The 60,948-nt window shown below is 52.9% G+C and overlaps 2 protein-coding genes across 4 annotated transcripts; one reads left to right on the top strand and one right to left on the bottom strand.

Moving 5' to 3' along the window:
• Positions 1-2,421: 2,421 nt before the first annotated feature.
• On the top strand, positions 2,422-24,555 carry CHRDL2 (chordin like 2). Its single transcript, XM_053935638.1, has 11 exons — positions 2,422-2,506; positions 8,010-8,122; positions 8,798-8,891; positions 9,771-9,913; positions 11,564-11,657; positions 11,959-12,014; positions 13,796-13,964; positions 14,860-15,054; positions 18,127-18,309; positions 21,676-21,768; positions 23,574-24,555. The coding sequence occupies exons 1-11, from the start codon at positions 2,425-2,427 to the stop codon at positions 23,651-23,653; spliced, it is 1,302 nt and encodes a 433-aa protein (XP_053791613.1). The 5' UTR covers positions 2,422-2,424; the 3' UTR covers positions 23,654-24,555.
• Positions 20,470-60,013, bottom strand: POLD3 (DNA polymerase delta 3, accessory subunit). 3 transcript variants are annotated; one of them, XM_053935635.1, is made up of 13 exons: positions 59,894-60,013; positions 58,795-58,850; positions 57,025-57,127; positions 54,594-54,633; positions 52,988-53,120; positions 50,009-50,267; positions 48,694-48,766; positions 46,728-46,890; positions 45,342-45,454; positions 41,050-41,144; positions 40,895-40,976; positions 23,398-23,608; positions 20,470-21,061 (listed from the first exon to the last, which is right to left on the bottom strand). In XM_053935635.1, exons 1-13 carry the CDS (start codon positions 59,951-59,953, stop codon positions 21,040-21,042), a joined length of 1,410 nt encoding a protein of 469 aa, XP_053791610.1. In that variant the 5' UTR covers positions 59,954-60,013; the 3' UTR covers positions 20,470-21,039. The 3 variants fall into 3 exon arrangements, with proteins under 3 accessions (XP_053791610.1, XP_053791611.1, XP_053791612.1); XM_053935636.1 differs by lacking the exon at positions 20,470-21,061 and adding an exon at positions 21,138-21,171; XM_053935637.1 differs by lacking the exons at positions 20,470-21,061; positions 23,398-23,608 and adding an exon at positions 35,764-37,373.
• Positions 60,014-60,948: the final 935 nt, after the last annotated feature.

The following is a 60,948-nucleotide window of genomic DNA, read 5'->3' as shown; positions in this document are numbered from 1 at the left end:
GGAGGAGTGGTACAATTGTCGTTAGAGCTGGTAAACAACAGTTTGTGACCATCCCTGCAGATGTCTCAGCCCTGTCCTCTGCTCTGCACGCTGGGCTGTGCTCTTGGAGGGTCACAGGTATTCCTGGGGGGAAGAGCCAAGGTGGGGTGAAGATTCACCTGCTTTTCATCACTGGGATTCAGTGTTTCCCCCTTTCTTCCCAGAATATATGTCCAGCCCATGTGGGAACAGAAACGGGTCTTGATTTCTTTTGCTCGCAGCTTAAAGAGAAAATAACAAAGCTGGTGATTCAAAGGGATACTAAAAGCTTTCTTATTACAAAGATTTCCCTCATATCCAGCTCCAGGAACAGGCACCTGCAAGCATGGTTTGGTACAGGGGCATGTGTTGGCACCTGGGGTAGAGAGACAGACAAAATTAAGAGATGGATGGAAAGAAGAGGTTTTTTTTCTGCAGAAATTGCCCTTGATTTCTTTCATCTCTGCAAGAAATGTGGTTGGTGTGACCAGGATAAGGGGTTTGGGGACTCTGTGGCAGATCAGTGGCTTGGTGCCACTCTCAGTGGGGGATGGCAGCAGGCACAAACATCTCACACCCTGGAAAGCCCAGTCCTGGGCTTGAATTAAGAGAACAAAATGAACAGCTTGGCTGATGGGGGAGATCTCCTGTCACCAAAGGGGTCACAGGTGATCACAGTTCCTTCCTGGCCAGTGGTGTGGGAAAGCTGAAGGAGATAATGGGAAGAGTTGTAGACATGAAGGCATTTGCAGAGAAGAAGCCCAGGAACCCTGCAGGGTCTGGGAGCTCCATCCAAGCCTTCCCGGGGTGGAACATGAAGGTGTTTATTGCTGCATTAAAACCTGTGTGCTAATGAGGTGTCCTGCTCTGAGCACCCCTGAGCTGTGAAGGTGGAACAGGAGGAGTGGGTAAAGAACCACACAAAATCTGGTCTAAGGAAGCTGCAGAAATTCACCTCCATCACGAACTGGTGGCCCTGGCTTATTCTGGCCATGGGAAGTGGGGACACAGCTGCTCAGGGAGCATCCAGTGCTGCCCAGCTTCTCCATGAGGATCTCGGAGAGCAGAAGGCTGAGCCCCACAGGCAGCAGGGAAGGGCTGGCAGCCCGAGCTGGACCACTTTGTGCAGGACCTCGGGAGCAGCAGGAACAGGAGCGACGTTGTGTGGAGGCCAGGTGGCTCCTCCAGGGATGACGGCATGACCAGCGCTTTTCCAAGCCATGGTGTTTCATGCCCATCGTGTGGAGCTGGGTGGGAGCACTGCTCCCCACGCTGCTGGGGTGCTGCGGGGAGGGTTTGGGACTGTGGGCTGGGTCCGGGGGGTTCCTGAAGGCAGGGGCTACACTGGGCATTTAGAGAGCTTTATGGAGCAGAGGGAATGCCAAGCAGCTGGTGGGGAGAGCCGGGTGTCCAGGTGGCGTTTGACAGGGAGAAGGGGCGCAGCCGGGCCTTGTTTGGGGCGGTGATGTACCCCGTTAATGTCACCTCTTGGCTCGTAGCCCCCAGGGCGAGGTCCAGCCCGGCAGAGCCCCGGCCGGGCTGCAGGGCTGCAGGGGTTAACCCTGCGGCTCCCGCACCACCTCCCCGCCCGCCCTCCCTCCTCCCTCCCTCCCGCCGCCGAGGAATTTCCTAAAACACCCCCCCCCAAAAAAGTGGGAATATAACAATAATAAAAAAAATTATAAAATACCCACCCTGCGGATCCCCCCTCCCGCTTCGATCTCCGCCTTTAATAGTAACAAACAACTCCTCGACTCTCCCTAAAGGAGGCGCCTTTGATCGGAGCGAGGCGAGCCCCGCCGGGCACCGGCACCGGCACCCCCGGGCACCGGCACCGCCGGCACGGCAGCACCCCCGGCACCGGCACCCCCGGGCACCGGCACTACCGGCACCGGCACCGCGACCGCCGGGCACCCACAGCCCCGGGCACAGGCGCCGCCGGGCACCGACAGCTCTGACAGAGGCATCGGAGCGCTGCCGGCACGGGCAGCCCCAGGCACCGACAGCCCCAGGCACCGAGAACCCCCGGCACCGGCAGCCCCAGGCACCGGCAGCCCCAGGCACCGGCAGCCCCGGGCACCGACATCCCCGGGCAGCGGCAGCACCGGACACCGACATCCCCGGGCACCGACAGCACCGGGCAGCGGCAGCACCGGACACCGACATCCCCGGGCACCGAGAGCCCCAGGCACCGGCAGCCCCGGGCACCGGCAGCCCCGGCTCCGGCACCTCCGGGCACCGCGCCCTGCTCCGAGGCGCCCGACCCCGAAATCGAGAGCGCGGCCCCGCCGGGCAGCAGCAGCGGGAGCGAAGCCTTCAGCGCAGACCCCTGGACATCACCGGGACATCGGGCAGCGCGCCCCGGGCACCGGCAGCGAAGCCCCAGGGCACCAGCACCGGGCTGCGATGCTTCCCGGGGCGGGTCCCCTCGCCTTCCTCCTCCGGTGCCTCCTGCTCCTCTTCGCCTCCGAGAGCCGAGCCCGGGCTCGTAAGTCTTACCCGCTCTTGTCCCGGCTGCGCTGCTTCCCTCCGTGCCTCAGTGTCCCCGGCACCGGGGTCCCCAGGAGTTGGCGGGGGTGCTTGGCGGGCATAGCTGAGGGCACAGGGAGGTGCCACGGCAGGTGTTGGACCCCCGCGGCTGGGATGTCCCGGAACATGCCACCGGCCAGGTTTGCTGTCCCGCGCTGGGGACAGCTGTGTCCCCTCTGCCTGCTGCTGTCCCCGCCTGCTTTGCGGGGCTCTAGAGCACCGAGCACTGCTCTGCGTGCTGGTGAGGGGGCTGGGGGGCTCCGGGGGCTGGCAGGGGCGGGAGGAAGGTCCGGGACCCCCTTCCATGGGCTAGAAATGCCTCAGAGCAGGAGGTTGTCTTCCAGACCTTCCTCTGCACAGATCCCACCCTGCACGAGTGCATCTCCCCTCCGAGGGTGGACGGGGACAGGGACAACGCCTCCCCCGCCCCAGACAAAGCTGGGGGCTTTCCTCCATATCCATCCCTTGTCCATGTCCGTGTCCATCCCTCAATCTCTCCCAACGGGCTGACTGAGGCAGAGAAGGTTTGGGATAAGGAAGGGAGGTTTGGCACTTCCCACAGAAAGGCTTGAAAGACTTGGCCAGAGCTGCTCAGGAGCTTGGAGGGTGTTAACTGGGGCCAGGGGGTGGGCTTGGCTTGGGCAAAGCACTGGGACCCTACCAGTGGTGCTGGGCAACGTCGCAGAGCCACCAGAGCTCCGAGCAAATTGGAGCAGGACCTGTTGTGTCCCTGCATTTATTCTTCCCTTTAATCTCCTGGAATCCCAGCGAAGACTGCCGGTGGCTTTGTCAGGGTGATTTACAACTTGCCTGCTGCCAGCAGTGCATTAGGCACTCAAATAATCATCCTCCCGGAGTGTGGACCCAAAACATGAGCATGGATTGCTCATCCCGACTGTAGGGTGTGCTGGGGGGGAAAGGGGGTGGATGGATGGGGCTGTGCAGAGCCCTGGAGAGCAAACTCTGGGTGAATGCAGCTCCTTTCTCTTCCCTGGGCTCATCCAAAGCTGCCAAACCCAACCCACAGCATCTGTTTCTTGAACGAGGGGTGTGGGTCTGACTCCCTGCCCCTACCAGGCTGCCGTGGTAGGGCTGGGAAGAGGATGGAGCCACATCCAGAAGGTGAAGCAGGTGTTAGGTGAGGTGTTTGCAGGTGGTAACAGCCTGTAAGCTGGCCATAAACTCTGCTGGCTGGGGGCAGGAAGGGCTTGTCTGATCTGGGGGGAAGTGCTGGGGCCCGTTTGCAGGACTAAAATGCTGCAGAGCATGAAGATGAAGAGCTGGTGACTGTGGGATTGCAGCAGGGCTGGAGCAGGGAGGTCCAGGGCCACGGCCCAGCTCTGAAACGCTTCAGCTTTGCTGCAGGGCTTATCACACCACGTGGAGGGCTCGGCCAGGACTTGCCCCAAGGTCAAGGGCAGGATGGTTCGGGTGACAGAGTCATCATCGAATTGTGGACTTCTCTCCACCGTGCACCTCTGCAGGCTCACACTTTTCTCAGGGCTGGGTGTTCAGGGAGAGTGAAGACAGGAATAAATTAGCTACGAGCAGGCTCATCAGCCAAGGGACCTACAGTGTCGTGGCTAAAAATAGGTGAGAAGCAGAAATGCTCGGGCTTGAAGGCAAGTCAGAAAAGAAGAATTTGCCCACAGAAACAGGCTATTTTAGGGGATTTGCTCTCTAGCTGAAAAGAAATATCAGAGGCACAGGTTACTGGGACGAGTGTGCTGCATTCTGAGTAATTCAGGGGCAATGGTTGAACGCAACAATGTTTTGGCTGGAGGCATTTAAACACCAGCATCTCTGCAGAGCATGGGGCAGTGGTTCTCCCCAGGAGCTTGGAAGCTGCTGTTTCATTTCTTTTTAACATGGTTGCTGGAGACAAGGGGGTTCCTGGGATCTTTCTGTCCTACAAGTTTGGCTCCAGCAGGGATGAAGGGTGCTCCAGATGGGAAGGACCATGATGGAAAGTGAGTGCTGCACACCCTGCTCTAGGTAACGGAGCATTCCCTTGGGAAGGAGTGGGGGGAAGCAGGACCCTGTCTGCCTGGCTTCTTCACTCTGGAGAACTCAGAGATGCTTCATGAGGCTGGGTTTTCAGAGCCACAGAGTTCTCCAGGCTCCCAAAGCCCCAGGAAGATATTTCCAGCCCAGAGCTGAGCGAGGCGAGTGGCAGGAATTGATCTGGATGTGAGCGGAGCCTTTAGGATGCCACATGTCAAGGGCCCCGTGTGTTTTAACCAGTCCCTTCTCAGCTGAGTTGCATTTTAAGCCCTTCATAAATACAAGGCTGTCACAGGAGTGCCTGGACTCTGTGTACCAGACAGTGCTCTTTACGCTTTATTTATGGCTGCTCTTAAGAACTGAGCTCCCTCCCTCACACCCAGCAGGGCACTGGCTGGCAGGTGTGTGACCTCCAGAAAAGCTGAGAGCTCAGCTCAGGCATGCCCTGCTCCAGAGACAACTCCAAAGGTGCCATCTGGGGATGCAGGACCACCCTTCCCCCCTCAGCCTCGGGATGAAATGGGAGAGGAGGAGTGAGGGGACATGAGCAAGACCCCACAACCTCTTGTTGAGCCATCAAATTGCTCAGAACACTCGCAGAGACAGAATCACAGAGCCCCACGTGGCTCGGGTGGGAAAGGACATTAAAGATTTAGGACAGGTATTGTGGAAAGCTTTCCAGCTGCCAGGAAATTGAAACCTCACAAGAGGCTGTGGCAGCAGCTCTGAGCAGCATCTTCACAAGGTGGTTCAGAGACACCAGCCCACAGTGACAAACTGAATGGTGTGGAGAAACCTATCCTGGGCTGCATCTCTCACACCACGAGAAGGGAATGTCTCCTTAGGATGCACCTCAACAGCTTCAGACACCAGCCATCAACAGGATGCCACCCCACAACTTCTTGACCTGTTCTAGATCTGGTGAGAAGTAAATGACTTTTCTGAGTGTGCTGCTGCTGGAGGTGCAATAAGTAAAATCACCTTGCTGATCAGCACAGGAGAAATTCACTGCCACAAATGGCTTTTCACTCTAAGTGAACTAGGATGATGTCCAAAGTTTGACCTCTGAACATGAAATTATTAACATGGCATGGGAAAAAAATAATCTAGAGCCTCCAGCTTTTAAGCCCCATCCATCCATCCATCCATCCATCCATCCATCCATCCATCCATCCATCCATCCATCCATCCTTCCATCCATCCTTCCATCCATCCATCCATCCATCCATCCCCATCTTGCTCTTGCCCAAGCACGCCGGCACCTCTTGCCAAAAACATAGCACTACTGAGATGCCAGCAAGTGTCTCCTGCTGCCCAGCACTGTCAGTCAGCTTTAATTTTACCAGCAGGCCCTTTGCAGACATGAATCAGGCTGCTTTCGAGGGCTGGACCCAAACCAGGGCTCCACTTGTGATTAAATGTTTGAAGGAAGCAGCCAACTGGCATGGGAGACTGCGAGCAGAGCGGGGCCGCGTCACACCAAGGCAACTCGATTTCTTCACCCTCAGCATAATTCACGAGGATGCTGCAAACAGGGAGAGATGAAGTCATTTTCTCACCCTTTTGCAAAACTGTGATTTTCTCTTTTTTTTGGTAGTTTTGGTTTTTTGTTTGTTTTTTTAGTTTAGTGGAGTTTTTTCCCTCTCTCTTCTGGGTTTCCTGGTATTCAAGCCACATGCTCACCAGTTCTGTGTGGTTTGCTGTAAGCTCGTGACCTGCGTGTCCAGGAACTGGGAGCTGCTGACTCTCAAGAGCTATGTGAAGCCCTGAAAAGGAAAAGGAAGGAAAATACCTCTGCCTGTCCCTCTGGTAACACCCACTCCAAAGCTATTGCAAGGCTCCACACCTGCAGACGCAGCGGTGGCCCCGCGCCGCTGTGCGTTGGGGACAGCTTGGAGAATCGAGGGCTTAAAGACATCAAAAGAGAGCCTCAAATCTGCTGGCAGGGCTTGAGCTGGAAGAGACCTACAAAGATCTTGGTGGACCCACAGGGCTGCCTTTCCTGCAGAGGCTCTGACCAGAGGCTCTGGCCTTGGTAGAGCATCACCGGGGTTCATCCTGAGGGTGGTCATGAGCTGAGGAGGGACTGCAGCCCACCCCAGCATATTTGGGTGAATTTTGTCCGGTTGATTGGAGAAATCCATTAAGCAGGTGGCATCTCCAACTTCGGCAAGGTGGGACAACACCTTGGGCCCTCCAAGCCACTGCTGTGTCCCGGGTGACAGAGTGGAGTGTGGGATGGCTCTCAGCATCTTTGGGGTGGTGAGCGCCGCTGAGGTAATTCTGGGGACCCTCTGCTGTCCATTAAGGAGCCCTCCCAACAGCCTGGCAGGGTCAGCACCCGCTGGCTCACCTGAGTTCATGCCCTGCGTGGTGGGCACCATGCCTTGGAAAACAGCCCTCCCCCTCTCCTGCATCCCCAGGGCGCTGCAAGGTTTTAAAAGACCCATAAATGCTTCAGGAACCATAAACGTCTCCACTGCCTTGAGCAACGCAATCACCCAAACTACCTCCAATTCCCTCGATGACATAACCTCTAAAATCACCTTCAGTTTCCAGCGGGGCTGTGAGCACGTAAACCACAAAAATCACCCTCAGACAGGAGCGTGCTTGGAAAGGGCTTGGGTCCTGGGGTGACCCTCTGCCTGCTCCGTGGGACAGTGGCAGCAGCACCCTGGCTGTGACAGGGTCCAGGTTCCTGCAGGCCCTGCTGGGCTTGGAGCTCGCTGGCGTCAGACCAGTGCTGCATCAGGCCAGGGGAAACCAAAGGGCTGAGACACAGCAGGATGGCACAAGCAGCCAGTCCTGCTTGTCCATGGATCCTCGAGAGAATGAGCTGAAGCTCTTAGGGGGAGCAAAAGGTTTTTCCCCAGAATGTGTTTTCACCCATAATTTTTTGGTTTGGTTTCTTTCCCCCTTTCCCCTGCCTCTTTCTTCTTTTTGTGTGTGTGTGGTTTTTTTTTTTGTTGTTTTTTTTTTTTTTTTGTTTGTTTGTTTGTTTGTTTTTTGCGGGGGGAGGAACAGTGAAAATGTCCCCTAAATTCAGGGTCTTCCATCTCTCACCACTCCCAACCTTTCTGATCTCACTGGGGGAAACTCCATCCTGTAGCATCGCCCTGAAATCACCTGTCCATCTTCCAGTGAGCATTTCTGTTTTAGAGTGAAAACTCTATTTTCTGCCTCAAAACCACCCATTCTGTTCCTTTCTTGCAATGGGAGTCCAGTTTGCTCAGAGGAGTTGCCACTTGGGTCGGGTGGGTGCCGGTGTAAAAAATGCATAAAAAAAAAAAAAAAAAAAAAAAAAAAAAAAAAAAAAAAGTAAAACCGGGGGGAACAAAATCTGGGTTTGGTGGGCGGGATTTGGGGAGCATCGTGAAGGCTGTCCTCGCTCTCACCGCAGAGAGCCCTCCCAGGAACCAGCCCCTTTTCTCACGTGGCTTCTCCCGGTTGCCTTGCAGGGCCGGAGGCGTTCTGCGACTTCAACGGCAAGAAGTACAGCCCGGGGGAGAGCTGGCACCCGTACCTGGAGCCCCAGGGGCTGATGTACTGCATCCGCTGCAGCTGCTCCGAGGCACGTCCCGGGGCCGGGCTGGCTGCTGATAACGCTGCTGCTAATGCTGCTAACGATGCTAATGCTGCTGATAATGCTGCTAATGCTGCAGCTGCTGCACTGGGGCTTCGCTGGGCAGCTTTGAAGCAGATCGGTCCCGCTGCCTCATTTGACCAGAGGAGTTATTTCCTGGGCAGACAGATAATGATGGGCCACGGGAAGGGTTCTAAACTAGGAGAGGAGATTTAGATGAATATGTGCACAAGGAATTGTTCCCTGGGAGGGTGGGCAGGCCCTGGCACAGGGTGCCCAGAGAAGCTGTGGCTGCCCCTGGATCCCCAGGTGTGTTCCAGGCCAGGTTGGAGCAAGCTGGGATAGTGGAAGGTGTCCCTGCTCATAACAGGAGGTGGAACAAGACCTTAAAGGTTCCTTCACAGCGGAATCGTTCTGTGATTCCGTGGTTCTGCCTCTCCAGCCCTGGTGGGCTGTGGGTGGAGGTGGCTCAGGGCTGCTGTAGGATGACGGGTGGCCTTTGCTGATGAGAGACCAAGGCTGGGCTTGAGCCAGGCTGGAGACATCCCTGGCGAGTTACAGGCAGCACAGTTTGTTGTGATAGTGTGTTCCTCGTCCTGCAGGGGCGAGCCCTGGACTGAATGTTCCCCGTGGACTAAACGAACCACGTCTCTCTCTCCCCAGAGCACCAACATCAGGTGCTACCGGATCCAGTGCCCAGCTCTGCCGTGTGCCAGCCCTGTCACCGAGCCCCAGCAGTGCTGCCCGCGGTGTCCCGGTAGGTGGGCATTCCTCAGGGGCGGGGTGACAAGGTGGCACCGGTCCTACGGGGCGGTGCCTCCGCTGCTGCCACCTGCGGCAGCGCTGCGATGCCGGGTCTGGCCCTGGTCACGGAGCTCCGGCTGCTTTTTCCCTCCAAAAATCTCGTTTAGATGGAAAAGGGCTCTCTGCCAGACCACCTTCTCCCCCCTCCCCATCCCAAGAGCTTTGTAGGGACAAAGCGTCAGTTCACACTTCAGGGGCAAAACAGAGGCTGGCAATTTATTCTGATCATTTGCCAGCTAAGTGTCTTGGATTAAAAAAAATTATAGTTTTTTAGCAACTTCCTTCTCTGCACTGGAGACTATCTCAAGTTTTAGCCCCAAAACTTTTTCTACCTTACCACTACTCATTGCCTCATTTTACCTCAGTATGTTCATTCTCACCCCCCACAGATTACATCAAGATTTAGTTCCAAAACTTTCCCTACCTGAGTGCTGGCAGAACTAGTCGGAAACCATCAGCGATTTGAGAAATTAGGAAAAAAAGATAGGGAAAAAACAAATTAATTTTCATTTTTTGCCAATTACCCATGAGACGAGCCCTTTTTACCTGACTCCATCTGAATCTGGCGATAGTTACAGCCAGGGGAGGGAAAAACACAAGAATTTTGTTAAGGTCAGACTCCAGGCTTTCCCTCTGTGCTGAGCTCAGGGCAGTCAGGGCAGTCCCATCCTCCAAAAGCGTTTGGATACTTCATTGCTGACCAGGCACGCAGCACTTCAGAGTGCGAAGGGGCTGCTGGTCCTTTCGGGGTGGGCTGCTGGGGCAGCAGTGCTGCTCTGGGGCCGGGCAGGGGCTGCCTCTCATCCCGCTCCTCTCTCCTCCTCTTTCCCAGAGCCCCACTCCCCGTCCGGCCTCCGTGCCCCCGCCAAGTCGTGCCAGTACAACGGGACGACGTTCCAGCAGGGCGAGATGTTCAGCAGCAGCGAGCTCTTCCCCGGCCGCCAGCCCAACCAGTGTGTGCAGTGCAGCTGCTCCGTAAGCCAGCACCGGGGCCGGGGCTCTCCTCCACCCGCACGGCCCTCGCATGGGGCCGGCCTCCAGCACCCTGAGCTTTGAGTTTGGCCAGGAAACAAAAGCCCAAAGCACCCCCCTCTGTCAGGCCAAGAGCACACACACACACACACACACACACACACACACACACAGGGGTTACACCAGCTGATGCTGGACAGGGAAGGATCTGTGGCGCTGGAAAAGCTGCTCTGAGCCTCTGGGTGGCAAGGGGAATAACTGCCACGTGGAAGTGATGCAGCTTTTGAGGAGGCTGGTTCCTCTCTCAGGGACCCCAGCTGGGTGCTGGAAACACCGGGAAGGAGCCCTCTAACCCCGCTGCGTGTGCTCATCCGCCGCTGTCCCCAGGGGCCCGGGGAGCTCCTCGCCCCTCTCGGCTGTCGCTCGGGCTCTGTGTTTTTGTCGGGGAAATGCCTCGGATACAAAGGGGAAAATGAAGGGCTGGCTCTGGAGCCTGCAGTGGGGGATCTCCCCGGGCTGTGTCTGATGTGGTCAGCTGCTAGAACAGCTGCGTGAACAGCTGGTCTGACCCTCTTTGAAAACTGCCCCAAGAGCAGAGCCTGGGGGATGAATCCTGCTCTTAGGGCACTGGCCCTTCCCTGCCTGGGGCAGGTCACGGCTGCGAGCTGCTGGCAGAAGGAGAAGGAAGGGAGAGGCAGGTCTGGGCTCCCTGAGTGCAGAGCAGGGTTTGGTATCAGTGACCTCTGCCAGATCCTGTCACCCACCAAAGCTCCCTCATCCTCCTCGTGCTCCTCGCGCAGCCGTTTGCCTTCCCCGTGGGAGAGGAGGCAGCTGTGCTTTGGTTTTCTAAGGATAGCCTTGGCTAACCTCTTGGTCTTGCTTGACTGGGAGCTTGTGGATACCCCAGAGGAAATTGGTGCATGGAGAAGGTGACCTTACTGTCTAGGTCTGGCTGCTGAACATACTTTTTTACCCTTTGGCAAAGGAGCAAAACCTTATTCCTGCAACAAACTGGTGCAAATCCACTGACTGAGGTGGCACTGGGATACACCAAGGTCAAGGCTGGCCTCGGCCTGTGGTTTTCAGCTTGAATCACCTACAGCAATGATATTTTCCAAACTATCCACTTAGGTCTATCCCTGCACCTCTGCGTGCTTGGCTCTGATGCTGTGGAATTAACCAAGGGAGAGGGAGGGCAGAGCTTCGGTGTGGACCTCAATCTGGGCTCAGGGTCATGCTTCCCATTTCCACCCATCTCCTCTGGGTCCTTTTCCTGGCAGATGTCAGAGAAAACCTCCTTGGGGGTTGTTCTGCAGAGCTGAGAGGTGTGTGGTGGCTGTTCAGGCCTGGCAGCACTAAGGATGCCCAAGAGGGAGGCACCGCCTGCCCTATTTGAGGAAGAGCAGTGCACTGTCCATGGAAAGGCCGTGCCAGGAGAGGACACAGCCCTGCTGTGCCCTGCAGGATGGACGGTGCAGCAGGGGCAGACTTCAGCTGGCAGCGGGTGCTGGATGATTGGTGGTATTGCAAGGGGGCGTCTGATCATGGACTCATAAAATCCTGGAATGGTTCGGGTTGGAAGGGACCTGCATGGGGGATGGATATACAGCTCTTTATAACGCTGACAATGTGTTTTCTCCTCCTGCCCCCTAGGAAGGCCAGATTTACTGTGGCTTGGTGACCTGCCCCGAGCTGCTGTGCTCCTCTCCCTTCAGTGTGCCGGATTCCTGCTGCCAGGTCTGCAAAGGTAATGAGGCTGGGACTGAGGGCTGCTTGCCACCTGACAGCAGGAGCCATTTCAAGCCACTTTAGCAGGATTTTGGAAGCCTGGGCTGTAAATCAGGCCGCTTGTTATCTTTTGCTTGCATTAGGAAGTGAAAGCTGAGGGCTTGGGTTTTCCTTGGTTAATATGAATTGCACGTGCAAAGCTCCTGTCCCTCCAGACTCCTGGCGAGAGCAGCACGTAGAGGAGAGCTGCTTTCAGCCACAGAGAGCAAACCTCCATTCAGCCCCGCAGCACCTCCCAGGACAATGTTCTTCCCTTGCAGATGGCTCCTTTGAGAAGTCCACGGAAGAGGAGCCCCTGCAGTTAAACAGAGGTGTTGTACGTGACTTTTGCATTCTAAAATTCCGCTTCTTGCTTCTAGCACAGCCCCCTGAGCAGCTCACAGAATGCCCTTGCACACTGTCCTCTGCAAAGAGAGCAGCTCTAGGAGGACACCCAGATCCTTGCACAGCAGAGCCATGGACACCTGATTTGCAGAGGTGTGCCATGGGATTGAATCTAGCTGGGAGATATCAGCCTAGGTGAGCCCTCAGGCCACGAGGGAAAGACTCTTCTCTCCCTTGGCAGCATCTTGGGGACGTGGTTTAGTGGTGGACCTGGCAGTGTCAGGTGAAAGCTTGCACTCGATGACCTTAGAGAATTTTCCCAACCGAAATTATTCCGATTCTGTGATTCTATGGCAACTCTGGAAGAGCAAAAGAACTGCAGGAACTGGACATCCGGGACACTTCTCCTCCTTGTTGGCCAGTGCCTGCCAGGTCAAACAGCCGAAGGACGTTGTCAGAGCAGAGCCAGAGGTGACCAGCAGCCAGGCCTGACCCTTGCCCATAGAGCCAGATGCCCAAATCCCTCTTGGGAGGGTTTTTCCTTCAGGAGAAGGTGTCTCCTCTCCCCGTGGGCATCCAGGTGTCCTGCCTCCCAGCAGGAGGGCAGCGCTGGGGCTGGCCACCACTCTGCCCTCCCAGGCTGTTTGCACCAGCGGCCCCAGCAAGGAAAAAGCGACTCCTTGGCTGCCGAGGGCTCCTTCACGGCGACACTTCGGAGCTGGGCAGCCCCTGCCAGCTCTGTGGGATTAGGTCACTGAGCTCCTGGCTCTGCCCTTTTCCATACTGCTCCACCACCTATAAAACCTCCAAAATAGACACAAGGGGACCCTTTGTGCTGCGTGTCATGTCCCAGCACTCTGCTCCTGGAAGCCTGGGATGCTCCTGGGATATTCCTGGGATGTTCCTGGCGTTTCAGTCCTGCTGGCTGGCAGCCCCACGCCGACTCCCCTGGTGCCTGCCAGGTGAGAGTGCAGGATTATGGCCCATCCCCACCTTTCTGATCCCGTTTGAGCCACACAGATGCCAGTCCTCATTTTCCCACCTAGGACAGACCAGCCCATTTCCCTGTGTGTTTTAGGGATGCAGGACCTCACATGCTTCTCTGAGGGCATTGGGTGCTGCCCCAGTGAGGGTGACCCACGTGAGGAGGACACCAGTGTGGGGCACTGGCACCGACTGCTCAGCACCCCTTGGGTGGTGGCAGCAGCAAGATGGGGAAGGGGCTGGAACCCCAGGAGAGGCTGAGGCAGCTGGAAAGGAGCTGAGCCTGGAGAAAAGGAGGCTCAGGGGGGACCTTGTGGCTCTGCACAGCTCCTGACAGGAGGGGACAGCCGGGGGGGTTGGGCTCTGCTCCAGGGAACAGGGACAGGAGGAGAGGGAACAGCCTCAGGCTGGGCCAGGGGAGGTTCAGGCTGGATATTAGGGAAGTTTCTTCCCCCAAAAGGTTGTCCAGCCCTGGCACAGCTGCCTGGCATCCCCATCCCCTGAGGGATTTAAAAGCTGTGTGGATGTGGCACCTGGGGACACGGGATAATGGTGGCCTTGGCAGGGCTGAGGGAATGGCTGGGCTCCATGATCTCAGAGGAATTTTCCAGCCTTAATATTTCTGTGATTTAAATGGCTTGTGGGCATCGCTTACCCCTGTGGTCTCTGCCCCTTCCACTCCTGAGGGAAGGTGTGCAGGACACTGCATGGCTTTTTCCAGCATGCTTTGGGATGAGAGCCACTCAGCTGCCGGAGTCTGAATCCCCTCTTTTCTCTGGCTGCTCACAGAGACACTCACAAGACCAGTGCTTGGGAGAGGTGGTGGGGAGGAAGCCACCCGGAGCCACCGTGTCCACGGTCCTCAGCTCTTCCCTGGAGTTGATTCCCAGAAGCTTCAAACCCAAGGGAACAGGTGGCACCACTGTGAAGATCGTCTTGAAAGAGAAGCACAAGAAAGGTAAGGGATGGAGAGGCCAGGCAGCCTGTATGGGACTTAAAGTGGCTTCTCCAGAGCCTGGAATTCTTCAGGGAATCTCATTCAGTGGCAGGTTTCCACCAGCAAGTCCTTCTCCCCACTCTTCCCCAGCCAGCCTCAGCCAGGTATCTCAGTCCTCATGCCCACAGTCTCCTGACTGCACGAATCCACCACTCTCCAAAATGGGTTGGAAAAAGACTGGTCCTTGGAATGTTTTGGAGACTGGGACTTGGGAAGGAAGGAGCTCAGCTGGAAGACTCCACATGGACCTTCCAGGACCGTGCCACAGAAAGACAGGATATTTCTCCTCGTGCAAGGGCTGGGTCTGACCCAGAGCTGTCCCAGGTGTTCCTCCTGGAGGAGACAGTAGGAAAGTGAGATGAGCCGAGCCCCTTGATCCAAAGCGGGGAATAACAGCTCCTTTCTCTGCTTGGCCGCTCTCCCACCACCGTGCCTTCGGAAGGGCTCTTTCCAGCCCTTGGGCGTGAAGGCCTGGAGGAAATTTTGGGACCTCCAGAAATTTCCGTGGAGGAGTCAGCAGGTGGCACTCTTCACTGTGCTTCACTCCTGCGACAGCCCGGGCGGGACCCGGGCCTCCCGGAGCTCGGGAGCCAGGTGAGCTCCGGCCCGCACTTGCCCCTGTCCCAGCAGGCTGGTCCAGCCCCGCAGAGCCGTCTCCTGGCGCTGCTCCCTCTGTGCCGTGGCACCTTCTGGGGGTGGTGGCCGTGGTGTCCCGTGCCCGCTGCTGCCAGGGGACCTCGCTGCTCCACGCAGCGGGACCTGGGGCGCTGGAGGGCAGCGACTCCACCGAGCCTTGGGCTGACAAAGAGGAGCAGGGTTTATTTCCACAAGCAGCTCTTTTCTCTCTCTGCTGCAGCTTGTGTTTACAACGGGAAGACCTACTCGCACGGGGAAGTGTGGCACCCCGTCTTCCGGCTCTACGGCCTCCTGCCCTGCATCCTCTGCACCTGCAGGGACGGCGTCCAGGACTGCCAGAAGGTCACGTGCCCTAAGGAGTATCCCTGTGACTATCCAGAAAAAGTAGAAGGGAAATGCTGTAAAGTATGCCCAGGTAGGTGGGATCCAGTCTGCTCCTTCTGCTGCCTTCCAGCTCCTTCCTCAAGCTTGGTTTAAAGCCTCAGGCTGACAGAGGTGTAGGGATTCAGAGTGCTGCTGGCCAGGAGTCACACCAGACCAGTTCAGCACTGGTGGAAGGGTTGGCTTGTCTTGGCGGGCAGCGGGACTTTCCCAAGGTAAGGAAGATCCCCAAGGTCCCCACAAGGTTCCATCTGTTGGAAGGATGAAGTCTGGAGAAAAATGCTTGAGGCAGGACATGCTGAGAGTGCTCGGATGGAAGGTGCTTTCAGGGGAGAGGACACACAGACTGTTCTCCAAACCTCCAGCTGGCACAAAAAACAGAGGATTAAGTTGTGCCAGCTGGAGGTGTAGGTGTGAAGGGAGGAGCGAGGACGCTTCCCAGGAGAGGGGTTGTCTGTGGTACTCATGGTTTGCTGGAATTGGAACCCCCATCTCTGGAAGAGGAGGTTGAACACACAGGTTTTAGGGCGGTCCAGGTAGAACTGGGCTGGGGCTGGGACATGGAAAGGGGCTGGAGCCCCAGGAGAGGCTGAGGGAGTGGGAAAGGGGCTCAGCCTGGAGCAAAGGAGGCTCAGGGGGGACCTTGTGGCTCTGCACAGCTCCTGCCAGGAGGGGACAGCTGGGGGGGGAACAGGGACAGGAGGAGAGGGAACGGCCTCAGGCTGGGCCAGGGGATGCTTGGATTGGATGTTACAGACAATTTCTTCCCCAAAGGGCTGTCCAGCCCTGGCACAGCTGCCCAGGGCAGTGGTGAGTGCCCATCCCCAGAGAGATTTAAAAGCTCTGTGACACGTGGGGACATGGGCCAGCGGTGCCTTGGCAGCGCTGGGGGAACAGTTGGACTTGATGATCTCAAAAGCTTTTTCCAAATTTAATGATTCTGCGATTCCATGGTGGAGAAGACCTCTTTTCCTTTTCTGTTTGGTGCACTTTGGGTCTCTCAGCTCCCTGGTCTTTGGAAAGCTGTTTGCCTTAAGCCACAGACTTGGCAAAGATGTGGCAGGGTGTGACAGCTCCTCCTGGTCCCGCTGGAGAATGTTTTGTGGATGATGCCTCTCTGTGCTGGCATTTATCAGGAGATGTTCAGCTGATGGACCACCCACTGCTTGCCCAGGGAGGCTAAAGGTGCCTGAGTGTCTCTGAGCCTGGCTGCAGGAGCAGCAGGTTCTGCGTGGTCCCCTCTGATCCGCATCTTCCAGGGGTTTCTGTGGAGTGGCCTCATCCAGGAGAACAAACAAAGGGCACTGCCATGTTTTGGGATGGCTGCAAAGTCATTTGAGCTGAGATTTTCCAGGTTTTCCAGCCCCTGAGTGGAGAGGTTCTGGGATGGCCTCCCCAGGGGAGCGAAGGGCAGAAGCTCAGCTTGTTTTAATAAGGTTTTTGATATGTTTATGAGCAGGATTTATGATGTGATGCCTGGTGGGAATGGGATGTGATGACTGAGCAGAACCCTTCCAGTCTTGCATTCCCACTCTAGTGGGTCTCTCTGTTTAAATCCGACAACTTTCCCTGCTTGGATCTCTTGTCTGCTGTTCAGACTTCATTTTATTTCCAATTAAACACCCTGATGCAGCCAAAATGATTTTGTTGCTGCCTTCCAGTTCTCACAGATAGCGATCACACACACACACACACACACACTGCTCAGCCAAGTTACATCCTTGCCCTTTCCTTCACTGCGTGGAGGCTTTGCCCAGGTTCTTTTTCCAGGTGTTTCTGGGACTGCCCTTATCTTCCTCCTTTGTACCCAGTACCTTAGGAACGCTCAGTGGCTTTGCCAAAGGGACCCGACCCCGGGAATTGCTGGGATGTGTTGTTTGGATGGGGGGACACTGCTGTGGGCAGAGCTGGTGACCACGACCTCGGTGTCCCTGGATGCTGTGGGGGGGAGAAGTTCCTTGGCTGTTAAATTCCCGCTGAATTCCAGGGGTTCCTTTCCTGCTGTGAAGGTGGGGCTTTAAGCACGGGCTCCATGATCTCAAAGGGCTTTTCCAGCTTTAACAGCTCCACACTTCTGCGAGTGCCCTGGAGCAGGTGGAGGTGAAGGCTCTGGGACAGAGGTTTCCCTGCTCCCTGACCCGCAGTGGGACATGTGCTCATCCCCCTCTGCCTCAGGCTGAGCTGCAGAGCTGAGCCTGTCCTCTGGCTGCTCAAAAGCTTTGCTTCCCTTTAAACTGCGATTTCCATTCCCTCTCAGAGAGAAGAGCTCAGGACCACCCCAGAAAGCCTGGGGGAGAGCAGAATCAGGCCTAAAATAACTGTCTTACTAAAATAAACCCCAGGCATCTATTTATAGCCAAACTTTCTTTCGAGTAGTGTGAAAAGCTTCAGCATCCAAACTGACTGGGAGAACAAGGCTAAATTCAGCAGAGCTGGGCTCCTCTGTGTTCCAAGGACCACAACCAAAGGCAATAAATCTCCTTCCAAAACCACGGGCATTCTTAATTACTCCAGATACATTAAAAAAAAAAAAAAAAAAAAAAGGAGGGAAAAAGTAGCAGCTCTTCTTTACCAAGAATGCTGAAAAAGTCACGTAGGACCCAGTGTGGACGTCCTTGTGGTGACAAAGAGGAGTGTGGGGAGGGTGCTGGGGCTGGTGCTGAGCCCACCTGTGGGGCTGAGCCAGGCACAGTGCTCAGGCAGCCCAGGCTCCCCTGCTGTGGGCTCATCCCTTTGCTCCTCAGATGTTCCTCCCCCAGCAGGAGCGAGATGGGAAGTGGGGAACCCAGCCCGTGCTTTGTGGCCATGGTGGCATCAAGGTCGCTGCAGAGAGTATGGGGGATCCAGATGGACAAAATCCCCCTTCCCCATCCCTGCTGGCAGCTGGGATCAGGGGGAATGAAAAGCATAGAGAGAATGAGGAGGTCCACAGCCCCTTTATTAGCCTCTCCTTTGCTGCTGGTCCTGGAGCTGGGGCTCGGATCACGGGACAGACTCGACTGTGCCATGTGGCACCAAAGCCAGCGAGCTGCCTTTCCCATGACCCAGGTGCTGAAATGGTCCTTCCTGCCCCTGTTTAATGAACTCTGTCCCTGTTTTTGCTCAGAAACCAGAGTCAAACCCACGGAGGAGATGGCCACCCCCCGGTGTGGCAAGAGCCCCAGCCGTGTCCTGGTGTACACGTTTGTGCCGCCGCGCTCCGAGCCCTCCAAGGAGATCCTCAGGACCATGGCCATCGAGAAGGAGCTGGCAGAAGAGGTGGAAATCTACAACTGGAAGCTGATTAAAGGTGAGCACCATGATGAAAGCAGCCAGCAGAGCAGGAGGTGTGTGTGGAAACCTGATGCTTTCCAAGCTTTGTTCAATTTTTCTGGCTTTTCTCGAGGTGCTCCACCCCTTGCGTGGTGAATCAAAACCTGCTGACAGCAGGCTGGCTTTTCTGACTCCCCCATTTCACACTCTTTTCCTGCATTCCATGCAGACATGGGGCTGGAAACCACTTTTGGCCCCGCTAACCTCACCATGAGCTGCAGCACCATCTGGAGGCACAGCACATGGGCAGCCGAGACAAGGGCCTGGGGGCTGCTCCTGCAAACCTCCCTGCTCTCGTGCCAAATGCACATGGAAAACAAACAAAGGAATTGTTCTGGTGACTCCGTGGTTCTGCTTTTGCTGGTTTTTTTTACACCCCAGTCCACCTACAGCTTGAAAGCTGCTGCAAAGGCGCATACAAGGGGCATGGATTGTCCCCAGCCCACTTTTCGGATCGGTGGATTTGGATGCTCCTGTTGGTGTGTGCTCCGGAGGTCAAAGCACAGCAAAAGCGCTGCCAAATGCCTCCAATCTCTTGCTCTTTCCCCACACCTTCAGCTTTGTCCCTGTGGACCAGAGGAGTCTGGGACCCCTGGCCCAGTAGATGTCTGTGCTGTGTTTCTCTGCGGCCCAGGGAAGCGTCCCAGTCCCCATTCCCGAGTTCCCACTGGACATACTCTGCCCCAAAGAACTCCAGGTTGGTCGTACCTTTTCTACGGACGCAGCGACCCTCGGCCTGTGTCTGCTGGACAGGTGTGGCCATCCTGGTCTCCTGGTACGTCCATGTTTCACACCACTCCCTGGGGAGACCTCAGCCAGCTGCTGAGACTGGGCACACCCGGACAGCACCCGAGAAATCAACCCTGGAGATGGAGCCCTGGTTGCCACCAGGTTTGCATCCTGCCCCTGCCATCCTCCCCGCTGCACGGTGCCCCCCTGCCCGTGCTGCCCTCCTCAGCGGGGCCTCCCTCACAATGGCACCTTGTGGCCGAGGACAGCTCCGAGCCCGCGCTGTCTGGGCCCCGCCGCTTCCTGCCCTCGCTCCTTGGCACGGGCAGCACCCAAACCTCCTCGGCACCTTCCGAGGCCAAAAGCTTCGCGTCGGCATGGAGCTCCCGAGCCCTGCCAGCCAGGGACAGGGGAGGCCCTTGTCCCTGAGGCCAAGGCAGCTCTTTTGCTTGGCAGAGTGAAGTGTTGTTATTGGGAGAGAGCATGAGCTCACTCACACGTGGATTCCACCTCTCCATGGCCATCACTCTACCAACAGAGCAGCGTGTGTGGAGTAAAGAGGCTGCAAGTCACACCTGGACCTCGTCCATCTGCCTTTGTATGGGCTCGTGATACCTACGTGGCCTCATCTATTTCTGGGCCAGGACGGTTTCCTCCACGAAGCAGGAGTTGGGAGGAGAAACCAGCACCAACTCCCAGCCAAAAGTTTTACCCAGCTGGCTGGTGGCACACAGCTGGCCTCCAGAAGAGTTGCAGTGAGGGCTTCCCCACCTTTTTAGGGGTCTGAACATCACCAGAGTTTTGGAAATTGACTTTCTGATGTTTTTGACCTGTTGTCCTCTCACTGCGGGCCCTGCTAAGAAGTCCATGCCCAGCTTTCTTGCAAATCCCCTTTAAAGCACCAAGAAGGGTGGTACGTGCCCGACAGCCCCAGCAGCTCGCTCCATCTCATCCCAAACGCTGCCAGGAATGCTCCTGCCTGTGCCAGGAAATGGCACTGCCCTGTGCCAGCTCCCTCCATCCTGCCTCTCCACTGCTGGACTGTCCTTAGCTTGTGCTGTCCCGATTCCTGCTGGGCACGGCCTGCGTTCCCCCGCTGCTCCCCAGCTCCTGGCGTGTCGGGACCAACCCTCCCGGGGGCCAAAGGTCTCAGCCAGCTCTCTGAGAGCCCTTGGGGAGCACTGTCTAGGTCGGTTGATTAAAAGATGTTTATCTCTTGTAGCTCTTGTTTAAAATATCCTCTTGGTTACTAATGTGCTGGAAAGTGCTTCATCAGCCCCGGGGACTGTAAGCACACCCTCCTGCTCCTTTCTAATTATAGACCAGAAGAATTTATTGAACACTTGTGCCTTTCTTGCGTCAATAACAGTTTTATTATCTCCATCCAGTATCTTCTTTTGTTACTGGTAGGACTTCTTTACCCACCCCACTGAAAGGACTAAATAATAGTCCAAATATCCATCTATTTCTCTCTCTGCCTTTGACTTCCTGTACTAATTTTCCACAGTTGATAACATCTCATTTATATGGATTGTGAGGCAGTTCCCCTTTCATTACATACTCTTTTTATGTGTAATTGCTGCTGGGAATCAGGGAAAGTCTCTTAACCAAATAAGGGGGACCACGTTGCCTCTCACATCTGCTGGCAGCAAGAGGCTGGGTGTTCCGGGAGCCTGACTGAGAGGTGGGGAAGGATATTCCAGGCATACCTGCCTGCTTTGTCATGCCTTGCAGGAGAACAGGAATACCACAACCCCTAATCCCACAGGAAGGTCGCTTGCATTGCTAAACGCAGGTTCTGGTTTGCATGGGTCAAACATCTGAGTCAGGCACCTCCACCAAGGGGCTGATGCTGGCAGGGGCAGAATTACCAATCTCTGCTGAGGTCACTTGTGTTTTTTCCTGTCCTGGAGCAATTTCAGCGCTGCTGACGAGGAGATAGAAAACTTTGGTCCCTGGCTGCTTCCAGGAAAGGGGATCATCTGAGCGTGGAGGGGTCTCTGCAGTCGGGGAACACAGGTGTTTGAGAGTGGGCAGAGGGGACAGGGATCCCAGCGTCCCCTTGCTCTCACCTTCATTTCTTTTATGCTTTTAGGGGAGATTGGAACTCCTGCAGGGAAAGATGATTTCTGGAGCAACAAAATCCTATTGCTTTCACCTGCTTCACGGTGCAACATCCCGATTTAACAAGCAGTGACTGTTTTCATAGAGCCATAGAATCTTAGCAAGGTTTGGGTTGGAAGGGAGCCTCAAGCCTGCCCCATTCCACATCCCTGCTGTGGACAGGACACCTTCCACTATCCCAGTTTGCTTCAACCTGGCCTTGAACGCTTCCCCACTTGTGTGGCAGCCACAGCTTCTCTAGGCACCCTGTGCCAGGGCCTCGCCACCCTCACAGGGAAGAATTTCCTCCTAATATCTAATCTGATACTTAAATGATAAGTCTCCTGGCCTTGGCCAGCCCTGGATCCATTCCCAGCTCCCACCAGGCTCTGGCAGCAGGTCCTGCACCAAACCAGGGGCAGACAGTGTCAGGAGGGGACGGAGAATCCAAACCTTTGTGAGCCTTGAATTGGGAATTGCAGAATCTGATGCCCTGTGTCCCCCTCTGCAGGAATTTTCCATCTGATCCAGACCAAGAAGATCAGCAAGCAAGAATTCAAGCAAGAAGCACAAAACTTCAGGCTGATCACTAGGACAAACGAAGGTAGGGAGAGAAAAATCCCCTCTCCTCACTCCTCCAGCACTCCCTGCCCCAAACAACCTCCTGATTTCCTGCTCTGCTGCAGCCATTCCAAAAGGCTGTGTAAACCCCAGCACGGTGTGGGGAGCTGAGCTGTGGGGACAGCACTTGTGCAAGTGTAGCTGGGCTGGGGCTGACCTGTCCTCACACCCTACGCAACACTCCTGGTTAACAGCCACAATTTCACTTTATGGTATTGGAAAGGGCAGCCAGCTTTCTAAAAGTGGATGCGCTCTTGTGAAATCCAGAGGTTTTGTCTCTCCAGAGCCCGTAAAACTGTTTGATTTTTATATCTAATCCATCTGGTGCTCCTGGGAGCATGGGGGGAGGAAAAAAAAAAATGGTGCAAGGGATTAGCAAAAAATGAAACTGTTGAAATATGTTTTAAAATCGTTCTGGATGTTCTGGGATGTGCGTAAACATGACAGAGAGCAGGAATGCCGGTGCACACGCCGGGAGTGCCTGCACGGAGCGAAGCTGCCTGGCTGCTCCCTGCTGGCTGCCTCCTGGCCTGGCTGGGCTGCAGTTCAGCGGGATAGGCTCGGCTCAGAGCCATGCCCGCAGGGCCCAGCACCCGCGGGTTATGGGGTCACTCGGGACAGCGCTGCTGCCCGGGGCACACCAGCACTCCCAGTGCCCCGGGCGTGCTGGGGCTTGTTTTCACCCCCACTCCATTTGAGACAGCATCTTTTGACCAAACCCTGCGGGATCATCCAGTCTCTGCTCCCAGGCTGGGCTTCACACCCTGCTGGAGTCTCTGGCACATGCCTCCTTCTTCTTGCCTCAGTTTCCCCTGACAAATAACCCTGTTGTGAAACCATCCCACTGCCGTGGCTGCAAGTTCTAGGAAAGTTCTGACCCATGATTTCCTCACAAGAAGACTAATTCAGCTAGAAAATATTCCCTCCACCCCTGGGGTAATGACATTGGGGCTGCATAATCCTTGCTGGGATTGCACTGAGGGAAGAGAACACCTGGAGGGAAAGCACCTCCTGTCACCTCCTGCACATCTGGGGATTCTTTTGGGGAGCAAGGAGAGAGACTTGAACACTTTGTCCTGGTTTGGGCAGGGGGGGGGTTGTGTTTCACAGCTCCACATTTGATTTGCTGGGAGTCTGCAGCTCCTTGGGGGATTCAGAGGGATTCCTTCCCTCTTCTTCTGCAGCAGGATTTTCCCCTACCATAGGGGGACCCAAGGCTGAGGCAGCAACAGAAAAATGAATATAAATGGGGGGTTGCCAAAATGGGACTGACAGAAGGGAGGAGAGAACCATACCTGTCCAATGCCCATGAAACTGAAATTTTGGCTTTCTGAGGTTGAGACAGAAGCAGAATGCTTCTTCCCCTGAGAGGCAGAAAGCCAGCCCAAATCCGAGACACGCCAGGGAGGACACGGACCTAACAGCACGTGAGAGCACCCTTTAAAGAGGTGGAGAGGGAGGCTTATCCCTGCTTCAGTGCGAGCCCCTTTTCTTTTCAGACTGTGCAAGTGTTTTCCACAGAAGGCACTGACTGTGCCCCTGACCGTGCCACCATTGCACTGCAAGGGTGAGAGCCCCCCCGAGCCCTGTTTTAAGTGCAGGAGCGCCGTACCTGTGGCTGGGATCACTGAGGAGCCGCCTGAGCGCGGCCGGCGCTGTGGGCACCCCTCTCCTGCAGCCAGCTCCGAGTGGATCCTCCAGGGCCGAGGGTGCTGCGCGTGGGGGAGCTGTGCTGTCCTGCTCCTGGGCTTTCCTGTTGCTCATGCGTGTCTGTCTTGGCTCGTCCAGGTCACTGGAACATCTTCCGAGCCCACACGTCGGAGCTGAGGATGACAGAAAGCCCAGAGAAGGAAACGAAGACCTTGTAAAGCAAAGAACTTTTCTCTAACTATTGATTTATCTACACACAGACACACATACACATATATATGAACTCCAGAGCTGCATTATTAAATAGACTGGCACTGCAATACAGGTTACACTAGTGGAAATTCCAGCAACTCCAGAGAACGATCCCAATCCGTCGGCATCGAAGCCACAGCCGTGTAGGTGCCTCTCTCCAGCGGGAGAGCCATCACCTCCCGCTGTCCCCAAGATGTTGGATGAGCAGAGGCAGGAGGGAGAGATGGTGGAGGGGTGGGACCTGGTGTGACAGGAGGAGGTGGGATCCATCCCGGACACCCTGAGGAGCACCAGGAGCGCAGCTAAGAGGAAGATGACCGTGCTTCTTACCAGCTGATGGTGGAAAGGTGGCCTGCAAAGAAAGAAAAATCATCCCTCCTCCTTTCCTTGGAGCCCCTGGGAGCTGCAAAGGGGTTTCTTTGGCTGAATGCCCTCCAAGGGGTGTTTTTGAAAAATCTCCTGTCTTCCAGCTGGGATGATTCTTTTCCCTCTTTGCAGGTCACTTGAAAATGTAGGTTTTGGGAGGACCCACCTGCTGGCAGGGTCTGAGACCCTGAACGCTGCACTAAGGTCGCTACTCAGCATTTATTGTGCTATATATTTATATCTATCCTATATAATATCTACTGGGCTGTATTCACAGGAGGGGCATCTCCCAGAGGGCAGTCAGGATCATTTCTGCAGCGTGGGGAGGAGGGCGTGCAGCAGCATCACCTTCCCCCTGTCTGGAAACAGCTTTGGGGGATTTTCAGGTTGTTTTGGTACATATATTTATCCCTGGATTCTTGTTTTATTCTGTTTTGATAAATCTATTTATTTGGAGATCCAACTCTGTCTGACAAATCTGATTAAAAGTCTTCTTGATTCAGCTTCCTGTGCTGGTTCTCCTTTCCCTGTAGGGTCTGTGTTAAGGCTTGGGGGTCCTGGTGGGGTTTGGTTCCCTCACACTCACTCAGGCAACATCCTCAGGGCTGGGATGCAGAGAAATCCCACAGATGCTTTGCTCATCCATAGGGGATCACCCCATCCCATTTGCTTGTGGTCTGCTCACGGCTCTGGGCTGAAAACAGAGCTTGGGGCTTGGGCCCTGAGCTGGCCCTGCTCACCAGAGCCACACAGCGGGGCTGAGCTGCCCAGGTTTATCCAGGAGAAAAGCCCTGTGAGGCTTTGAGCATTAGGGGGGCTGCCCATGGCGAGAGGTGACGGGAGAGGGGCCGGGCCACCTCCTTGCCCCACGGCCGCCTGCAGGGCAGGGAGGATGCTGCCCGTCCTCGGGCAGAGCCTGAGCCCTCACTTGTCAGCCTAATTAGCTGGCCCTTGTGTGATCTAACTGGAGCTGAGCCGAGGGCCAATTTGTGCTCATTTACCAGAAGTGGAGGCGTTTGGAGTGAAGCTGCCCCGGTGGGGTCACAGGGAAGGCTGGGAGGAAAGCAGCACGAATTCTGCACTGCCTGGTGCAGGTGAGGCTTCCTGCAGGTATCTGCAGGGGGCTGAGCCCATACAGGCTGCCCTGGGAGCATGGGCACTAAGCCCAGGCACAGACAGAGCTCCTGGGCACATCCCAGCTGAGTGCCTTGCACACAGAGCTCCTCTGACACGCCCAGGAGGAGGGGGTGCTGCTGGATGCTCCGTGGCCAGGAGAGACTCTTTGGTGAGCAGTAACAGAGGAACCTGCACGGGGTCGGTCTCTTCTCCCAGGGAACAAGTGACAGGGCAAGAGGAAACCCCTCAAGTTGCACCAGAGGAGGTTCAGGTTGGATATTGTGAAAATTCCTTCCCCAAAAGAGCTGTCCAGCTCTGGCACAGCTGCCCAGGGCAGTGGTGCAGTCCCCATCCCTGGAGGGACTGAAACCTGTGTGGATGGGGCACTTGGGGACACGGGACAGTGGTGGCCTTGGCAGGGCTGGGGAAAGGTTGGACTGGAAGGTATCAGAGGGCTTTCCCAATGTGAACAATTCAGTCATTCTGCAATTCTATGGATGTGGTCCCTGGCATCCCTCCCTGAGCAGTCCCTGCCCAGAGTGTGGTACGGTGTACTTCTAGAGGCCAGGCTGTGTCACAGCACTGCTGGGGACACGCACAGGGGTTGGTGGCCAGGCTGTGTCACAGCACGGCTGGGGACACGCACAGGGGTTGGTGGCCAGGCTGTGTCACAGCACGGCTGGGGACACGCACAGGGGTTGGTGGCCAGGCTGTGTCACAGCACTGCTGGGGACACGCACAGGGGTTGGTGGCCAGGCTGTGTCACAGCACGGCTGGGGACACGCACAGGGGTTGGTGGCCAGGCTGTGTCACAGCACGGCTGGGGACACGCACAGGGGTTGGTGGCCAGGCTGTGTCACAGCACGGCTGGGGACACGGCGCAGAGGGACAGGCTGCGGGCGGGATGGAGCTGTGGGCAGCCAGCAATCCCTGCGGTGGTGTCAGTGATTCCCAGCGATGCCCAGCCTTCCCAGGAGCCTGCTCTCCCCGCGGGGCACCTCTGGGATTAACCCTTTTAATTGGATCAGCAGCCCCAGGGCAGAAGCCGCCGCTTCGCGGTCGGTGGCATCGCCTTCCTCGCCCCGCTCCTCCTCCGTGCGTCCGTGCCCTCCGCAGGCATCGCCCCGCCGGGACCCCGAGCTGTGAACACGGGGTGGATTCGGGGGCAGAGCTGACACGGTGCCCTGGCACCTTTCATCTCTCAGCACCGGCTGCGTGTGCACATCTGTGAGCAAAGAGCAGCCCCAGCTTGTGGCTGCAGAGATGGTCAGGGAAGCGTGGAATTGTTTGGGCCGGAAAAGTCCTTTTCACTCTCTCCAACTCCCTGACAGGAGGGGGCGGCCAGTGGGGTCGGGCTCTGCTTCTGCAGGTCCTGCCTCCACTTCTGCAGGACTCAGACCTCCTGCTGCCGCTTCTCTGGGAGCTGCATCTCCTGCCAACCCTCCTGCAACGCTCTGTCCTCTGCTGTGAGCTGTTTGGGGTGCAGTAAGTGCCCAGATCTCTCGCGGCTGGTGCAGCCCGTGCTGAGACACGCTCGCTCTCTGCAGAGAGCACTTGGGCACCGGCTCCAGTTTGGGTCCCCAGCACCAGGCAGGCAGGGACTGGATGGACCTGGTTCAGCTGGAAGAGATGCCAAAAACGTTTTCCCCTTCAGAAATGCTGGAACTGGGACCAAGGGAGGGAGGGGCATCCCATCCCTGGAGAAACCCAGCCTTATCCTGGACACAGCCCTGAACAACCTGAAGTAACTTCAAAGTTATCCCTGCTTGGAGACAGAGGTTGGACCAGGGACTTCCTGGGGTCCCATCCAGCCAGAAGTACTCTGTGGCTGTGTGCTCTGGGATGGATGGCAAGTCACCACCAAAAATCTTGGCTCTACCTCTGGGGTCTTAGGGCTCTTTTACGTCAGAGCCGTGCTATTTCATGCTGTATTATCAGGTTAGTCAAAACACTTCTCCAAACTATATAATTGTCTATATAATTGCCAGCTACACTCACTTCCTTGGCCCCTGCTGTTTTCCACTGCATGGGGTTTTCAGCCACGCAAAACATCCACTTTCAGCTTCGTGTGCACCAAGCCCCCTTCCCCGTGGGGAAGGCACCACCTCCTGCTGGAGCCCTGCTGGCCGCAGGAGCAGCCGGCAGAGCCGCTGCTGGTGACGGGCACTGCTCAGCCTGGGGCGTCCTGCACCACCGGGGTCTGCCGGGGAAGTGCAGCCACGCCAAAGAGGGTCTGCTGCTGCCCCAAGTGTCCTGTGTGAAGCCCACCGCTCCGGAGGTGGCTTGAATTTTTAGGCATCTCGCAATGAATTGGGATGTATGTTCTCGTATCACCTTCCCCCAGTCAAAGGGGGGATTTCTCCTCAAAAGGATAGGATTTCCCTTAAAATCTCTCCATAGAGATCCACATACTGCACTGGGCAAACGTTTCCCCTGCATCCACTCTCCTCTGCACATCCTTTTCTTTTTTTTTTGGGATGAGAAATGGAGAAACCAGAGGATTGTCAGTGCTGCAGGGCTCACAGGCTGTTCTCGTGCCACCACAGACCTGTCTCCTCTCCAGACTAAACAGTCCTAATATTTCCTGTCTCTTCTCACATAGAAATGTGTCTGTAATCACTCTTTTCTCCTGTTCCTTCACCTTTTTGGATGCAGGAGCAGCTCAGGATGTACCTAATCTGGCAGGTTGTCCAAGCTCTGCTGGGAAAATGGGATCACATTTCCCTGTCTCCACCTTTGTCAAAGCTTGACACCCCCAGAATCAGGAAACAAAGAAATCCCTGCAGAGAGAAGCCTTGCCAGCAAGTCAGGACTATCCGGACACTGGAAAAAGCCCCTGGCTTCCTGGAAGATTGCTGCTGAGAAAGGGGTGATGAGAAAAGCAGGGAAACCCTTGGAGATCGCAGCTGGAGCCAAAGGAGGGATGGAGGAAACGTGACTGGCATGGCATGAGCACAGCCCCAGAGGCCCTTTCCTCCTGCAGGATGCCTGGCCTTTGCCCATTCCCCAACGTGGGCATTCCAGAGGGCAGGTAGGGCAGACCCATGGCACAAAGGAGCTGGTGGATTGTCCCGTGGCTCTCCTGCCCCGTGGGATGAGGGAGATCCACTTTTGCTGCCTCTGACTGAACCTCTGGGTGGCTTTTCTTGCTCCCCTGTTTTTTGGCCATGGAAGTGTGTAGCTCCATCAGAGATCCCTGTTTGTACAGGCTGGATAAATCCAAAGGAAACTGCTTGCAAGTCCTTCTCACCAGTGTTGCCAAAAGACCATGATTCAGTGCTACTTTTTTGGGTAGAAATTAATTAGTTCAGGCCCATCACAATTATCTAACTCAAGGAGCACGACAATAACTCACTGTCTAATGGCTCTTCATGGCCATTTAGCACCATCTGGGTCGTCTGATCAGGGGCTTTGCGAACAGTTGAAAATGAAGCAAGAAGGACTGCTTGGCCCAGACACCTCTTTTTGCCTCCCAGCTGCACGGACAATGCAAATAATGCTGGTGGACCCATTAGACACAGGGACAGAGCAAACATCAACCCACAGCTTGCCCAGCTCCTCTGAGACTGGAGTCCCCACGTGGAAGGTGGTGGCTCTGGAAGGAGCAGGGAAAAAGAGCTTGGCCACATCTCCTGCAGCCCAGACTGGCTCCTCTTGCAGCTTCAGGGGCCGAGTTTGAGTGGTGAGGACTGAGCTTCCCCAGCCCCTGGCCGTGCCCTGTGGCACCAGACCCCCAAGCAGACACACACACCCGTGGAACAGAGCCCCACTCAGGGCTCAACTCCAGGACAACCTCAGCAATCCATCCTCCAGCCTCCAGGCAAGGGCAACCACAAGGTATTAAACCCACAGGTCCAAAAAGGGGCGAACAGGCAGGTCTCCAAGAAAACTTTCTAGATGGGAAATGCAGGCAAGTGTTCCCCCAGCACCACCTGCAATGCCAGTGTCCATCCAAACAGGGCAAAATTAGGAACTTTAATTTTTTTTTCCCCTACTTGTCTATACATCTGTTTTTGGCTTGGTGCTGAGTGCTGCAGGCTGCAGTTTTCACAGGAAACCTGGGAAAGGGGAGGTTTGCTCACTGAGGGCTGCCCGAGGCACAAGTTTGCAAGCAGGATTTGGCAGGGGGCTGCAGAGGGACCCACGGGGGCTCCACCAAACCCCGTCAGGCTTCCGGCTCCTGTTCTGTGGCAGGAAGATCGGCACTGAGAAATGAATGGAAATATTGATCCCCTTCCAAGCTGCTTTTGGCACGTCCCGAGAAGTTACGCAGACACCAGCGTGGGCTCCTGCTCCTCCCCAGCGCAGAGGGGGAACCTGGAATGGCCTGGGCAGACACAGAGGAGAGCTGCACCTTGTCCTTCCCTCCACGGCTCCCCTGGAAGTCAGGAAGAGACAGTTCCACGAGGGGTGGAGGCTTTCAATACGTACCCATGGCTGCATCACTCAGTCGTCACCCCCTGGGACAAGAGGTCCAGGGAAAAGTGCAAAGTGCTTTGCTGCCTTCCCAGGGTGGATTACTGCCCTTTGGAGCTGAGTGTGATTTACCAAAAAGAACAAAAAGGTTGATTAGATATGAATATAATTTGGCCCTTCATCTAAGCAACCCCCAGCCTGTGACAGACACCCAAAATTCCCAGGGCAAACTCTCCAGATGGTGTTGACCTGCTAATAAGCAAGAGGCCACGGGACTGGTGTTGGATTTCTGCAGCAGCCTCACCAAATGCTGGCCCATGTTCCCCAAAAAGGCATTTGGTACCTTTGGGAACCTCTTGCCCTGCAGGTCTGAGCAGCCCCGATGCAAACTGGGACACACTGGTATCCAAAGTGTTTTGTCCTTCAGGCTGGCAAGGCCAGGGTTAACCCAGATTCATCCAAAAGGATATAGAGGAAGATTTTGCCTTTGAAATGGCAATTTAACCCTTTCTAGTTGGTCATTTCCTCTGTGAGGTCATTTTCCCGTGCCACAAAAGCCGAGTTCTCCCCTCTTCCTTGGCCAGGCAGCACGTGTGCAGGTTGGGCTGGGGATGTCTGGGCTGCCTTGGCTGCTGGCTCAGCCCGAGGGACTTGGTGTCTCCCAGGACAGACAGACGATGGGCTGCACGTGGAGAAGTGGTGGGAGGTGGGACGGGCAGCCACAGCTCAGCCCTGGCTCCCTGCTCTTTCTGTCGGAGATTCCAGCAGCAGAGCAGCCTGGTCCCTGCTCGGGGCTCCAGGACAAGCTTTGGATGATGCTCTCCCCCAGCCTGGGGGTCCCTGTTCATGGTGGGGATGGCCCCTCATCCCCTGGAGATCTGCACCCCCAGGGAGCAGCCGTGCTCCCCACACCTGACCTGGGGAGGAGGGATAACGTCATCCGCAGCTCCTTGGCACAGAAGTGGCTGCAAATTCCCAGCCAACAGGCCAGAGGAGAGGCCAGCTGGGGGAAAAGTCCTGGGGGAGCCCACAGCCAAGTCTCCCAGCTGGGAATTGGTGGGGAGGGCTCAGGCTCCGCTCCTCGCAGGGCCTGTGGTTTTCTTCCCTTTCCCCAAGGTATGGGGAGGGAGGAGGAATCTCCTGCAAGCAAAAATCCCTGGGATTTTGTTCTTCAAACACCGTGGTTAGGGATGATGCAGTGGGGGATGTCCGTGGAAGACCTGTGGGGAATGACATCCCGGTGATCCTATGGGATGGACTCTGTGCATGCTCCTCTCCCATATCCTCCTCTTTTTCCCCTCTCCTTGTTTGTTTCAGTTTTTAGACATCCTGGAGCTTTTTGAGAGGTTCAAGAGAGCATTGAGGTGGGTGACAAAGCTCTCCAAGCTTTGACCTGGGCTCCAGTCCTTGCTTTGATGCCAGCAGGGCAGAGTCTGTTCCCCTTTCCAGCCCGTGGTCCCTGCTGGGAGAGATGGGATCTGGGGAAGCAGATGCTGCTCCCTGGGTGGTTTTTTCCCCCTGTAGTGGGTTTTGAAGTTGCCAGCCCCTGGCCATGGCACTGCTCAGACTAATGGAGGGGAGTGTGGGTGAGGAGATGCCCCCTCCTCGGGGGAATTCCCTGGGGAAGGGGGTGCACTGCCCCAGCTCCCGCGTCCCCCGGCGGGTGTGTCCCTGCCGTTTAGCCCCGTTCCCAGCGAGGGCGGGGCCGCTGGAGCTACGGCGACATCCCGGCGAGACAATCCCTGTCACCTGGGGCCCTGGCACCGAGCCAGACCCTCAGCGCATCCCCGGGGACATCCCGTGCCCCACAGGGGACCCGCCAAGGGCAGGGGTGTCCCTGGGGTGACCGGGACCTCGCAGCCGGTCCCTGTACTCCCCCAGCAGCCACGGCTCTCCAAACTGCGGGCACCTGTCCCCAGACACGTTCCTGTCACCGGGGACGACACGGTGGTACCTCCGCTGAGCCCCCCCGCGCCCCCAGCCCGAGCAGCGGCTTCTGCTGCAGGGCAGGGGACAGCCCAGCGGCCACCCCCAAAACCCCCCGGCCATGGGGCTGACCAGTGCCCGCACCCCCTCGCAGAGGGGCCGGGAGCCGGGAGCCTGCGCCAGGACCAGGAGCCGGTTCCACAGAGCCAGGGAATATAATAAAATTAAAGCTCATTAAGCACTTAGAAAAGGGTTTGCATTGAGGGGGAGTGGGCGGGGGGAGGGGGCGGGGGGCTGTGCATCTCAATACTGGGCTATTTAGAAGGGAGAATTTAATAACAGGGGGGTTGGTTTTTATGGCAATAGATTTATTCCACCTGGGCTAAGAAATACATTCCACATCTGCCGAGCCGTGTAACCAGACTCTAATTAAAATCGTGTGCCAAGCGAGGGCCTGGCTGTAAAACACAAAGCTGGCTTTTAGAGCGGCTGGGAGGCGCGGCCAGGCGGCCCGGGGCGGCGGTGGCCGGCAGGACGGGCACGGGGCTGGCGGCGGGGCTGTGCCACCGCTCACCGTCCCCACGCCGGGGAACGAGGGGTGGCGTCTGCAGGGACCCTGGGACACGGCGACACCCACGGGCAGGGAGCGGGCATGTCCCCACACCCTGGCGACAGGGTGATGGCCCTGGGCGTGCTGTGACACCGAGGGTGGTGGCTGCCCATGGTGACCGTGACACCCACACGCGGGACGGAGCACGGGTGGCTGATGTCCACGCAGAGCCAGCGCACGGGGATCGGTGACATCCACATGTTTGGGGACAGTGTGACATCGCAGTGACAACACGGAGAGGGTGACATCCCCCTTTCCACAGCGGTCATGAAAGAAAGGGTGACATCGATGCATTTCATGGGGACGGGGTGACATCCACGCACCTGCAACGACCAGGGGATGGGCTGGCACCCCTGCTCTGTGACAGGCGGCAGAGCGATGTCCACAGCGGCGCCCACGCCGCACGGAGTGACCGCGGGACGGGCGGGGCGCACCCAGCAGCAGCGCCGGGGCACGGTGACCCCGGTGACAGCCGTGTCCCCGCGGCAGCGGCGGGCGGGCACCGGGCTGAAAGGGCGCCCTGTGGGACACCCGCGCTGGGGCTTTACAGCCCCGCGGCTCGGGCCCAAAACGTCCCGAACAAACAGCGGCTGTGTCTCGGTTTAACAGCCCGGCCCTCAGACAGCGGCAGCAGCGCCAGCTCTGATGGACAAACTAATGAAACCTTCGAAATAGTTTGTACGGCAGCAGTGAAGTGAGAAAAAAACCCCAGAGCGCTTGCTGCCAAAGAAAATACACTTACCTAGTAAAGCATGAGTAATAAGTGGCATTTTTTACAGTGTGAAGATATAACTTTTCATGAAAATACCAAATAAGGCTCCGTGTGAAAAGTGGCTGGCCTTTCTAGTTGTTTTTTTTTTTTTTTTTCTTTCCCTCTCTTTCTTGCCTTTCTTTTGGTTCTCAAGGCACACGTGTGTTTTCCCCAGTGCCCCTTTTGCAGGAGCCTGTTTACGGGGCCGCCTTCCCGCCACCCCCGGCGAGGCCCGGCTCGGGTTCCGTGGCCCTGAGATGAAATGAGAAGGGAATGGAAAAACAGGAGCTGCTGTTCTGCGAGACTTTCTATTTTTAAAAGGTTAAAAATATCTATTTTCAGACACATTTCAGCCCAGGAAGCGCTGGGGTGAAGCGACGCGGCGGGACGGGAGGAGTAAACAACGCCGGGACGTGCCGGGAGGCTCAGGAGCTGCGGCTCCGGGGATGCTCCTGGGGACGGCGACAGCGAGGGACAACGAGCCGGGCATGTGGCCACGGGGAGATGAGGGATGGCATAAGGCTGCGGGGCTCCGTGCCACGGGGATGCTCAGCCCCGAGAGAGGATGCTCAGCATGGAGGAGGGATGACCAGCCCCAAGGGAAGGAGGGATGCCCGGCCCCGAGGCGGGACGCTCAGCTCCTGGGGGGGATGCTCAGCACCCAGGCAGGATGGCTTCTCTTCCCCAGCGTCACCAGCCCTGGTGCCCTCGTGGGATGTGGTACCCACTGCAGGAGGGAGGATGTGGAAAAGCCATCTCCAAAATCCCACGGATGCTCTTCCACCTTTGGTTTTGCAGCTCCGCTCCCTTCTCCAGGGCAAGGTCCTGGTGAGGCTCCCTGGGCCGGCTCTGGCAGCGGCCGTGCCCCTGTGCTCATCCCTTGGCTCCCCTGGGCAGGAGCACCCACACCTCATGTCACCACATTCCCAGTCAGGGAGAACCAGGCAGTGCTCCCGGCCGGGGCAGAGGGGCTGGAATGCTGGAAAAGGTCCTGGAGGTGCTGGTGCCAGTGGCTGGACATGAACTCAGGTGAGCCCAGGTGAGCAAGAGGCCCTGGGCTGTGCTAGGCACCTCCAGTGCTGGGGCAGCTCTGGGCCCCTCCTGACAGAGACACCTGGAGGGGTTGGAGCGTGTCCAGGGTAGGGAACGGAGCTGGGAAGGGAATGGAGCCCCAGGAGGGGCTGAGGGAGTGGGAAAGGGGCTCAGCCTGGAGAAAAGGAGGCTCAGGGGGGACCTTGTGGCTCTGCACAGCTCCTGACAGGAGGGGACAGCCGGGGGGGAACAGGGACAGGAGGAGAGGGAACGGCCTCAGGCTGGGCCAGGGCAGGCTCAGGGTGGACAGCAGGAGGAATTTCTCCATGGAAAGGGTGCTCAGGCCTCGGGACTGCCCAGGAAGGTTTGGAGTGCCCATCCTGGAGGTGTCCAAGGAATTCCTGGAGGTGTCACTCAGTGCTCTGGGCTGGAGACAAGGTGGGCTTTGGGCACAGCGTGGACCCGAAGGCCTTGGAGGGCTTTCCCAGCGTGCTGGGCTCTGCGGTTCCGCGGTGCCGGCGCTGAGGCGCGGCCCTGGCAGGTCCCGCTGTCCCTCAGAACCGCTGAGGGATTTTGCTTCCTTATAAGGCCCTGCTGTTCCCTGCTCCGGTGTCTGCGGCCGGGCTGGCATCGCCTGTCGGGAGAGCAAAACAATTCCCAGCAGGCTGCCGGGACACCCTCCTGCCCAGCCCAGCCCAGCCCAGCCCAGCCATCGTGCTCAGCGCATCCCTCCGGCTCTTATCTGCAGACTGCCCGATGCCCGGGCGCAAGGGCGGGAGGGCTTTTTCCGAGCAGGCCGTGTCCTCTGGGAAGGAGGGTTATAAATCAGCTCAGCCGTGTCCTGACCAAGCCGTGGGGCTTTTGCATCCCTCGGAGCAGCGCTTCCAGCCCCTTCCCAGGGGCTGCTGGTTCGGAAGCGCCTTGTCCAACGAGAGCCCGGTGCAGGAACAGCTCTAGCCCGCAGGGTCTGACAGTGCAGCTCCTCCGTGCACCCGGAGAACGATGACGAGTCCCCTGCCTGAAATAGGCTGTTAGGGAGGAAACACTATAAACTGCACTTCACTGAATGAACCTCTCCCCCTGCTTCTTCTGAGGCTCTTCCAAGGGTGTAAATATGGTGGGAAGGGAGATACAGGGGGAAGAGGAGAGCAGATCCCCCTGGGATTGGATTTCTGGCTCTAAATGACCCATACGTGGGTATAAAGACCTCTGCCATCTCCAGGAGGAGCCTTTGGAGCCTGAGCTCCACCAGTACCACGATGGGAGATGTGCTCCATGTTCCAAGAGCCTGGCTCCTGGACATTCTGCCCCCTCCAGCCCCTGGGTGCCAGAGGAGTGACCCCCAGCCACAAGGGAGCCTTCTCCCTCTCTCCAGCCCCAATTCCTTGCTCCCAGGCATCGCCTGGGGACACTCCAGCCTCAGCCAAGGGGGCATCCAGGGACCTGAAGGCCCCCTGGGGCTGGCAGCCCATGGAGTGCGGGAGTGGGGAGTATGAGATCATGATTTTTGGAAGTCTGAAGTTCTCCCGGGTCCTGCTCCTGCAGACATTAAGTCATTTTCCGGAGGAAGTGCCGTATGACGTCGATCTGGTTACAGGAGTCGAGGTGGAGCCGGCAGCTCCAGCGAGACCACGGCAGAGGTGAGGAGCAGGAGTACCAGGACACCCCGTCCTGTCCCTCTGCCACAGGAATGACACTCCAAATTCAATACAAATCCTGGTATTTCGAGGTTTCAGATGCCCTAAAACACTCGGTTGAAAGCTTCCAGCCCTGGTTTTGATGGAAGAAATCTTTATCCACTTCACCAGGGAAATGTCTTTGACTTCCACTCAGTCAAATATCACAACAACCTTTGGAAATCAGGATTTGACACATAATTTAATGAATAAGGACAAATTAAAAAAAAAAAAAAAAACCAAAACTGTGTTCAATGGGATTTGTTACTCATCGCTGCCTTTAAAAACACCCCCTCAACTCTACCAAGAACAACAGAACCACTACGGCAGGGTAGGTTCTGCTCTCAACAGTTAAACTTTCTTCCTTAAACCAGAATAAGGTTGATCATTCTCTTCCCAGGCCACCGCACGGGCACAAACCCAGCGATGCTGCTGGGGTGCAGCAGCTCCTCTCAACCAACCACTGACACCAGCCCCTGCCTGGGAGCACTCACCAGCCCAAACTTCAGGAGTGCTCGGCATCACCCCTCTGGAAAATCTTTTACATCTCTCCATCAGCCTCAGCACCAGGCAAACAGGAGGCCCAGACCAAGAGCTCCTTTCTGGTTAACAGGATTGCTGTGCTTTATTCCTCTCCCATAACAGGCTCCTCAGGACCATGTGCTGTGGCACTCTTCCCTCAGCAGGCAGACGACAAGATGCCCAGGGAAAACCTCTTCTCTTGTCTGGTTTATGCCTGTAAAAAAGGCCTTCAGGCAACCCAAAACCTCCCAAGCCCTGGTACCTGCCTGGTGTTATCAGCAGTGCCCTCTAATCACCCTTCCCTCTGACTCACTGGCCTCCAAGGCTAAAGATTCAGCTCTTTCCCGAGAACAGCAAAGCCTTCCCCCAATTACTCCAGAGCCAATTGGGTGGGAAGCCTCAAGGATGTTTTTGTAAAGACAGAACACCAACAGTGTCCCAGTCTATAATTAGGCATCTGAGCAAGTTACAGAGGATACGTTCAAGGAAGAAAAGAGTAAGAGAATTTTATATGCACTGCTTTGTCCAAAAAAAGATTATGAAAGGCAGAGCAAAAATTATTTACCAGTCTTAGGGGGAAAATGAAGCACACTTCATTCAGTTAAAGCCAAAGCAGATGTTCAATACTTGTGTCTGTGCCTGATGACCTGCTACGGTACAGCTGCTACCCAACGTGAACATCTGGATCTATCTGAAGAGCTGAGGGTGTACAAAGAGGGGAGGAAAACACCACAACTCCTCTCCTATCTTAGCACCAAAGGAGCGAGTAAAAAAATACAATTTCATGTGAACAGATTTAACAGCCTTTCAAGAGTTCCTCTAGATGTTGCCTCTAGCCGGCAGTTCCCACACTGCTTAGTGGAGATGACTGGAATTATTGCAGTAACAAATAAAAACTTTTTTCTGATACAAAATCTAGTCCAGAGGGCTTCCTTACACAGTAAGCAGGGCACCTTGCATAACCAGGGGTCGCATGTTGGCCTCCACAAGCAGCAGCAGCTTGCAGAGAGCCACCCAAAAAAAGGGAGCAACACTCCCAAGCTGCCAAGAGGAGACAGACCCAGTTCATTTCTTCTGGCAAAAGCCCATGATGGAGACCTGTTTGTTGGCTCTGTTGACAGGAGCTGCCCCTTTCTTCAGGTTCTTCCTTTCTTCCTTTGGTTCTCTCTTGGTGGGCAGCAGGGGTTGTTTTTGGGGAGCTGGTGCCTTGGGCTTGGGGAATTCATCCTCGCTGTCCGTGCAGGATTCGCTCTCGTAAACCTTCTCAGTCACTGGTGGAAAGAACAGGGAAGGGAGCAGAGGATGATGATGGTTAAGCCATCTTTACACCAAAGACCTCCCCACGGCAGCCTTCCCATTGCACTCCTGGAAAAGGACGCTTCGGGTTCAAGGAGCACATGTCAGACACAGGAATTAAGTCCAAAGTTAAGCAGCAGGAAATGACCTCAACTCGTGCCAAGGGAGGTTTAGGTTGGCTATTAGGGAAAATTCCTTCCCTAAAAGGACTGTCCAGCCCTGGCACAGCTGCCCAGGGCAGTGGTGGAGTCCTCATCCCTGTAGGGATTTAAAAGCTGTGTGGATGTGGCACCTGGGGACATGGGCCGGTGTTGCCTTGGCAGTGCTGGGGGAACAGCTGGAGTCAATGACCTCGGAGGGCTTTTCCACCTGCAGTGATGCTGAGATTCTAACTCATATGGCAAAGGCTGACAAGCAGCCATCAGAAAGTCATGAATCTGAAGGAGATCAGAATCAGTAGTTTGGCATTAGACAATGGAACATCTACTTTATGGCTAAACCCCACCATTCTGACTTGGTCTGATTTTCACAGGGGCCAAAGCAATCAGATTTTCCAGAAATCCAGGCAAGACAACCTGGAGACATCCCCAGGCTGCTCTCACCAGCACACTGGACAGCCAGGGAAGAGCAAAGCAGACGCTGCCCATCTCAAGGGGCACAAATCCTTTGGGGCAGCTTCCTTCCACAGAGGTGGCCAAACAGGGCAAAGACAAAGAAATCCTTTATAAAAGATCAGCCCGAAGCCGTGTCTGCAATCAGGGACTCTGCCTGAAGGGGATTGCCAGCTCACCGCTGTCAGCTCCGGCGGTGGAAAGCCCAGGGATATAAAACAACGCTCACGGAAATTAAACTGGAGTCAGCTCCACTGATGAAAGCCACCGTCAGATCCCAGCAAATGCTGTTATATCAGCCTTCCCAGCAGTGCTCTGGGATTCTTCTAGTAAGCCATTTTTCTTTAGCAACTGTATTCTTTTAAACAGATGTCTTAACTTCCCTTCTTCTGGGAAACTGGCTTTCACTTGTATTAATGCATCAAATTAAATAAGGTTTCCTACGTCACCAGGGACTGGGAAGAGGAATGCTATGAAATCCTCCCGGGCAGCGCTAGCAGGACCTCAGACAGGGACTGCAAACCAAGCAATCTCCCTTCAGAGGCAGCAGGCTGTTCAGGGAGCAGCTTCCACAGACCACTGGGTGAACTTAAAACCCTGCTCCTGTTGTCAGCCCTGTCAGGAAGCGCTGGGAACTCCCGAAGCGTGCAGTTAACCCCTCCAACTGCAGTAACACAGCTTAGATCAGCTTTCTTTGGCTGCAGTCTCAGCTGAACTTCAGAAGTCTGCATTTGGAGCCCCTATGGGTACACAGATACAGTTACTGATGCCCCACTCACAGCCAGACTCCCTGAATCAGAGTGGCTCAAATGATGGGAGCGCTAAAATGCTGTAACAAACTTCCCTCCAATGCACATCTGGATATTCCAATCTCCAAGCCCATGTGTGTCCTTTGAAGCTTTAGAAAGTGCAAGGTAGAAACACACAAACCTCAGTAATTCCCCTTTACTAGAGACTACGAGCAGGCCCTCAATCCGTGGATTTCTGTTGATGTCTAGGAATGTTTCTTGTGCTTAACTCCACACACACTTTAATTGCTCAATTTCCCTCAGGGCTAATCCCTAAATTACTTTTGCTTTTTGACACCAATTCCTTGCTATTGCAGCTATTGTGAAAACCATCACTTAAAATTGTGGAGAAATATACAGTACAGCCTCATTCTAATGTTAGGAATAAAGCCTCTTAAAACCTAGTGTTGGTTTAAAAATAAAAAGACAGCAGGGAGAGGAGAAAAAAACCCTCTCTTTCGAAGAACAACTAAAATTTACATTAGCCTGGGAGATTTGCAAGTTATTTAGCCTTTGAATTATTAGGCCTATGCATGGAAAGGCTGGGGAATGGAATGGAGAAGAGAAACTGGACAACAGCCAGACAGCAAATTCTGCACAACAGGCTGGAGGATTTGTAGTAGAGAAAGAAGCATCTCCTCCCCACCCAGTTCCTCAGTATCCAGCTCCATCCCTCTCTGTGTCCCACAGGATCTGTCTCCCAGGGGCACAACAGGGCCTTGCATTCCCTTTTCAGCAAGGGGATATGAACCAGGTAAAACCTGGTAAAACCAGGAGTCTGGATTTTCCAAGGGACTATGAAACCCTGAGGGGATAAAGAGCAGAGAAAGAAAGGCACTATTCCCAGCTGAACCCAGAAGAGACATTCCTGTGCTCTGGATGCAGAGCCTGTACTCAGCTCCCCATCTAATGCTCTTTTGCTCCATTTTCCTTCCAAGTGTTTCACTGGCTCTGCCTGGGATGGGAGAGGAAAACACCCCAGAGGGTAATCGGCCAAAGCTGTCGATAACTCTGTGCAAGCCCAATCCTTGGACAAGAAAGCAGTACTTGGGATCTCAGTCCCAGTGCAGCCAGCTGCTGAGAGCTACAGCTCTGTGTTTCTCCAAAGGAGACACACCAAGTTAATGGGAAACAGAAGATGCAGCTCTGCAGACAGGTGCAGACAGACACAGGCTGAGTCTGGGCCAGGCAGCTCCAGGGCTGGGCCAGGAATGCCCGAGTGTCTCCGTGGCCAGCACCACGACAGACCTGTACAACAGCACCACATCCTGCCCAGCACGGGCTGAGCTGCACTGACATCCCCTCGGCCCAGCCAGGCAATCACAGCATCCCATGCAGTCCAGCTGACTGGATTACAAAAAAACCACATTCCACGCTCTCACGTGTTTAAAGCCTCCAAAAAATCCCCCAAAACCCACCAAAACCCAAACCAACATAGTCTGAACGTTTGCATCTCTACTTCAATGTCAGGACATGGAGGAAACAAATACAGTGATGTTACACAGCTTTCTCCAGGTCACAGGAGGAAGCAGAGTCCAGTCAGGCTGGAATTCAAAGCCTCTGGCCCTCAGGACTGTAGGGCTCTCTTCCCTTCTGAAAGCAGAGCCACCCTTATCAGAAACAGAAACCCTATGAAGTATTTAAGTCCCAACTGTTTATCTGGGATACTGTATGTTTCTTTAACATATAATCAAGTTTTGCACAGCTCTGGATTTAGCCTCAAAGGAAAAAAGAAAAAAACCCAACAAAGTTATCTCAGCCAGAATTTATCCCAGACCCTTAAACCTCTTTCTGTATCGTCTTTAAAAGCTTGCAGCTTTGGAGAGTAAATGAAGGTGGTAATCATGATGGCAGCAAAAAAGGAAAAAGAACTGAAGGAAAATCTGTGAATAATCAAAAAAGGGTAAGGATTCAGCTACAGCTCTGACTGCCTACCCAGGCCTTCACCAGAGGCTCAGTTACCTCAGTCTGGGAGCAGCAGTTCCAAGTGGCATAATTGAGTGATTTTGTGAACCTCTTTCTATCCTGGGAGAGGCTGGCCTGTTAAAATGGCCAATAAAGTGAGCTCCAGTGAGTGTAGGGCACATCCAGCCTTACCCATGCAGCCTTCCTCTTCATCAATAAACATCTTGGATTTCAGCACGCGCTTCCGCTTCCTCTTCCTCCCTCCAGCTGACACCTGGGGGACATGGCAGCATTGTGAGAAACCAGGAGCTCATTTCTGGCAGGTAAACACTGTAATCTGCTCTCACCTCCGTGGATGAAGGCTCCAGCTCAGTTTTCAGAGCAGGTTCAGGTGGTGGAGATGGAGCTCTCTCCTCCTCAGGTGTGGGAGAGGGTGGGACATCTGTAAGAAGAAGAACACCTTGATGGCACACGGGTCTGATGCTACATGCTGAGGTGCCCAAAGGAAGGAGAGTGGAACAGGATGGGAGAATTGTGCTGGGAATTTTTGGTAAGCCAAAAAAATCAGTTCCACCAAGGGAAACTTTAAAACCAGGCACAGGAACCAGCAGGTTTTAGCTATGCATTTCACTTACTTGTTAAAAAGAGTGATTGTAATTTGTTTAGAAATTAAAAGTGGCGGGGTGGGTAAAACAGTTGTTGCTTCACTGGTGGTGCTACACATCCCAAACAAACCATGCTATTAGCTTAACCCAAGAATTAAGTGCACTACACTATCACACATCCTAAAAGACTGTTAAGGGACATGTCAAACTTTTATTTGAAAAAAAGTTAAAAAACCCCCACAAAAATCCAAACCACCACAAAGACCAGAAGCTGATTCTTTCCCTGTTTCATCTCCTTGCTCTCCTCTGGGTTCACGACAGGGCTCCATTCAATGCCAAGACTGATCAAACCAGTCAGGGACACCTTCACGCATTTGCACGGAGCAAAGTGAGCTCTGGAGCCTCTACCAGCAACGTCAAAGTGAGACAAGCAGGGCTTCAGACCAACGAGCGAGGCAGGGTCACCCTCCCGCAGGGCTGGCAGGGGGACAGAGCTCCAGGAGATCCAAGTGAGAAACGCTGCCACGCAAGCCCTGGGCTGCGGGGGAGAGCTGGGAGCGCCGGGAACAAAGGGCTCCTGTGACCTATTGCTTCACCAGCACACACAGGGATGCGGCTGGAGCGGCCGTGCCTGCCTGGCTCCTGCTCACCTCGTCCCAGCGCGGAGCCGGGACCTGGAGCTGTCCCGAGGGACTGGGGCCGTGCGAGGAGCTGGCGCTGCCGGGCAGGCGGCCAGCTGACCTCCGCAGGTCACCGAGGGCTCCAGGGAGACAGCGCTCGGCTGCCAAGGCCCAGCAATAAATTAATTACACTCCTGCAGCAAGGACCCGGCCTCCCAAGCTCGCTGTGAGCCAGGCACGGGAATGCAAACAGAGTGGGATAACAGCACTGCTCCTGCACCCTGCTCCGGAGCTCCGGGGACGGCAGCGCTGTGAGGACACCGCCCAACAAGGGCCCTGCTCCAGCTGGAAGTGCCACGGTGCCCCAGGGGCTGAGGGCAGCTCTAGCTCTGTGTTTATCCCAGTCTCACCGTGGGCTCCACAGACTGCCCAGCACCAAACCTGCACTACCGCTGCCCAGCCTGGCCTCTGCCCTTTGCAAATATCTTTGGGAGAGGACGAGCTAGAGGGCTGAAAACCAGCCTGGTGAAAAGCCTCTGCCATGCTCAAGCAGAGGTCGCTGAAGGCACTGTCAGTGTGCCAGTTCCACTAGATTCCTCAGGGGAAATTTGGACTTTTTTTCAGCTTCCTTCAAACAATTTCCCCAGCTTTTGGCAGGCAGAAGGCACCTTCTCCTCACGTCAGAGTGTTTAGGACTACTATCAAGCTCTTTTATTACTTTATTATCCTCTTCTAGCCAACACAGCCCTCTGACATGTGATAACTCCTGAGTCAACCACGAGCTGCTGCCCACAGTTTGCTCAACAGCAACAGCTGCATGAAATGGATACAAGTTGGGCAACTGGATGGACCAAAGATGTAAATCCTGGCTTTGTTCGGTTTGCTCTGACCCTGCCTGGAAAAACTGTGAGAAGCTTTAGTGCTTCTGCTGCGGCTCTCCAAAACCCACGGAGTTTGTAGGTCACAGTGCCACTGAAATCACCCTCCAAAGTGGCTGTAAAACACTTGTCAACACTGCAAAACCTGCCCGTGTTGGTACAGCTGAAGCTGCCAAACCTCCTGTCCTCTGTGGGCACATTTGTGGAGTTTGTTCTGGCACTGGAAGCAAAACAACCTGCAGTGACTAAGGAACCCTCATACCAATATAACTTTTTAATGAAAAATCATTTAAATGGAGAGGATTGTGCCTTATGCCCTCTCTGTGTTTCCAGCGTGGTACAATGTGCTGGTGCTGGTGTAAGGAGAGCTTATTTAGGGCTACTTTTAGTACATCAAGAGCAGACTAACACAGAACTAGGCAGAAGACCTGGCCTGACACGGAATTGCCCCTAAGCACTTCACAGCAGCCATGCAGGCTGAGTTTCACACCCACAAAACCTTGCTAAGTGTGCCTGTCACTCCAGGCTCCATTTTGCTCACTGATGCTGCTGATTCTAGTTGCCCCTGCTCTCTGGAGAAACCTGTTTCCAACCTTTCCAAGGATAGATGCTCTTCAAGTCCAGCTGCTGTAAATGTATTTATTTTTTTTTTTCATCTAACTCACAGTCTTCTACTTCAATACCAATATAATATTACCAGTTTGAACTCATTAAAAATATTCCAAACAATTCAAATCTGTCTTCTTTTATCTGGTTGGATTTAGAAGGGCAAGCAGCAGGACCAAAGGGCTGAGTTCTCTCAGTTCTCATTCTCCCTTTTCAAAGGGCAAACTGAGTGATATCCAAATTTGTATACATGTGCTGTAGTTTGCATAAATTTACAATTCTAATGCACAGCACAAAAAAATTAAGAACAAAGAGGGTTCTGATGAGGGAGCAGCAACAGCAGTGACAAAAAACCTTCCCAGTGCCTGACCATCCTCTCGGGGAAGAACTTTTCCCTAACAACCTACCTAAGCCTGCCCTGACACAGCTCCAGCCATTCCCTCAGGTTCTACCCCTGGTCACTAAAGAGAATGTAAACCTTGGAATAAATGAGACCAGGAGGCATCCCATTCAGAGGCATTAATTGTTAAACACGTGCTGAGGTCACGCAGGTGTCCCATAGGAGACCAGAGAGTTCTAACATTCCAAACTCCTGCCTGATCTCACAGGATGTGGATGAGCTGAGAGGTTCCAGCCAGGCAAGGATGGGCTGATTTCAAAATTCCCTCCTCAGAGCTAAACAACTCAGCTTGTCAGTAGGGGAGTGATGAGGAAATGGAAAGACAAACATTTAAAGAAATAAATACCGAAGAGTGTGGGCATATATGTATATATATATTTATAGCCAAACAAGGAGCTTCACACTGGAATGTGATGGAATTAAGGCTAATCACAAAGAACACCTTCCTGAGAGATTTATCATCCTGTGGAATAGTCTCAGAAGTGATACATACCTGATGACAAAGATAATTTGAAATTATGTGGGCAGCAGGGAAACCATGAAAACGGGCCTAGAGGTGGCATGGATACTGCAAAGATCCCAACAGCAGCCACCTCTCCCTGGCACTGCAGGTTTTCCTGATGTCCTGGTTGCTGCCCATGTGCCAGCCTCACTAAATGAGCAATCAGCTCTGGCTCCCCCGAGGGACTCCACCTCCTCACCAGTACACCCCATTTGCTGTTTCACTTTCTTTTACTGGAGCTCTACACCAAACTGGTGGTTTCAATTACTCGTCCCTAATGATCCCCAAGTTCTTTTCCTGAGCAGCTTGCTGGATGACTGTTCCATTTAGCACATACTCCCAAGCTCAATTCCAGTTTATTTTCCAGTTATCTACATTGAACGGCATTTGTCACCTCAATTATCCAAATTCTTTGGGATCCAGCCCTGCTGTTCCTCATTATAAGCCCAAATCTTGCAATGTTCTGGGCACCCCACTCCTGTCACAGCCACCAAGGAGACGCAGAGTCGCATCGGATACGGCTAAGCCGCTTAGCCTCCAACTTCCCTATTATCTCCTTTCTTTTTGGATGTCTTGCTTCCAACACTGCCTTCCAAACCCTTTCTGTGAACAGACAGAATAAAGACACTAAAAGTGACCCTGTGAGGAGAGGGAGGCCACTTGTGAGTGTTTCTCCCCACATGAACCAGTTCTGACCAGCCCTACGGTTCTGGAAGGCGCGCTATCTTTCACAAGAGATTTGGGAACCTCCTTCCCACACGTCAGTGGCACTGGCAGCACACTTGGTGAGGAGACAGCCAGGTCTGAGCTAAGCTAAAACAAAGACTGAATCTTTGTTTTGAGACATCTCAACTCTATGCCCAAGTGCTTGCAGCACAAAGATAAACAGAAAGCTCAGGCTACAGCCATTTCCACGGTCTTTAGTCCTTTAAACTATTCCCTCAATCACTGACCAACAGATTTGGAGAGTAATGTTTTGGAAATCAGAACCCTGACCTACGTGCCTGATTGTTTACAGATCTTCTTACCTTCCTCATCACTGCTGTCAGACAGAAGCTGTTTGATTCGCTTCCTCTTTTTCTTGACATTTTCGGGATCGCTTTCTTCCTCGTCATCTGACCTATCCGCTCTCTTTGTTTTACTGCCACAAAAAGCAAAGGGAAAAGAAAGGGAATGAACACCCATTATCTCTCATGTGTGCATGAAAGCATCGTGTGTGCACTTGGACAAGCACATTCCTCACGGGAGGAAATCAGATGCCTCTTAAAACCACGAGCATTGCATACTCTGAACTGCACAAGTCACTGCACAACCAGGCATAGGTGCAGGAGCATTTCCAGGCCTCTCATCCTTCCCCATATGCAGCTCTCCAGAACAAGGAGGATTTCTTTAGCCCCTCTGCAGTTCAGCCCAGTACCTCACCTCGCCTGGCCACAGCAGCCTGGCAAGAGCGTCCTTCTGATCTTGTCTCTTTAGCTCAGGCTCCCAGCGTCCCCAAAAGCATCACTCAGAAGCTCTTTTGACAGACTGCTTGCCACTGACTGACTATGAGGTAGTGTCTCAGAATCCTGGAGCCATTTTTAAAGACTACTGGAAAAATAAAATAGCTTCTTTCTTTTTAATGTTGGCGAGACGTGTCAGACGAACAAGCCTGGAGGCTAAAGGCCCACGTATCCTCAAAGAGCAGGGACAGCCCAAGTGGCCTTCCCAACTCCACGCTGCCAACACCTCCAGGCCCTTGGCTTCTTGGACAAGACTATCAATAAGACAAGCAGTTAGTGCTAACTGCGATGGTGGGCTGGGTGGTGTGCTTACCTATTCAGTTAGAAATGGATTGAGACCACCAATTAATTACTCATAGGCCACCAGAGAGCCATCAGACTGTAGTGATTCTTTGTCTCTGTCAGTTTGGGTTGGATTAAACACAAAGGGCTGAACTTAAAATTAACTTGGAGCCTCAGCCCAAAGTAAACCAGTGGCATTGAAAGCAGCCGTACATGAGCTATGGAGATCAACAAGCACAACTTTGTGCTGCAAGTTGTGTACATAGAAGCTTGGGAATATCCCACCTTCCCTGCAGGACAGGTGCTCCTGCCAGCCCTCCCCATGCTGCCGTGGGGTCTCTCCCACAGCTGCTCACAGTGGGAGGTTGTCTCATGGAAAGCCATCCCCTCCCACTGAGGACAACCTGGGCCGTGTCCCTTCCCATGTGCAATGGCACCCACGGCCCTGAGGCACCTACAGCAGCAAATGGAAATGGAAACACCAGGAAAAAATCCTGACAGATAATTTTAGTCAGGTTTAACACGATTTAGTAGATGGAAACAGGAGGTGAGCCAGCATTGTATGAACAGCCAGCTCCACGCAGGCTGCCCCCAAGCAGGTCCACAGGGACCCTGAAAGGCATGACCCACCTTTTCTTGTCCTTTTGCTGAATTCTGTCAGACTCTGTTTTCTTCCCAGGTTTCTCTGCTACAGTATTAGGAGATGACTCTGGTTCTGCTACAGCAACTGAAGGCTTCACTACTTCTTTCTCCTCCTTTGGCTGCTCAGGCATAGAGTTGGCTTTGAGTTTATCTGTGAATAAACCATTCAAAAAGAACAAACACTGGGCATTCAGTTTGAATGACAACTTACAAAGCAGCTGGCTAGCTCTGTGCACCAAGATTACAGACAACACTACCCATCGTGTATTTAGGGACCTAGATTGGCCAAGCTGTATCAGACATGGGAAAAAGAAGGGCATGCATTAATTTCTAGGTGATTTTCCATGGTTCTGCTGTTTCTGATGTCAAGCCACCATGTGTGCTGCAGCAGTTAAAACTCTGTGGAAGAGGACTGGGAGGCAGTGGCAGGAGATCATCCGTGGGGTCAGAGGCTGCTGGGAGGGCCACAACATGGTGCCAAAGCCTTTCTGGGAGTGCTGGGAACACAGGCTGGCTGCTTCCCTGGGCAAGGGCAAGCAGCACTGGAACGACAGCTCTCTTATTTATGATGAACAGCAGAAAGCCCAGGGACCCCACTGCTGTTAACTCAGGACTTTCTGGCAGTGGCGGAACCTTTGAAGCCAGGAGAGACATGCACGTAGGGAATAAATCTTTCTCCTGGAATCCCACCCTCTGTTCCATACACATAATCATTTCCAGTTCTGCTCAGTTTGCTCCTTCTCTGCAGCCACCTGACAGGTTTCCTCGGTGTGCTCCCTGACAGGACTCAGCAGAGAAGGGAACCCCTTTGGAAATGATGGAAATGCATCCACAAAGCCTTCCCCATCACCACTGGGTCACCTCTACCATGCCACTTCGGGTTTTCAGCACATGAGCTTTGGTCTAGGGCTCTTCTCAGACCTTTAGAATTTACTCCAGTTAATTGTCCTTAGGCTGAGAGTGTCCTCAGCTCCCTCAGGCTCACCAAAACAGGGACTCAAAGAGTCCCAGCAGGGCTGTGCCTTGTCTGCTCTGTGCTGGAACTGTCCCCTGCAAGCTCTGACAGATGTCTGTTGGAAAGTGAACTTTGCTGTTTACTCTCTCCCAAAATTCCTCTTTGAAGCCTCTTGTACTCACTGTTATAAGGGAATCTTTGAAGAAGTTCCCACAGTCCTTTTCCAATATTTCAATATTTAAAAGCTTCAGCATAGTTTCTTTTGACTTGGGTCATTCAGAAGGGACCTGCAGAGGCCACCTAGTCCAAACCTCTGCTCAAAGAGAAAGGCCACTCATTTGTATACACCATGTATCAGTCCTTCATTTTTTAGGAAAGAAATTAACCCTAAAACTAAAAATGGGCTCCTCAGGGCTGTGTGTGATGAAAAGCAAGCACCATTAACATGCCCTGCAAAACAGGTTTTGGCAAACATCTCACCAACAGCTGGTCCTCCAGCCAGGAGAATTCACTCTAAATCAGATTTCTTCTGCACTACAAATCCTTCCTGGGTTAGTCTGCTCAAATATGTCATTTTAATTGATCCCCTTCCAGCAAGCTTTTTGTCTGAAAAATTCCACTGAAAACCCTTAATTTTTGCTTTAAAAGCTGTGTGTTAAAACATTAACCCCTTTGAGTGCAAAAGAGCGGAAGACAGTATGGAAAACTATTAGGAAAGAGGGGATATAAAGAAAATCCAATGACTTTGGTAGAGTGGGGATGGGGAGAAAGAGCTCTGTTCCTTTCTGTATGCCTCCCATCATGGGTCTAGTACAAAACATTTGATTCTACTGAATATTTTTTAATTTCTACCCAGCTTAAATAAAGTATATTAAAAAAAAAAGATACTTCAAATAATCCTCAGGTTTGTGGTTTTTTCATTTGTTTGTTTGGTTTTTTTTAAACTACAACAGGCTGTTCCCTGACCATGACAGCCTCTGAAAACAGAAAAGCACTTACTCATAGCAGCTTTTCCAAAGAAGTTGTTCATGATGCTGTTCTTTGTTGGTGGCTTGCTGCTTGCTGCAGACACCTGGAAGCAAAGAGAGAGGAATAAGCACAGGAATTGCTCCCAGCCCTCAAGGTGCACAGCACTGCTTCTGGACAAGCAAAATAATAGAGAGCATTTGTTCCCACTGCCTTAGATTTTAGCAGATTTAGCAAATTCTCAGCTTTGGAGAATTTGAGGATACTCACTAGACACCAGGTGCATCAAAGGGGGCAGAGTAAGCTCCTAAGGACTCCTTAGCCAGGCCTTCAGATGTGACTTGGGCACATTCCCACCTGATGGCTGACAGCGCCACTGAAACAGTGCTTGGGACTAGGGTCAGCTCCCAGGAAAGAACTGCTCTTTTTGCAAACCATCAGTGTCTCAGCTCACAGCAGCCAACAGAGCAAAGAACAGGACTGGCCAAACCAGGAAGGCTTTATCCAGCTCCTCTGGCATGTAGGCTGTTTGCAAGGAAACATTGCTGCTCTGTTGCGCCAATGCAACCACCCAAGTGAGAAATCACACCCACACCCCCTAAGAAAGTGCATCCTCCTAATCCAACTTCTTTTCATGCAGATAAAAGGCAACCAGACACTAAAGTTCCCAAAACACTGCACACTTCACCAGTTCTAAACTCCCTATAAAAATCAGAGAAAGGAACCCAAATGTTCTCAGTTGTTATAAAAAGGCCAAGCCACCCACAGGGAGTGTTACCATTTTAACACCCATTTGTCTGGCCACATCGCTTTAAAAACAATTATACTAATTAAAATGAAAACATAATCCTATCCTGGAAAAACTGCAGTCCAGAAGATAAACAATTTAGTCTTGCACAGGACAAGCTCCGAAACTTCCCTCACCGATCAAGTTTAAACACCTTGATACTTTTAAGACCTGGGCTTCTCATGTTTCACTTATTGCTCAAAACAAATCCTTTTAAGCACAATGGAGAGAGCAAGATCCTCAGCTGGTGTGTACATTGGGATAGCTGGAGACAGTGGAGCAATCGTCTCCACAAGGCAGCTATGCTGGTTTACACTTGCCCGAGACCCGGCTCGTTGGGGAGTGTCAAAGCTAGGGCTGTGTGGAGAGAGATCCAGAGTGTGGCACGAGAGGTTTTTGCCCCAGGTGACTGCACATGGTTAAACACTTCCAAAGGGTCCCTGAGCACTGCCAGTGGGCCCTGGGCTTGGCAGGAGGAGCAGTGCAGGGGTGGCTGAGGTCCCCGAGGCGGTGTGCGAGCGGATCATTAAAGGCACGAACTGAGGGGCTGGGGTAACTTACACCTGGGGCCTCCTTGGCCTCTGCTTTGGCCTCCTTAGGCGTGTCCTGGGGTCTGGCCGCCGCTTTGGCTGCAAACATGCCCATGATGCCTTTGTGCTGCTGCGGGGGGGGTTTGGCAGCCCGGGGCCCGTGGCCGTTGACGGTGCCGGCGGTGGCATCGGGGTCCCTTTGCCTCTGGGGACTCCGCGCGGGCGCCGGCGCTCGGGGAGCGTCGGGCGGCGTCCTGGGCACGGCGGCGGCGCAGCGGATGGCACTGAACCTGCGTGGTGGAGTGAAAAATCCCATTAGCCTTTTCAGCTCTGCGCTGCTCACCTCGTGGACAGGATGGTGCCTTCCCCCCTCCTGCAGCGCCACCGCTCCTCCGGGCCGCGTTCTCCTGTTATGGAAAAAGGAGCAATTTGATCTGTGCATGGGACAAGAAAGAAGGGCTGGCACAGAGCAAGAGAGCTCTGATGAAAAGATCAGCTGAACCTGTCAGCAAGAGCCACAGCATTTGCATGTCAAACAAGCTGTGCAGCTTTCCTGGGGGAAAAAGGGCCTTCTCCACACCCAGGCTGGACAAGGAGCAGGCTGCATTTTATTCCTAAACGGGTTGTGCTCTCTAAAGCCTGTGGCAGAAGTTCTATGGTTGTGTGAGGATCTAAAATGTTTACAGCTTTCTGATGCTCTGACAAAGCCCACAGCTGCTGCAACAAGCAGCCACACTCAGCCAGGTAAGCAAATCCCAGCTGAAACTGAACAATTGAAATGGCTCAGAAAATATCCACCACATTCCGATTTAGCTACACAAAGTAATTTCCAAGTAATCCCTGAGAGTGAGAAGCAGCTTGGATTATAATGGCCTGAAACTTGATTGTTTGGGGATATGGAGACACAAGAACTAAATGACATGCTCACAGCTACAGCACAATTCACTGACAGTCAGGAATAGCAGTTCCCAAAAATAGCCGAACTCTGCTCCCCACTGTGCAAATCACAGGCGACGCTTTCCAGATTTCCCACAGAAATGCCACAAAAGAGCCCAGCTCACGCCTCCCAGCCCACTGAATTACACAGCATATTTTTATTTGCCTAAGAAATAAAGCAGCCTTCTGCCAGTTCATTTCTGTGCCTCAGCATTAGCTGCTCACGAGCACAGTCCACTTCTACTCCCATCAGGATCTGTATTAACAAAACAACATCATCTCCACAGCATTCCCAGGCTGCAGCAGCAACCCCTTGACATTCGAACCTTTAAAGGAAGGAAAACAAGACATGGAAGAAAAATAATCCTACTCTCCTTTATACTTTCAATCTGTTTTTAACATGGTTAATACAGCTCTCAGGGCAGCGTGAGCTCCTACTCTAAACACCACCAACTCTCCAATATATAATATTGTCACAAATAATACTGTCAATGGTCATGTTGACTGTGCAGCAGAGCTCAGCTAACCTTCCCACGTTCCAAGTCAGCTTGCCTTGATGCTGCTGTGTGACTATACCTTTATGGGCTTGACCCAAAATTCAGTAAATAACCACTGAAAAAATAGCCAATACTTGGACTATGCTCTGCAAACAAGGAGCTGCTTCTGTTTGGAAAGCTGGCAATGGCAACAGGCATTAAACCCAGATATTAGTTAGTACATCTAACCACCTCCACTGTCTTCACAGCAAAGCAGGTCCCACAGAAACCCAGAAAAGAACAACGATCCTTGTCCCAGAGCTGTGAAATTATCTGGACAGACAGGGAGGTTCTGTTTGCTACAAACCTCACATAATTAAACGTCTGGCTTTTGCAGGTCCTGCAGGAATCTTTTCCCAAGTGTCACAGACAATCCATGCAGCTGGCAAGAGAGAGGGAATGGGATCAATCTGTATTTACTTCAGCCGGTCACAAATGAAGAAGGTGCATTTTTCTTAGTTTGCTTGGGAAATCCTGCTTCAAAGCTGGATTTATATGTAGGCTTCAGAGAGCTGCTTCAGAACCTGGATTATCTAAACCTTATGGAGATTCAAATCCCAAAGGATACAACTATCCCAGGTTGGGATGCCTAAGAGTAAAGGGAGTGGAAGAAGGCAACTGCAGCCACACCCAGGGCACGTGGCTCCACTGAGGTGGGATCACCCAGCACCTTCCAGGGCACCCCTCCAAACACACAGCTTCTATGCCACCTTTTACAGCTTTTCTCTGCTGCTCTCTTGTCAACACTTTGGATACAACCACGTTTCCCCTCTCAAATAGTATACTCCTGCTATGACACACCCTTCAGGCATCCCCCTTTAAACCAGATTGGTCATGGCACCGTGCGTCCCCATGACTTCAGGCTGGAGCCGTCCTGGTGGGAACAACACACAAATGAGAAGCTGCAGCTGCCAGGCGCTGCTCAGGAGGGAGCCAGTGACTCCTGGGGACTGCAGTCCCTCCCAGCTCTTCTCCAGTTCCACCAGGACGGACACTGGTGCTGCCTGGACTGTTCTGTGTGCTTCTCCCAGGTCTCAGAGATCACAGCCTACTCTGAGCTGCAGCAAACCCACACACAGATCAAAGCCCAGCTCCTGGAGAAGGAGCTGCTGTGAGACATCTTCACAGAACTGGATGAGTCCAGAAGATGAAAACACAGTTTCACAAAACAGAAAGCAAACTCCTGTAAATGCTTTGCTGAGCACATCATTCATGGTTTTATCAGCCTGTTTCAATTTTCTCTTCCTGTGTGGCTGAGCACTGGATTAAAATGGTCATGATTAAATGTGGCCTGGGAAAGAGAGAAACGTTTCCAGCCATCAGACAAGCAAGGTACTGAAACAGTCTCCCCATTGGAGTAAGGACTGAGTGAACCAACTGTGAACTCAGTTTACAAAACAACCACACAATGTGCTCTTTGGGCACTGCTCTGGCAGGACTTTGAGGACATCTTTTCCTAGCTTTCTAAAAGCCCAGGCCTATCTAGTAAGCACTGGAGTCTGGAAGTGCTTCAGAAGGAAAAGGGAGGCAGGACTCACTTGCTGCAGTGCTGCAGGTTTGTTTTGACGATGTCGTAGTCGGTGTTGTAGAGGGGGGAGCTGTCCTTGAGCAGGGCCTTCTGAATGCTGTACACGTGCACACTGGCAATTGTGGACAGCTTAGACTTCATTGCTGGGGAAAAAGAGAAAAAAAAACCCTGTTAGCACACCCTTTAGGATGCAGAAAGACTGACAGACTACTCAACAGCAACATATGAATATAAAAAGGCCCAACCACACCTTCTCCCAGCGCTCACTAATGAAGAATTCAAGGCAACAAACTCCACAAGCCTGTCACGTTTTCCACTACACACTCTTGGTTCCTGCACAGCTGACTTACGAGGGATCTCTCTGTGTTTACCTTCAAAGCCTCCAGTGCTTGGGATGCAGAACAGCTGAGTGAGTACCTACAGCTAAGGCAGAAGGTAGCTGGTCACAGCTCTGCACTGCTGGAACTGCTCTCTGCCACTGGGGCTGTGTCCAGCACCACAGCGTCACCCCCACCAGTCTGCTGGAATGAAAACTTTCTCTCTTTCATGCTACTTAGACTGCAACCCCCTTGAGACAAGGGTTGGCTTTCAGGAATTCTTTGTTCATTGCTTATATTGTTCTTTCCACAGAGTCCTGGTCTGAGGCTGAGCTTCTAGGCACTGTAAAAATACACACAGTAATCATTTCTTGGGGCCAGTCCTAGACTATGCAGCCCTACTCCCATCAAAAATCTCAGCCTCTTCCAAATATAAGTCATACCTCTGGCCTGCCTTCCAATACAAAAACCATGAGCAACCCTTTCCTCCACAGCAAAACAGTGTTACGCAGCACACATAACTCAACAAACATGACACAGAGTAGCTGCGCTGCCTGACAATCTCCTACTCTGAGGAAAACAGCCGGAGCTAGAAATCCACTTCAGATTTCCAACAACGCAAGTCCTTCAAACTAAGTGAGGTCATTAGCTCAGATCCTTAAGGTCACAAATACCACAGTGTGCTCTCAAGTGCCAAAGATGTTATTTGAAAGTGATGAAGAGCCTGAAGCTGCGTTTCAGTTCTGTGGGTAAGGCTTCATCAGCAGGACCAGAAAGATGGTGAGACAACAGACAGTGCACGGAGCAGTGTTGCAATGGGGGTTTTTCCACCTTTCACTCAGAAAAGTGAGGTAAATGTTCTATGAGAACGTTTTAACACCCACGGGACCCAGAGCAAAGACTGCAATTGCATTGAACCAATGACCAGCATTACCAGTTTCAGCATTCTTGGGGGCCTGAAGGCTCACAGTTGTTCTGAGATGCTACTGGTGTATTGTCTCCCTGCTGTCAGTAGCAGGGAAGTGGGAAGGAATCATTGACAAAACATTCAGAATAAAAATAAATTTAAAAAAAAACAAACAAAAAAAAAAAAACAGACTCAAATCACAAGCCTGAAGGTATTCAGCTGCTGGCTCAGATACTCCAAATTCTGAGAAACAGCTGGTACAAAAAGTACACACCTGACCCCGAGAGCCTGGCTGGGCATTTACGTGCAGATGGCAAGTTCTGAGCTTTGCTCATTTTGCTGTTCTTTCAAAGAAAAAAGTTAAAGCCACACGACTTTCCCAGCCTGCTTACCTTCAAGTTTATCCTCCCTCACTACTGCGACCTTGTGGCACTGGAAAAAAGAAATACAATCTTAAAACCTGAGGTTGTATGCAAGACTGCTATTTCCAGTTATTAAATAAGAAAGCCTAATGATTATTGTAGCACAGAACACTGACAATGCTTTTAAACACTTATCAGTTTTTAAACCTCTGAAATGTGCTCTCTGGACAGTCTTCAAGGTCTATACCTGCTCCAGGACATTTAACAGGCTGTGGTTAATATTGGGATGATCCAGAGAGACAGACTGAAAACCCCACCACTAATTCTGTGTTAAACAGATACCATGGACCTGTCTGAAATCAGGGAAAATCCTGTAAAATTCAGGCTATAAACATGACACTGCCTGTGCAGCTTTAGTTAAATACATCCCATTATACAGAACTAATGCAATAAATAATCACCTTCCATTTCAGGCAGATTTGGAGATTAAAAAACAATATTCCATGCAAATGAACCAGTTTATTATTTAGGAGAACAGCAAAAAGGTTTGATGGTGATTTTTCCAATCTACAAATAAAAGCCAGGACACCCTGAGATTTACTATTCCTAAAAGAAGACTGGATCATATTGTAATAGATATCTGTGTATTTAAAAACACCTGGTGGGATGTCAAAGGCATTTAGTGTTTGGCTCTTAAATTTGTCTGTGGGCAAAGGGGAACAGACACTGAATTTTCCCATTTTCTTTTAAAAACCTCTGGGGTATATGCCTGAAGTTTTAGACAACATTCCTGAAAATATGACAAGCAGCAACGAAGAAAAAGAAATTAATTAAGCAGCAATTCCTTTACTTAATATGCTGAAGCACTGTAAATATAAAATACTGTAAATTAATTTATGTTTCTTTTGCTCACTGGGATTAAAAAGTTGCTTTAATTAGGCAGCAAAAGAGCAAGTGGCAAGAAGACACAGGCAGGTAAGAGGCTAACCAAAGACTGGCAGTCTGGGCCCCTGAGTGCAGAAGGCAGCAGGCAAAGGGCGTGCAGTGTTAAGGAGGAGCACCTGAGAGGGATTCCCAGGGCTCTTCCTGCAGGAGTGCTGCAGCTGCATCCGCAGCATTCCGGCTACACCTACTGCCAGCAGGCAGCAGTGCAGGGCTGTCCCAGCAGTGCAGGGCTCTCCCAGCAGTGCAGGGCTCTCCCAGCAGTGCACAGCAGTGCAGGGCTGTCCCAGCAGTGCAGGGCTGTCCCAGCAGTGCAGGGCTCTCCCAGCAGTGCACAGCAGTGCAGGGCTCTCCCAGCAGTGCAGGGCTCTCCCAGCAGTGCACAGCAGTGCAGGGCTGTCCCAGCAGTGCAGGGCTCTCCCAGCAGTGCAGGGCTCTCCCAGCAGTGCACAGCAGTGCAGGGCTGTCCCAGCAGTGCAGGGCTCTCCCAGCAGTGCACAGCAGTGCAGGGCTGTCCCAGCAGTGCAGGGCTCTCCCAGCAGTGCAGGGCTCTCCCAGCAGTACAGGGAGAGCAATAATAACCTTCCAATTCAGGCAGATTTGGAGACTGACAGAATATTTCATGCATGTGAATCAGTTTTTTATTTAGGAATAAAAAAAAAAAAGGTTTGTTGGTGCTTTTTTCCAATCTACAAATAATAGCCAGGACACCCTGAGATTTACTATTCCTAAAAGACTGGATCATATGGTAATAGATATTTGTAATATATTGTAATATTGTAATAGGCATTTAAAAACACTTAGTAGGATGTCAAAGGCATTTCATGTTTGGCTCTTAAATTTGTGGGCAAAAGGGAGCAGACACTGAATTTTCTCATCTTCTTTTCAAAACTTCTGGTGTATCTGCCCGAAGGTGTAGCTGACATTCCTGAAAATCTGACAAGCTAAATGCAGTAAGCAGCAGTTCCTTTGCTAGATAAGCTGAAGCACTTTAAATGTAAAATGCTGCTAATAAATTCATGTTGGTTTGTTCACCAGGATTAGAAAGCTGGTTTAATTAACAAGACAGCTTCAGCTGTAGCTGTGCTGTGCTGTTTGCTATTATTCCATGCTCCATGGGCTGTCCCTCCAAGCAGCCCTCAGACACCTCCACGCCACAGCAGACCCTGGGACGTGGGAAAGTTGACCTCAGAAGGGCCCCTCCACAAGGTTTTGTGATCTTTGCTGCCCACCAGCAGCCAGAGGACTGAGGTGAGTGGTGACAGGGTCTCAGTGAGCTGGTTAAGAACCCTGCGGTGTCATTCCGCACCGTGCTCCCAAACCACGGCCAATGGATCTTTCCTGCCCGCTGGGACAGACACTGAGCCTTCTCCTGTCCCTGTCCAGGAGCCCTGGCACACTGCAGCTCCTGCTGCAGAGAGAGCCAGCGCAGCTTTCCACCCCGGAGCACAGGAGGAGGCAGAAGAGACACCACAAGCAAGGCTGACAGACAGGCCCCTGCGAGAAGGGCGCCACTCACAACGTGTCCGTTCTGGAGGAGGTTTCCTGCCACCAGGTAGGTGACGTGAAGCTGAGCTCCCGAGTTCTCCTTGCGTCTCCTCTCCACGTAATCATAGAGCATTCTGCACAAAAGAAACCAGAGTGAGCCAGCAGGGAGCAGAGGGCCTGCAGCCCCTCCCAGGGAGCCCAGGCTGCAGGCGCCGGGCAGAGCCAGCCTGGCAGGGGCACACTGCTCTCTCGGGATTAATTTCATTAATCAGGGGTAACTTCCTGAGTCCCTTGCTCCTCTGCCACTGCGGAGAATCCCAGTCCAACTGGTACACAAACCAAGGGGCAAACACATTTAACAGTATATAATGCATTTAAGAACACATCGTAATAAATATAATAAATAGAATTAATATAATATGCTATATAATATAATGTTATATAATACTGTATTATATTAAATAGAATATACTATCTGTATTATATATCATAATATATAATAATATAATCTGTATTACATATAATACATATAATTATATATTATAATGAATATAATATATAATATATAGCATATGTAATATCTATAATAGATTGCTAATATAATATAATATAATATAATATAATATAATATAATATAATATAATATAATATAATATAATATATTTATATATATATATTTATATATACATATAATAATGTCTTTTTTAGTATAAAAACACATTTAACAGTATATAATGCATTTAAGAACACACCGTAATAAATAAATAAATAGAATTAATATAATATACTATATAATTTAATAGTATATAATACTGTATTATATTAAATAGAATATACTATCTGTATTATATATCATAATATATAATAATTTGTATTACATATAATACATATAATTATATATAATAATGAATATAATATATAATAATATATAGTATATGTAATATCTATAATATATTGAATATATAATATAATTTATTATATTATATGTATAGTATAATATATTATATTATATGATTTATATATTATTATATATAATATTTTAATATATTATATATAATCATACTTATAATAATGTCTTTTTTAGTATAAAAACACATTTAATAGTCTATAGCAGTGGGTCTCAGAGCACCTGGGCAGCCTGTTCCAAAGCCTCTCCCCCAGAAACCCCTCTCTTCCTGAAAGCCCTGAGAGGGGAGGTTTGGTGCATCACTGCAAGTTTTGATGCATGTTTTGGTGCATGCCTGCCCACAGGCTGGCAGACAGCCAGGCACATGGAGTACCACAGCTGGCTGTGCCTGACCACACAGGCAGGGCTGGCAAGCATTTCCAGAGGAATCATTTTAAGGGGCTCACACGAGGATGGAAGCAGGAATTGACACGGAACTGACAGGAGTCAGCCCTCTTTAAAGTCCTTCCCAACCCAAACCATCCAGTGACACTGTAATCTTACTTTAACAATACACAAGCTGCTAAGACAGAGTTAAAAAAGAATTACTTGTCCCTATGTCAGAAGTCACCTGTTTGCTTCAAACACATGAAATATGACAGTACAGGCTGGCAGTGCCCCGGCCAGTTCTAGTGAGCCAAGAGATTTGTTATTTCCCACAGAAATAACAAATTCCTCCTGCTAAGCTTGGACTATAAATGTGACACTACTCGTGCAACTTTAAATATTCCATGATACAGAACTAATGCAGCCAATAAAGACCTTCCAATTCAGGCAGAGTTGGAGAGTGACAGAATATTTCATGCATGTGAATCAGTTTGTTGTCTGGGCTCTGGGGGATGCAGGGACACCTACTGTTTAGCCTGGTTGACGTGGACGCCCAGGGTGTAGCTCAGCCATTTGTACGTCACCTGGAAAAGGGAGAAAAGACCCAAAATCCACTTCAATAACAAAACCTCGGCCCCGCAGTGCGATCCATCTCCCCTCTTTGGCTTGGTGCTCCGTGGAATTCCTTGGACACCTCCCTCCCCTGCGGGAAACCCACGGCAGGAGTGAGAGCGCGAGCACACCCTGAACTCCTGCGAGCTGTCCCAGAGGGTGTGGGGGTAACCCCAGGGACACGGCTGGGCACATCTCAGCCCTGCCATCCCTGCCCTGTCGTTCTGGCCAGGTACCTCCCCGACACCTGCTCCTCCTCCTGCTCCGCCCTTCCAAACCCGGCTCCGGGCTGACAACACAACCATTAAATTCTCCTTTGTCGGCGCTGCTCTCGGGATGAGCTGCAAAGCCACAGGCTGCTCCTGGTCACGTCCTCAGACAAGCTGCGCCAACTCTGCTGTGCCATTTTGTTTTGTCTTGTTATCTTATCAAAACCCATTTTATTTCATCTTGTTTGTTTTTCTTCCCAAACAAATTTTTGAAATAAGCTTGGAGGGGAACAGACCCGCGCAGGAAACCACCAGTTTTACGAACTGCCTTCAAAACAGTTCGGGAAGGGGGGAAAAGAGGGGGAGAGGAGGAAGAGAGGGGAGAAGGGAGGAGGAAGTGGGGAGGAAGAGGGAGAAGGAAGAGAAAAAGGAGGAGAAAGAAGAGGAGGGAGGACGTAAAGAGGGGAGAAGGAGGAGGAAAAGGGAGATGGAGGAGGAAGGAGGGGAGAAGGGAAGGAGAGAAGGAATGGGGAAAGAGAGAAGGGAAAGGGAAGGAGACAAGGAATGGGGAAGTAGAATACGAACGGGGAAGGAGAGAACAGAGAAGGAAAGGAAAGGAAAGGAAAAAAGGAAAGGAAAGGAAAGGAAAGGAAAGGAAAGGAAAGGAAAGGAAAGGAAAGGAAAGGAAAGGAAAGGAAAGGAAAGGAAAGGAAAGGAAAGGAAAGGAAAGGAGGAAGGGGCGGAAGGAGGAGGAAGGGGGGAGCAGGCGGCGGGAGCAGGGGAGCGCGGGCAGCGGCGGCACTCACGACGCGGTTGTGGTCGGTGACGAACTCGTCGATGTTCTCCAGGTACAGCTCGTCCGCCATGGCCGCGCCGGGCCCGCGCTTCCCGCCCGCCTCAGCGCCGCGCGCGCGCCGCCGCCATGGCAACGGCCCCGCCGCCGACGGCGGCCGCGCGGGGACACGGCGCGGCGTGCGGGAACGGGAGCGGGACGCGGGCGGGCCCGCGGCTCGGCTCGGTTCGGTCCGGTCAGGCCCCTGCGGTGAAGCCCCCGCGAAGAAGGAGCGGCCGTGGCGCTGCCCCGCTCCCTGTCGGTGCTGCTCGGCCGGGGGAGCCTGGCTCCCACCTGCACACCTGCCCTGCCGGCCTGCGCTGAGCCTCACCCGTCACCGCTGCGCCCTTCCTTCCGTCACCTGGGCTCCATTGGAATAAAATACAATGAACGAAATAAACCAAAACAAACCAAATAAACCAATAAAGCAAAATATTAAATATAAAATAAAATAAAATAAAATATAAACTAAACTTAACTAAACTGATAAAAATTAAAATAAAATAAAATACAAACTAATCTAATAAATAAACTAAACTAATAAAATAAAATAAAATACAAACTAAATTAAACTAAACTAAACTAAACTAATAAAATAAAATAAAATACAAACTAAATTAAAATAAAATAATAAAATAAAATAAAATAAAATAAAATAAAATAAAATATAAAATAATGAAATGCTTAGTGGATTTGGGGAAAACCAAGCTGCAACAGGCAGAATCAGCCGTTCCAAAGCAGCCCTGCCCCAGCCCTGAGAGGGGTCAGCGGCTCCGCAGGGCTCGGCACAGCAGGGACAGCTGCCGTGCCTGCGGCGCGGCCCCGTGCCCGCCGTGCAGCGCCCGGTGCCCGCCGTTCAGTGCTCGGTGCCCGCCGTTCAGCGCCCGGTGCCCGCCGTTCAGCGCCCCTCCGTGCCCGCCGTGCAGCGCCCCTCCGGGCCCGTCCCTCCCGGGCAGTTCCCGGCCGGCTCGGCAGGTGCCGGCTGGACCCCGCGCCTGCCCCAGCGCCGAGGGACGCGGCCGGGGGACA

This window comes from Vidua chalybeata, chromosome 2, assembly GCF_026979565.1.
Source record: "Vidua chalybeata isolate OUT-0048 chromosome 2, bVidCha1 merged haplotype, whole genome shotgun sequence".
NCBI classification, from domain to species: Eukaryota; Metazoa; Chordata; class Aves; order Passeriformes; family Viduidae; genus Vidua; species Vidua chalybeata.
The sequence above is the reverse complement of the archived record's forward strand: the minus strand, read 5'-3'. Positions and strand labels throughout refer to the sequence as shown.

Bases quoted from the DNA above. Each gene is read 5' to 3' on its own strand.
- CHRDL2 (XM_053935638.1), top strand. From the start codon at position 2,425: ATGCTTCCCGGGGCGGGTCCCCTCGCCTTCCTCCTCCGGTGCCTCCTG. The intron at 8,123-8,797 runs GCACGTCCCGGG...CTCTCTCCCCAG, and splicing joins TCCGCTGCAGCTGCTCCGAG to AGCACCAACATCAGGTGCTA. The intron at 15,055-18,126 runs GTAGGTGGGATC...GTTTTTGCTCAG, and splicing joins ATGCTGTAAAGTATGCCCAG to AAACCAGAGTCAAACCCACG.
- POLD3 (XM_053935635.1), bottom strand. From the start codon at position 59,953: ATGGCGGACGAGCTGTACCTGGAGAACATCGACGAGTTCGTCACCGAC. The intron at 40,977-41,049 runs GTGAGAGCAGAT...CATGTCCCCCAG, and splicing joins TGGAGCCTTCATCCACGGAG to GTGTCAGCTGGAGGGAGGAA. The intron at 21,062-23,397 runs GTACGGCGCTCC...CCCCGACTGCAG, and splicing joins CTCAGTGATCCCAGCCACAG to AGACCCCTCCACGCTCAGAT.